Source organism: Uranotaenia lowii, chromosome 3 (assembly GCF_029784155.1).
Source record: "Uranotaenia lowii strain MFRU-FL chromosome 3, ASM2978415v1, whole genome shotgun sequence".
NCBI lineage: Eukaryota > Metazoa > Arthropoda > Insecta > Diptera > Culicidae > Uranotaenia > Uranotaenia lowii.
This window is the reverse complement of record NC_073693.1, coordinates 202,700,546-202,772,634: the sequence shown is the minus strand read 5'-3', so window position 1 is coordinate 202,772,634 and position 72,089 is coordinate 202,700,546. Positions and strand designations below refer to the sequence as shown.

The 72,089-nt window shown below is 34.9% G+C and overlaps 1 protein-coding gene across 1 annotated transcript; it reads right to left on the bottom strand.

Annotated features, from left to right (window-relative positions):
* Positions 1–52,275: 52,275 nt before the first annotated feature.
* LOC129753010 (protein FAM200C-like) lies at positions 52,276–55,093 on the bottom strand. The gene is made up of 2 exons (XM_055748804.1): positions 54,040–55,093; positions 52,276–52,286 (listed from the first exon to the last, which is right to left on the bottom strand). Exons 1-2 carry the CDS (start codon positions 55,091–55,093, stop codon positions 52,276–52,278), a joined length of 1,065 nt encoding a protein of 354 aa, XP_055604779.1.
* Positions 55,094–72,089: the final 16,996 nt, after the last annotated feature.

Genomic DNA, 72,089 nt, shown 5'->3' with positions numbered 1-72,089 from the left:
CAAAAATGACAAAAATGACAAAAATGTCAAAAATGTCAAAAATGACAAAAATGACAAAAATGACAAAAATGACAAAAATGACAAAAATGACAAAAATGACAAAAATGACAAAAATGACAAAAATGACAAAAATGACAAAAATGACAAAAATGACAAATATTACAAAAATGACAAAAATGACAAAAATGACAAAAATGACAAAAATGACAAAAATGACAAAAATGACAAAAATGACAAAAATGACAAAAATGACAAAAATGACAAAAATGACAAAAATGACAAAAATGACAAAAATGACAAAAATGACAAAAATGACAAAAATGACAAAAATGACAAAAATGACAAAAATGACAAAAATGACAAAAATGACAAAAATGACAAAAATGACAAAAATGACAAAAATGACAAAAATGACAAAAATGACAAAAATGACAAAAATGACAAAAATGACAAAAATGACAAAAATGACAAAAATGACAAAAATGACAAAAATGACAAAAATGACAAAAATGACAAAAATGACAAAAATGACAAAAATGACAAAAATGACAAAAATGACAAAAATGACAAAAATGACAAAAATGACAAAAATGACAAAATTGACAAAAATGACTAAAATGACAAAATTGACAAAATTGATAAAATTGACAAAATTGACAAAAATGACAAAAATGACAAAAATGACAAAAATGACAAAAATGACAAAAATGACAAAAATGACAAAAATGACAAAAATGACAAAAATGACAAAAATGACAAAAATGACAAAAATGACAAAAATGACAAAAATGACAAAAATGACAAAAATGACAAAAATGACAAAAATGACAAAAATGACAAAAATGACAAAAATGACAAAAATGACAAAAATGACAAAAATGACAAAAATGACAAAAATGACAAAAATGACAAAAATGACAAAAATGACAAAAATGACAAAAATGACAAAAATGACAAAAATGACAAAAATGACAAAAATGACAAAAATGACAAAAATGACAAAAATGACAAAAATGACAAAAATGACAAAAATGACAAAAATGACAAAAATGACAAAAATGACAAAAATGACAAAAATGACAAAAATGACAAAAATGACAAAAATGACAAAAATGACAAAAATGACAAAAATGACAAAAATGACAAAAATGACAAAAATGACAAAAATGACAAAAATGACAAAAATGACAAAAATGACAAAAATGACAAAAATGACAAAAATGACAAAAATGACAAAAATGACAAAAATGACAAAAATGACAAAAATGACAAAAATGACAAAAATGACAAAAATGACAAAAATGACAAAAATGACAAAAATGACAAAAATGACAAAAATGACAAAAATGACAAAAATGACAAAAATGACAAAAATGACAAAAATGACAAAAATGACAAAAATGACAAAAATGACAAAAATGACAAAAATGACAAAAATGACAAAAATGACAAAAATGACAAAAATGACAAAAATGACAAAAATGACAAAAATGACAAAAATGACAAAAATGACAAAAATGACAAAAATGACAAAAATGACAAAAATGACAAAAATGACAAAAATGACAAAAATGACAAAAATGACAAAAATGACAAAAATGACAAAAATGACAAAAATGACAAAAATGACAAAAATGACAAAAATGACAAAAATGACAAAAATGACAAAAATGACAAAAATGACAAAAATGACAAAAATGACAAAAATGACAAAAATGACAAAAATGACAAAAATGACAAAAATGACAAAAATGACAAAAATGACAAAAATGACAAAAATGACAAAAATGACAAAAATGACAAAAATGACAAAAATGACAAAAATGACAAAAATGACAAAAATGACAAAAATGACAAAAATGACAAAAATGACAAAAATGACAAAAATGACAAAAATGACAAAAATGACAAAAATAACAAAAATGACAAAAATGACAAAAATGACAAAAATGACAAAAATGACAAAAATGACAAAAATGACAAAAATGACAAAAATGACAAAAATGACAAAAATGACAAAAATGACAAAAATGACAAAAATGACAAAAATGACAAAAATGACAAAAATGACAAAAATGACAAAAATGACAAAAATGACAAAAATGACAAAAATGACAAAAATGACAAAAATGACATAAATGACAAAAATGACAAAAATGACAAAAATAACAAAAATGACAAAAATGACAAAAATGACAAAAATGACAAAAATGACAAAAATGACAAAAATGACAAAAATGACAAAAATGACAAAAATGACAAAAATGACAAAAATGACAAAAATGACAAAAATGACAAAAATGACAAAAATGACAAAAATGACAAAAATGACAAAAATGACAATAATGACAAAAATGACAAAAATGACAAAAATGACAAAAATGACAAAAATGACAAAAATGACAAAAATGACAAAAATGACAAAAATGACAAAAATGACAAAAATGACAAAAATGACAAAAATGACAAAAATGACAAAAATGACAAAAATGACAAAAATGACAAAAATTACAAAAATTACAAAAATGACAAAAATGACAAAAAATGACAAAAATGACAAAAATGACAAAAATGACAAAAATGACAAAAATGACAAAAATGACAAAAATGACAAAAATGACAAAAATGACAAAAATGACAAAAATGACAAAAATGACAAAAATGACAAAAATGACAAAAATGACAAAAATGACAAAAATGACAAAAATGACAAAAATGACAAAAATGACAAAAATGAAAAAAAATGAAAAAAATGACAAAAATGACATAAATAATAAAAATATCAAAAATGACAAAAATTACAAAAAATAAAAATGGAACAAAAATTACAAAATATCACAAAATTACAAAATGACAAAAATTATGAAAATTACAAAAATTACAAAAATGACAAAAATGACAAAAATGAGACAAATGACAGAAATCACAAAAATGACAAAAATTTCAAAAATTAGAAAAATAACGAAATTTACAAAAACTACATAAATGACAAAAATTCCAAAAATTAAAAAATTACCAAAATTGCAAAATTACAAAAATGACAAATATTATAAAAATGACAAAAATGACAAAAATACAAAAATTGCAAAAATTACGAAAATTATAAATATAACAAAAATTACAAAAGTTATAAAAGTTACAAAAATTACAAAATTTACAAAAATTACAAAAATTACAAAAATTACAAAAATTACAAAAATTACAAAAATTACAACAATTACAATAATTACAAAAATTACAAAAATTACAAAAATTACAAAAATTACAAAAATTACAAAAATTACAAAAATTACAAAAATTACAAAAATTACAAAAATTACAAAAATTACAAAAATTACAAAAATTACAAAAATTACAAAAATTACAAAAATTAATAAAATTACAAAAATTACAAAAATTACAAAAATTACAAAAATTACCAAAATTACAAAAATTACAAAAATTACAAAAATTACAAAAATTACAAAAATTACAAAAATTACAAAAATTACAAAAATTACAAAAATTACAAAAATTACAAAAATTACAAAAATTACAAAAATTACCAAAATTATAAAATTTACTAAAGTTACAAAAATAACAAAAACGCTAAAAATGAAATTGCTACAATATTCACTTTAGTCATATATGTCAATTATGTTGATTTTGCCAGTTTTAATAATGGCATCATTTTGTCAATTTTGTTAATTTTGTTGGTTTTGTCAATTAAGAACATTTAATCGATTTAACCAGTTTTGTCAGATTTGTTATTTTTATAATTTTTCTATAGTTTTGTCAATTTTGTCAATTAGGTGATTTAAATCATTTTCTTGCATTTTGTCGATTTTTTTCTTTTGTCTATTTTTGTCTTTGTTGTTTATTTTATCAATTTTTTTTTCAGTTTTTTTCATTGTAGAAATGCAATTTTAATTATTTTCTCGTTTTTGGATTGATTTTTTTCGGTGATTCAATGAATTAACTGCCGTGTAGTTTACGTTTCGGTTTACTTTTTTATTTCAACCATCTTCAGAACTAATTTTATAAAAAATAAACGGAAAAATTATATAAGTTCTGAAGATGGTTGAAATAAAATAAGTAAACCGAACGTAAACTACACGGCAGTCAATTCATTGAATCACCGAAAAAAAATCAATCCAAAAACGAGAAGATAACAACAACGGTGACTTAAACATTTAAAGAATTTTAATTATCTTCTTTGTCAATTTTTTAAATTTCTCGAACTTTTATCAGTTTTGTTAAATTTGTCAATTTTTGTTGTTTTGATTAAAATTTTCTCACATCTTTCAATTATCACAAAAAACATGCATTTTACAGAAGTGATAAAAATTAATTAAACATATAAAATTGACAAAATTGTCAATTATAACTAAATTGGCAAAAGTTATAAAATTGAAAACCTAACTATATCGGCACAAATACCATAAAGACGAAATTTTAATTTTTAACTTTATTTTCAAAATTGTCATTATTATCAAAATTTAAAAAAAAAATCAATTGTTCAGTCGACCGATTATGAAACCCTTCTTTACCGCATTGTATTTTACTACAGCAATTTTATCCAATTATGTTTTCATAGTTGCGCACCTATTTTTAAATTTTATTCTTAATTTTTATTTTCAAGTTACCTTTTGCTGTAACTCCAAAGAATGTTCATTGTGTTTATTCATATTATATAAACATTTTATAGATACGGGATTGTTAACGCATTTACTTAGCCACCTCGATAATCCCCAAAAGTTGTACAACATAAAAATAGCAAAGTAATATTCTCTGGGAACAAGTTTAATGTTACACTAAGAAAAATACTATTATGTATACCATAACATTCTCCTATGAAGTGGCGCCATAAGAAAAATTATTGAATCTCATAAGATTGTCCAATGAAGCGAATAAATTCCACTTGTACGTCTCGGTGGTCGAGTGGTTAGCGTGGTAAGACGGTAGTCGCTGGTCCACTGATGGCATGGGTTCGATTCCCATCTTGGTACTGGGTGTTAAATGTTAATCTTAAGTTGTCCACGTCATTAATTCAGTCTGTAAAGCCTAAATCGGCTAAGACGGTGTATGTCTTTTTTTAAATTTTTCAGATGAACACCTGCTTCAATGAGAGGTTGTTGCTTTTTATAAGAGGATCTTATGGAAACAGAAAATTTCACGTTTATTGAGAAAATATCAAGTTTAATGATGTTTAAAACGTTAATTTTATTTTCTGGGTATAAAATTACTTCATGATCACCCTGAGCAGCACATCATCGACTGATTCAAACAAAGTCATTCTACAGCACCCGGTCCATTGAAATTATCCTTCTCGCCGGTCAACATGCTAAAAAGTAAACAAAAAAAGTATTTATGTAAACAAATAATTTGGACGTTCACAAAAAATGAACTTACCATTTGGAATAACAAAATCAATTTTTACTTTAAGAAAGACAAATGTCTCCACAACTGGTTAACGCTTAGTATGACGAAGAAAAAATGACTGATGAAATGAAAGTGTTCATTATTATTTCACAATACCGCTTTTTTATTTTTCATAAAAACTTCGTATGAAAATCGACTGTAAACTTCAAGTGCTTAAATATGACCATTCATTTAAAGCTTTAGATAACATATTAGATTGGATTTTGTTCAAATTACGCACTTCAAATTCCATGATCGTTGGCGTGGCTAAGCAGAACATGTTCTACCTCGCCAATGGTAGCTACTCCGTGATTGATCGAGGCCATCAGTTTTGTGCAAGGGCCAAAAGAATGGTGCTTGGGACTTGCAGTTCATTCACAATGCACAAAACTCATGCTCTCCCTTTGAAAATGATCAATAACGGCGCCGGCCACGTCCTAGTAGTCAATGAGGAATGAAGGAGGGATTGTTAGTAGGATACTTCATAGGATCAATTAACAAACTTTTGTCCCTTTATATTCCAAAGATGAATTTTGAATAATTCAGAAAAAAGGTAAGTCAATATTACCAACTATAGAAACCGTCTATACGTCTGCGAATCTATACTAAAATATTCAAGGAAAGGGTTGTGTTAGTAGGGAAAGATTCTAGATCAAGAACCATTTTGGTCAATGGTGCGATCGAGTTTTCCTACACTTCCTATGCTCCTAGATTTTTCTTAAGAAAACTCCTATTTATTCCTAAAAATAAATTTTTACAAGATTTTAATTCGATTGTAATGTTTTCTTTAACAAATATACAAAACAAATTTGATACTCAGCTGCATGAAAAATGTTCCTGAGTTGTTCATGCGCGTTCGATCAAATGTTATGATTTCCATGATTCAATGTTAAAAATTTGAGAAAAATTTCATAAAATGCAAAAACTACCTTGAAACACTAATAATCATAGTCAGTTTTACTTTCTCAATGTTAAATGTTTAATGAAGGAATGGGCTTTTTAGTTATGATCTTGTATTATTCATATGAATATTGAGCTCACTACCTTCTGCGGTGGGAAAACGCCTAAAAGTATGCTTAAAAACTTCTATTCAAAAAAGACTCAGAGGCTTTTTTGCACATTAACTTGAATGCAACCCTTTTTTGTGTGCAATATTTTAAAAAGTAGAAATATTTCATAAGTTGCGATAAAAGTTTTGAGCTCCACACCAAATTTTTAGAAATTTAAACATTTGCTGTATATTCTTCTGTTGAAAGAATAAAGAGTTTAAAAAAACATGTTACTAATCCTGAACTTAAGCTGGACATCTCCTCTCCAATGCTCTCCAATGTAGAGCAAGTTGAAACGAAAAATCCTGTGTTGGTCCGGAGGGCGTAGTGGTCTCTAGCAATTCTGTCACTTGGAATAATTTTAAGCTTTCTGTATTCAAACACTCAATTTCACTTTACACTAGACTTCCACGAATTTATATCCTAACAAGAATATCCGTTCATTAATATTTTTAAATACATTAGAAACAAAATAGTAAATTTTGGAAAATTTTATGGAGCTTGAAAAAAATGCATCAGTTGTAGGCGTCGATTACTTTGATCCTCTGTGGCAACTCTATGTGATATATTGAACAAAATGGTTTTTGAAAATCACAAACATAGCGGTCCTTCTATTTAATCCGATTTAAGTCAGCTTTGAACACCTGTTTTTGCGATAGTTTAGTTATTAAGTTGAAATTGCTATTCACAGTACTGTTGTTAACGATTTTAGATATCAAATCTTCATATGTTTTCTGGGATATTAATCTATATATTAATTTCAATTTTTCTATGTAATATTTTCTAACATTAATCCTGCAACAATAAAACAAAAACAAACTTAAACTGCGGATTATTCTATCGATCGCCCGGTGCTGTAAGGTTGTAGGAAATATTTCCCATGTCCTTTGCATTGTGCCTTCCTAACCTCTTTATGACAGTGTGAGAGAGATAGAAACAGGAGACGAGAATCCCAAACAATAGCCCATCCGAAATACAAAGCATATCCTTTCTGTTGTCATTTTGATATTTCCGTGAGACGACCAGCAGCCTGGCCAAGAGTGCTTTTCTACTCCACTGCTCGTTGTTTTGCTCGATGAACATCCTCTGTTATGGGACTATGTATCTACGTATGAATGTTTAAGACCAAGCAATAAGAATTGAAAAGGGCGTGTTAAATGTTGTGGCACTAAGGTGATCAAGGAAATCTCTATATCAACGGATAAAATATCTTTGAATGATTGATTTGATTTTTTAAATCTTTTGCATACCTTGATGTGGTTTCGTCCCAATACTCGGGAACTTATTTTTTGCTTTCGGCAACAGAGATGGTCTTCAGCTTGGACAATAAAACATGCAGCGCTATCGTACACATACATAAATCAAAATATTTCGAAGAGTTAGCTGCCGGTTCCTATACCTCTATATATTGCTTATCTATGCGATGTTTATGGGAAACGACGATAGAAGCAAATATGGATAAATGCTTTTGACTAAGGGTCATCAGAAGCGCGCGACATATTTAGGAAAAGGTTTTGCCCTTTCTTCTCTGACCGAATAAAAGGGTCCCATCCATCTGCAGTGTCTTTCAAGCCGATGATTGTATGATTGTCACCAATTTATGTCAATCATCATAAAAGACACCTCTTTCTGTTTTGTTGTTGTGTCTCATCAAGCTGTTTTTTAAATGTTGGTTGCTGTTGTGTTTTGTTGAACATGACTCGGCCATGCATCGTTCGGATATTGCCGTCGTCTCTCAAGATATCGAAGATAAAGGGTTCGTTATTTTCTGGACAGCACACGCGAAAACGAGGAATGTTGCAAGAGACCCTTTTCCTGCCGGCTATTTGGAGTTCATTTGCATAACACACTTCTGCTAATGAACTGAATGGGCGCACGGAGTTGGATCCCCGAAAAGAAAAAAACAACTCTTCCGATTTCACACATTTGCTCCAACAAACATCCGCAAAGGTCAAGCAATTTCTCCGGAAAAAAGTCTCACACATTCAGTTTTGATTGATCATGTTTTCGGTTAAAGTTTACTTTCATTCAGATTCGAGGAGATCGTCAAAGATAATCGACAAAGGCTAAACAAGCTCACCTGCAGAAGCAATCAATTTATTTAATCGCAATTCTCATCCCCTCGCATTAGGCGACTCTCAAGGTTTCTCAGAAAATGTGATTTCTAAGCTTTGGAAAGCAAAAAGTTCCCAACGCTCACCTGCTGTGTTCGCCCAGCACGATACCCTGAACTGGTTGCGAATGGCGAATGAAGTGCCCTGGTCTGGCCAGTCGTCAGGTCAGGTGCTTCAATGTAGGTAGGAATGTCTTGAAAATCGCAGCATGTGATCCACGCCTAAACTAGCGAGCACCGCTACAAAGCGCTGATCAAACTAGTCGCGTCACGGCTCAAACCCAAGGAGGTCGAACTGCAAAACAACAAACGCAACAAAACTTGGCAGGAATTGCAAAATTAAAACTGCCCAGAGAACTACAACACGAGGCATCGATTTTTTGCAACCCACACTACTGGTGGCAGCCGGGTCACCAAGGTAATGGACACGAAATCTGGGATGGATCAGATGTTTCAAAAACTTTTAAAAATAAAATGCTGCAGACAATCTTATCCAATATAGTTAACTTTTAAAGAAAAATTTCAAGTTTTATGGCTGGTTTCAGACATAGTTTTTGTATCATAAGATACTTAAAAGATCCTAACACTACACCCAAGTAAAAATTTTAGCTTTATTATGATCAGCAATATTTCGTTAGGACTATAGCATTAATCTTAAATAAAAAACTATTCTATAGCATCACTTGAACTATTATTAAGTTAAAATCTGGCGATTTCGCCCTATCCTAGAAACGTCATAATGACCATTTTTTTAAACCTCAATAAAATCATAATGCTTTAAAATTTTGGTCACCATAGCTTTTTTATAGCTAATATTAAACATGTTAGCAATTTTTGTTGTTTTCGATTCTGAGAGTTCTCGGAGTTTTTTTTTCAGCAACCATGATGGTTGATGAGTGATAATTGCATTATTGAGATATGATACGGTAAAATTATTATAAAAAACATCAATGTTTGAACCATATTATGAGCCAAGGCCGTGCAAACGGGAGGGGGGAGATTTTTTCCAATTACAGTTTTTGAAAAAGTAAAGAGAAATTACTTGATTTTAAAAGGTGTTGAATAACGTTAACAATAAAGTAAGAAATTTTTCTCGCCTCCGAAATTAGTCTTAAATCATCTTAGGACATTTTATTTTATGACATTTCAAATACATATATGCCGTTCACGAATGGAAAATAGTTGTTAATTGTAAACTTCAAATAGCAATTCAATCAACCATTAGTATTTAAACTCTACACTTGACATACAAAGACGCTACCTCGTCTTTAGAATGGGGTGCATTATTTTGACAAAACTTTAAATCATAAACACAAGATCTAAAAATAAAGGTTTAAATAAATTTTCAACCTTCCTCAAGACTTCAAGTAATTTTAAATTCTGCGAAAAAGTTAAAGAGGTTTTCAATTTGTGTACTTGCCTCTATTTTGAATGAAGTTTTTAACCAAATTGAATTTTTAAATATTTTTAAAACAAAAATATAATTGTTTTGGACAATTGAACAAATTTTGTTTAATGTGTTGAATTTTTTCAAACTTTTTTCAGTACTATCAGAAATACCTGTACTGAATCTTTCCAAATTTTTAGAAACTGTAGAATTCAACTTTTTAGATCATGCATCTTTGGAATATTATTCCTTAGGGGCCGTTCAGAAACCACGTGGACAGAAAAATGATATTTTTGACCCCCTCCTCCCCCTCCGTGGACAAACGTGGACATTTGGCGAACCCCTACCCCCCTCCCTGGATGTCCACGTGGACAGATTTGAAATAGTTTTTTTTTAATACCTATGTTTTGACAGTTAGAAAATACCACTTTAAGCCTTTTTGTTATTGAAATGGCTGATTTTGAAAAACCAAAGAAGAATTTCCTGACATAAAATAATTTTAAAAATTTTAAATTTCTTAATTATCACTTGATTTCAAGTAGCTACTAATTGTTTAAACTAAAACTTGAAATTTTTTGGAATTTTAAGATTTTGATTTAAACATCTTAATATTTATTCACCTTTGGAAAATATTTTGAAAGTAAGTATGTCCACGTGGACATGGCCCAAACCCCTACCCCCCTCTACGTGGACAAGCGTGGACATTTCTATACCCTCCTCCCCCCCCCCCTAAGTTGTCCATGTGGTATGTGAACGGCCCCTTAATTGAGTTGAATAGGCATAATAAACAAATTCAGAATAAGTTAATTTTTTTCTGTAACCATTGATTTGTTGTTTCATCAAGGTGATACACAAAACTTGACAATTAATCAATCATATCTCTGCATCAAAATGCAGTTTCATTAAATCATCAATTAAATTTCTTTTTAAATGTTTTTTAAATGATTGTACGAGTTTAATGAAAAAAAAATTTCTAAAATTTTTAAAACTAATATTGTTGAGGCCATGAAAAGCCATAGGTGGACTCACTCCCCCTGCGGGAGCGAGCCTCTTCTAGACAACCCCTGGTGGCTGTCTCACAGGTGGAGGCAAGTCCTCGGACTGTATCTGGAGGCCAAGGCCGCGTCGATGTGAGCCCTCGAGAAAACAACCACTGATGGTCCGCTACCCTATTGGGATTGGACCTTAAGAGACAACCACGCATGTATGTCCCATCAGTGGAGGCAGGTCCTCTTGACACTGTCTGGCGGCCAAGGCTCGGGGGAAATTTGATCGCCCGATTGACCGAGATTCAAACTTTTTCAAATGGAGGGGCTCTGAAAAGAGCCGATTGTAGCAGCTGGATCCGGGAGCAAGGCGTTGGAGCGAAGCAGCGAAGAAGAAGGCACTTATTAGGCTTACATACTATTTTATTTATCTTCGAATACTTATTTCTACTATTTAGGGGAGAGGCGAGCTATATGCGCATATTAAGGAAAGCACTCATTTCCTCCCATATTCCAATAGAGAGGAGTCTGAAAACTATATACATATGAGCGGACATCTGTTTTATATACGTTAGAGCAATTTTTCTGTTAAAATCTCTTACAGTTTTTGTGAAAATAATTTTATAATAAAAGAAGTCAAAATAGCCGTTTCCGAAACTGGCGGGCTAAATGCGCATATTTATGTTTTTAGCTATATTTCATTAACACTCGCAATATTTTGATATTATTCAATTTAAAATGGTAGAATCGGATGTTAGGCATACGTCAAGGCTGAAATTTTGGTGAAATATTTTACATCACTAGTTTTTTTGCATGAAACATAGTTAGGTATGCCATATGGCCATATTTCATGGTAATATTTTGTTCATATCGTATTTTTATCGGATCAGTATGAAGTTCTTCTTTTTTCGCTGAAAGATCGTGATTTGAGTATAGATTTAATGTTTAAATGATAAAAATTAAAAAAATTATAAGACTAATCTATTTTTCTTGATATAGGCATTTAACCTGCCTTGATATAGGCATTCAGAACCTGTCTCTTATTCCAATATCTTATCATTTACAACTTTGCCAAAAGCTTCAATTTGTAGAATTTCCGATTTCCAGATGAATAAGAAAGAAAACCCATTAAAATTTTCGTTCCCAAAATCTGTACGCACAATAATTAAAGTTCAATATATTATATCAAAACTGACAAAAATCTTATTGGAATTTTTAAATTTTTTTGGCTTTATATAACCATCAAATTTCTTCATGCCATGTTTCAATAGCGTATTACCCTCAAACTGCACTGATAAGATACATTGAATCTCTAGCCATATCGTCAATCGGCTGTATGCGCATATTACCCAACATGCGCATTTAGGAACACTTCCCCCTACACTATTTACACTACCATCCCATCTTGACGGTCGGGCGTTTTGATATCGACTCATAGGCGCATAAAGAATACCTACCTACCTACCTAAGGGTCCAGCGCCGATTGACCGGCGCATAGGGCTGAGATAAAAGATCTCCACTGCTGGCGATCCGGAGCCAGCGTCTTCACTTGCTGCCAGCCAAGGTTCTCGTCAACTGTACGGATTTCAGCGGCTAGACTTCGCCGCCACGAGCTTTTGGGCCTGCCTCTTCTTCGATGCCCATCTGGATTCCAGTCAAGCGCCTCTCTGCAAATCTCGTTTTCATCTCTTCGCAGCGTGTGCCCAATCCATCTCCACTTACGTTCCCGAATCTCGATTTCTAGCGCCTTTTGATGACACCGGCGATGAAGTTCAACGTTTGAGATCCAGTTGCCAGGCCACCAAGCGCGGATGATGTTCCGCAGGCAGCGATTCACAAAAACTTGCAGTTTTCGCGTCGTCACCGCATATGTGCACCAAGTTTCACACCCGTACAGCAAAACGGATTTGACGTTTGAATTGAAGATTCGGATTTTCGTTCGTAGAGAGATCTGGCGTGACCGCCAGATGTTTCGGAGACTCGCAAACGCAAATCGGGCTTTTCTGATCCGGGTTTCGATGTCCTTCTTGGTACCACCATCAGGCGTAATCTGGCTACCAAGATACTGGAAGCACTCCACTGTCTCAACCTGTTGTCCAGCTACCACGAAATTGGAACGATTTCCTGTATTGATTTCCATCGACTTGGTCTTTCCGACATTGATTTTGAGACCTGCTGCCTTGGAACTTTCGGTGAGGTCATCGAGTTTGCTCTGCATGTCTTGTTGTGTTTGGGCGAGCAAAACAATATCGTCTGCCAGGTCAAGGTCGTTCAGTTGCTCCATGGTTGAAGGATTCCACGGCAATCCTCGGTTTGGTCTACAGTCAATCGATCCAGTCAAGATCTCATCCATTACGATGAGAAAAAGTAGCGGTGATAAAATACATCCCTGTCTCACTCCAGCAGTTACCGGGATTGGTTCGGACAAGACACCGTCGTGCAAGACCTTGCACAAAAATGCCTCGTACTGTGCTTCGATGAGATGGACCAGTTTCTCTGGGACCCCTCTTCGTCTAAGAGCAGCCCAGATGTTTTCGTGGTTCAGTCGGTCAAATGCTTTTTCGAAATCAACGAACACCAGCAGAAGAGAGTCCTGGAATTCGTTGATTTGTTCCAGTATTATTCGTAGCGTTGTGATGTGGTCCACACATGATCGTCCGGATCGGAATCCAGCTTGTTGCCGTCGGAGTGTAGCGTCGATTTTCTCCTGGATCCTGTTCAGGATCACTTTGCAGAGTACTTTGAGGGTTGTACAGATCAAAGTTATGCCACGCCAGTTACCACACTCTGTTAGGTCTCCTTTCTTTGGGACCTTTACGAGGATACCCTGCATCCAGTCGGCCGGGAATGTTGCAGTATCCCAGATGTCAGCGAAAAGACGGTGCAACATTTGTGCTGACAAGGCAGGGTCGGCTTTGAGCATTTCAGCAGGAATGCAATCGATTCCAGGCGCTTTGTTGGGTTTCATGTCCTTGATTGCCGCTTCTATTTCAGCCAGCGAGGGCGCTTCCGAGTTGACGCCATTAATGCGACTTACTGTGGGCGCCTCGAGCTGCGGGTTCTGTTGGCCATAGCTATTTGTAACTCGGAAAAGTTGATCAAAATGCTCAGTCCAACGCTTGAGCTGATCTGTTCGGTCTGTCAGCAGCTGACCTGCTCGGTTTTTCAGCGGCATTCTTGCATTAGTCCTTGCACCACTAAGGCGGCGAGAAATATCATATAATAATCGGATATCTCCAATGGCGGCGGCTCTTTCTCCCTCTTCGGCTAGGGAGTTTGTCCAGGCTCTCTTGTCTCGTCTACAAGCTCGTTTAACTGCCTTTTCCAGCTCCGCATATCGTAAGCGGGCGGCTGCTTTGGCTGACCCGGTACATGCCTGCTCAATTCCGACTTTCGCCTTTCTCCAATCATCGATCATCCTCCAGGTTTCATCCGACATCCATTCACTTCGTCTTCCACAAACTTTACCGAGAGTACCATGGCTCGTCGTGAAAAAGGCATTCTTGATTCCACACCACTGTTCTTCGACTGTTCCGTCTGTCGGCAGCTCCGAGGCTCGGGATTCTAGCTGTTCAACGTATGCCCTTTTCACCTCTGGATTCTCCAACCGGCGGACGTCGTATCGACACCCGACTTTCTCCTCGCGCCGTTGGACACGCGCAACTCTCAGTCGTATTTCGCCAAGGACGAGGTGATGGTCAGATGCAATGTCTGCGCTTCGTTTGTTGCGGACATCAAGAAGGCTCCTTCTCCATTTTCGACTGATGCAGATGTGGTCAATTTGATTTTCTGTTCGGCCATCTCGGGATACCCAAGTGACCTTATGTGCTGGTCGATGGGGGAAGAGCGATCCACCGATCACCATGTTGTTGTTACCACAAAATTCTACAAACAGCTCTCCGTTTTCGCTCATCTGTCCTAGGCCATGGCGCCCCATGATGCGCTCAAGGTCCTGATTATCGGAGCCAATCTTTGCGTTGAAGTCGCCTAAGTGGATTTGAATGTCACCCTTCGGAATTCTCTCAACCACGCTGTTCAATTGACTGTAAAACTGCTCTTTCTCCTGCAAATCGGCAACGTCAGTTGGCGCATAACACTGGACCATCGTAAGGTTTCTAACCCGTGTTCTGAATCTGGCTACGATTATTCTTTCGTTTATCGGTTCCCATCTTATGAGGGCCGCATGGGCCTGCGGGCTTAACAGGAAACCAACTCCTCGTTCCCGAGTAGCATGTTCTCCTCGTATGCCAGAGTAAAGCAGTACTTGCCCGGACTGTGTCTTGTGTTCTCCAGTGTTAGGCCAACGGACTTCGCTCAGTCCCAATATCTCTAGCTTGAGGCGGCTAGCTTCTCTAGCAAGTTGAGCCAGCTTTCCTGGCTGGGCAAGGGTCAAAACATTCCAAGTTCCAATTCTAGTCCGTGTTTTCATGCTAAAAGTCGTTGCCAAAGTTCCAATTCGGTTATTTCTTCTCTCAGTTTCTGTAACAATACAAGATATCAGGAGCAGTAGGTTGTTAGCCTAAAGTCCCTATCCCGCGATGGGGCTGCCATCTTGGACTTAGCTGGCGGGAGCCGCATTTCATAAATTCAGCCGCTTGCTGCAAGACAGACGCTGTTTGAGCCGCCCCTGACCTGGAGAACAGACGCTCGGTTGTTGTTGCACGCCGCCCCTGACCTGGGGAACAGACGCGTGCGGCCACCTTCTCAGTCTGCATGCGACCAAAGCATCCACCGGGGTTGGGTACCCGATCTCCGCTTAGGTTACTCGCATCCCAGCCGGCACCACGGGGAGGTAGAGATAGGAGTTGTGAATAAGAGGTGATATGACCACTATGGGGTCTCGTTTTGCACATTATCCACCGTTTACCAGCCAAAAAGCCATAAAGAATGCGCCCTTAAATAGGCTGACGAGTAAGCACACAATCACGTGCACTTCTTCATATTTTGTTTTGATTTAAAAAAAAATTGCTGAATTTTAAAGTTTAACTATTAAAATTTTACTAAATATCGTTCTAAAGTTTGTCTTCGTTTTTCAAATCTTAATTTTTATGTTCTGAAGACATTACCTTCTGTGCTTCTGCCTTCAGAAACTAAAATTTTAATAAGAAAAACAAAGTTCCCACCTTCTGTCCTTTTCAGGGTCCAATATTCTAATTGATAGCGGCAATACATTCAGATCTTGAAATTTTAAACCTTCGATTGAAAATTTATTAAAGTTTCTCTAATTTTCATTATATTCAATAATGGTTTTTAATCGATAATGATTTTTAATTTATCTTATCTATTCAATTATTGATTCGAAGTAGCAACTTTAAATTCAAATTTTAAAGCCCACTTTCAACTAAATTTGTATTATCTTTGTGCTTTGTGTATTTACAACAAAACTGGGAATTCATTATTTTTATTTTATCAGTTTCTAATTGATTATTTACCTATCTGTAATTTGTCGTTATAACTGAACATGTTGTATTATAAATATATCTATAAAGTTACTATTTTGAACTTCAGAACTTTTTTGCCTTTTATATTAATAACTAGACGAATTTTGATAAAGAAAAGAATTTTATCTTTGATTTTGATCACTGGCAGTTTTGAAAAAAAAATTAAATAGCTTCTTCTTTCTATCAAATAAAATTCAGTAATCAACTATTGAAGTTCGAAACGTTTTTTTCCTAATCGAGAATTCGCATTTCTTATCGTGATAATTTTTTTTCCAAATTCAAGATACTATTAAGGGTGCTTAATCGGCATAGCGCACGGCACCCTTCCAAATAAACGAATTTCAAATCAAATCAAGATACTACAGTGGATTTTTAAATCAATCTTTCCATTGAAAATGAAGAAAATAAATTGAAAATAAAATTAATTATAAAAAACAATCTTAATAATTTTTCTAATAATTTTTTATCATGGTTAACTTTTTACGTGATCTGACATTTATATGAAAATTCAGATTTTTTGAAAAATCTAGTGTACTATTTTATGTATTCCATATCTGTGCAATAATTCTTATGGCCAAAGCTTTATTCTAAATCTTGATTTGCATTATTTTTCTGGTGTTTCAGAAATATTGATTTCAAATATGGTATCTGGACTACTTAAAATTTATATTCAAACAAATTTCTAGTTCAGAATAAGGAACATCGTTTTGAATGATTTATCAATGACTTACCGGAAATAGCATTGGTTTGGAACATTCATTTGGATTTGTTTTGAAAATGTTGATTAATTTTATTAGTTAATTTTGTTATTTTTGTGTGTGATAGGGTAAATGTACCCGACCTTGGCACCTAAGGCATGGTTTACCCTTTTTTTCAACATTCCAACCCTCCTGTTGAGTGCACCATAGAACATCCTTTGAAGAATTTACTTGCTAACTTGCTTAGAGTTCAACAAAATTATGTTTTCTCAATGGAACTTTCATTAATGTGAGTAAAATGCATGCAAAGTACTCACTGCGGTGCTCCAATCACTTGGCCGCTGTACCAATTGTTTGCCGTTTCGATGATCCGATTCTTGGCTACCAGCAATGTGCAATAGATCTTTACCAACAATGCTCAATTGACAGTTAACAGAATCGTTGGCTATTCTGAATATAAGGCCACTGACAGAATGACGTCAGCTGAGCGTAAAGTTCTATGCGACGATGGAACACCGGGCTTCACTCATACAACAAAAAGGCTTTTGAAAACATTTATGAAATTTGGTTGGAAGGGAAGCACAAAATAAGCTTTCATTTCAAAAAGTCGGAAGTCCAGAATTTTCGCAAATATATTTTTTTATTTTTTTTTTAAACTTTAAACCTTTTACTCATTTAAACAAAGTGATGATTATAAACACCTCAGGTTGTTTCAGAATATTTGTGTATGAACAAGAATCATTGGTTTATGAATGACAATCAAACCTTTATCAGGGGGGCCGATTCAAAAACGAATTATGTCCGCGAGTGGTTTGAACTTTCTCTTTTTTATGAACATTAAATCCCTTTGATGAAATCTAAACTTACATATTTTGTTAGCAAACTTTTTAAACTGAACACTTCAAAAAATTTCTCCAATATGTATACAGTTAGTTACTTATGAAGGACTGATAAAATCTGAATAAAGCCAATCAATCTAGGAAAAGTATTTCAGATGGCATGGGCTTATCAAGACTAGCCCAGATTTTCAACGAAGAGTTTAAAAAAAAATTGGTGTGGTCCAGCTGCCAGAATATTGAGGTAAAATATCCGTATCTGGCCCGATTGATTCACATTCCTCGAAATTTTTTTAAAAGATTTCACAGTTCATCATTTTTGCGAACTTTTTTGAGACAATTTCATCAAAATAAAAATCAAATACGACTTGAACGGGAATAATACTGAAAGGTTTGAGCCGTGTCAAATAAACGAATAATTTCAAAAAACGACTTGAACGTGGTCGTTGTGAAAGTGATATTGTAAAGTTGGATTGAAATATCTTATTTTGAACTTTTCTCATCGATTAGATTTTTCCAAATATTGGAAAAATAGCTTAGATTTTCCCAGTTTTTTTGGAGAAATTTCTTACTTGAATGCTAACTGGACAAATTCTGGAATGCTAAGCCTAACGACAGACATCATGATGTTTTTTCATTTATAAATCATTGTTTAAATTATTCCTTTTGAGTTTTTATAGACCATAAGTTGATAGTAAAATACTCTAGGAGACTTGCGATTGCGACACATAGGGTTATTTTCACTACCAAACAACTATCTTCATATTGTGGAGTTTGGCTTCATAAAGTAAGAAATTGAAAAATTCTTTGAATGGTATTTTGAAATTTTGCCCTTTTGAATTTGTTAGCTGAGATTATGAGCTTCTAGCCAGAGCCATCTCGAATGCCCGGGGCGTTGCGCAGTGGTTTGACACGCAAAATAGGTGTTAGATTGTAAACCTTGCTAAAACATTTTTTAATTCGACTCACATCTAATATTTTAAGGAATAATTGGAAAGAAAGCGATATTTTCCTGAACTTCCAACTTTTGTTTCCATGAAAAAATTAGAACAAAAATCCAAAAAATTAAATCTGATTAAATGGTTCCCTTGAGTGTTGTCTTCATACCTTGAGCGGAGTGGTCGTCTTTTTTGCTGCTACTTTGCATTTGCCCTTGAGTATCCAAGCTACTGTGAAATTTTGCTATTGTCTAACACAAAAGCACATATCTAGTCGGAGATTTCTGTGATTTTGGGATCCAAAATGGAGGAAGCGAGATCCAATTCGCTTAGAATTTATTTTGGACCAGGGAAAGCTGAGCCATCGGTGTACGAAATTTTTCAGTTTTTGAAACTAAAAATGAATATTGTCGGTGAAAATCTCTTAGCTATGTATAAAGAGGCCAAAGAACATAGTGTTTGCTTGAAATTCAAGAGCAAAGAACTGCTGAAAAGTACATTGTTGCGGTTACCATCTTCGATGAATTTTGACTATAACGAGTTCGACTGTAGTGACGTTCTCGGAAGCATCAAGCGTGTTTAAATACGTGCGAATTTTTAGATTACCTCCGGAGATAGATGATAAGGAGATTTCGGATGTGTTTATGAAATTTGGAGTTATTCAACGAATGGTAAGAGAAAAGTATGTCAGCGAAACGGGATTTACAATCTGGACGGGAGTGCGTGGAATACACATGGAAATTAAGAGTGAGATTCCGGCGACAGTGCACGTGCGAAATTTCCAAGCCCGCGTATTTAATGAGGGTCTTGTAAACAAATGTTTTGTGTGTGGAAGCAAAGAACACATAAAGGCAAATTGTCCTAAGCGTATCACAGTCCAGAAAAGGTTGACTCAAAAATTTCCGCAATATAGTGATATTGTTGCTGGTACTAGTATCTTATTATCGACGGCTACTGACGGAGAGAATGTTGAAGTGAGCACACAGAACCAGACAATTGAAATCGAATCACGAAGTAGTTCGTGCAATCGGAATAACGACGAGGTATTCAAGGCGGCAGGAAACGAGCTAAGCAGTGAAGGGAAAAATATTGATAAACGGCCTGAAGAAACGGAAACACAAGTTAATCCAGAGTGTGAGAGCAGAGACGCGGGGACTGAAGAGATGGATTCTGCATCTTCAAGAAAAAACTGGGAGCGAACAAAACGTGTTCGAAAGGAAATTAAAACTAATAGGGTAAATGATCTTGAGCGGAACTAGTCAAAATCTGATCTTGAGCGGAACCATTTACTTTTTCTAAGTTCTAGGCAATGATTGTTTATGAATCTTACCAAACTGTTGAAAAAATACTTTTTCAAGATGTTTTCATATAAGCATTGACATTTTTGCTAAAAGTTATTAACTCAAATAATGTTATTAGAAGATTTAAAAACATACGCATTTCTGCTGCAATTTTCATCAATCTACGCTGACTTTGAACGTCAATTTATGTCACCCTTGACCGTTGTTAACTAATTCTCAATGATTAAAATGGTAGAAAAACTCATAAAAAAGCATTATTCGGGTTTTTGTAGCAAGTTTTCCATCAGAATATCAATTAATAGCGTAATTTTTAAAAGTAAAATATGATCTTGAGTGGAACCATCTTCGATCTTGAGCGGAACTACTAGCTTCCGAAATAAACCGCTAGGTGCGCTGCCTTATGCCTAATGTCTCACCCGCAGTTTATACCCCTGAATATATGCAGCACATTTGTATATTTCTTATTCTATCAAAATGTAAAATTAAGTTCGAATAGAACAAAAACTAATTCATTGGCGTCACAGCGTACAAAACTAGGCACACAAAAAGTTTAATTTTTTGGGGTTCAAGAAATGTGTTTTTGATTTTGAATCTTTCTTTCAGAGGGACGACGAGAAGGAGGAGGAAGGCTTTCATACATATTTTTTGGCATAATTCGAGAACTAATGAAGCCAATAAAGTTAAATCATTATTTCAGAATAAGAATCAATCTTCATTGCCATTATTATTCGTATTTTATGAAGTAACTTTCTTTTAAAGAGATTGTTTTAGATGTTCATATTCCAATTGAAAACGATATTTTGAAATATTTACAGATTTTACATAACTTTTTAATTGCGAATGGATTTCCATAATTATAATTGAACACGATATTTTGAAATATTTACAGATTTTACATAATTTTTTAATTGCGAATGGATTTCCATAATTATAATTTTTTTTGGTAAATATAAAATTAAGGTTTCTTACTTTGAATTAGAAAAGAATGAAAAGATTTTCAACGTAAACTGATTTTTCCCAACTAAAATATAAAAACGACACAAATTATCATGAATTTCCAATAAAGTTAAAGGAATTAAGGGAATAAGGATAAAAAAAAATAAGAGTTTTTCCTCAAAAACATTGATTTAGAGCAATGTACCGTTTTTTTTTTTTGCCAAATCTGTAATTGAAAGTATCTTCTTTTTTATTACTAACTTTGTCGTTACCTTCAAAAGTTGTTCGGGGCAGTATGATCCTAAACACGCACATTCAAAAAATCAATCAAATATACTAACGAATTTAATTTTTGTGATTAAAAAAACTAAAATTTGAGTTTAGAGAATCGATTCTTTCAAAATAGGATACAGTGCATCAAAGGGAAAATTGGACTTTTTTTAAGCAAGAAATAAATTTGAACGGATATTTTGAGAACAACTTTGGAACGCTAAGTTTCTTTTTTTCACTTAAAAAGATTAATTTTTGAACTTTAAAATCTTCAAAGATGAAATTTAATTGAAGTTTTCACAGTTACACAAGTATTAGGAATAACAGCTAGGGTGAATGTACCCAATCTTGGCCCCTAAGGCATGGTTGACTAGATTTCCCATGATTGCAGTCTACCTGTAATGTGTACCTTCAAAAGTCCTTCGACAAATATGATTGCTTACTAGCCTGAAATGCAGTAAAAATATGTCCTTGCTTGAAAATGGTTGATAATTTAAGATAAACCTGATCAAACTTTCGATCAAAATGCTCCTTATTGTAGCCCCCGCGCCGAATTTTGGCCCTTTATGAGTTCCTTAAATTGGCCGTCTCTAGGAAAAACTTGCCTCACTAATACAACAACAGCCCCCACGAATTCATTGAGCATATCCCGGAAGGAAGCACATCAATGTTCTGTATTGTTTTCAAAAAGTCGGAAGTACGAAATGTCAATCAATTTTTATAATTGATATTTGCATGTAAAATTATAATCTTACGTCAAAAAGCATAACTAGTTTATTTAAGTTTTTGTGTATTCATAATTTCTATTATAAGTTCCAAACTATGGCATAAACATAACATAAATATGTTCATTAATCAAGCAAACAAATCGTTTGCTAAATCTGTAACATGCAATCATGATAGATATGTTTCCAGTGAAGTTAACAGGGTAACATAAGATAGTAAATGTTCATATTTTTTTTATTCCACTCCCATAAAAGGAGGACCGACATTTTAAAAACTATTATGATCGAGACAAGAAGCAAGCAAAGCTAAAACTTAAGTCATCGAAAGATTCTTTTAATCATACATATTCAAAATGTCGCCCTTAGGAATTTTCTAGCAATCGTTTGCGTACACCGGGAAAGCAAAACAAGACAAACTTTCGCTCACTCCAGCCAGTCTGATAGAAATAGATTGCATCTCACTCATTCGTTTGGAAACTATAGGCAATGGAAGCGAACAGAAAATTCAAAAGCTGGCTGAAATTCGTGCTGCATCCCACTCGCACTCATACAAAATCATCACCCAAACTCGGCAGCGCTTCTTTCGCATATTCCTTTCCAACAGAGACCAAACATCATCACCTCCTGCTGATGCACAGTGATCAATAATTAAAAACAAACTTGGTCAAAATATTATTTTTGATTTCACATGAAACTGCAAACAATAAAAATTCAAGTTCGTTATAACATAGTATTCCAACATTGCAGTGCAATATTTTTTTTTAAATAAACATAATATTTAGAGTGTCATAATTTAAGCTTTATAACAATTTCTTTCAAAGCGACACATATGCAGCAAATGAAATTAAATCAAAATACGTTAAACCTCAAATCCAAATGTGGAATTTTTTGGGTATGGATAAAGTAACTTTAACATTGAGATCCAAGATATCAATTCGGATTCGGATCCGGTAAATAATTTATTGAGAGGTAAATTTTATTGAGAAGAAAAGTTCTCGAAATTTACCATAAAAGAGCAGCTCAAATTGTAGCACTATAATTCCAACTAAGATGCCAAATAAGCTTGAGTTGACTTGAGAGATAAATGAAATAATTTTAGTCCAAAATACATGCATGATATTTTAAATTTATTTCAATCATTCATTTTACTTTTGACCGGCTTTTCAATTTCCAGACCACTGTGCACCGTCGGCCGACGAACGGCCGCCGGCTGTCGACTGCCTGCTGATGTCGTTTTCACACATACATACATACTTCTATTTGTGGAATTGCATGCCAAGATTAGGCAAAAAAAATGTTTATATTTTCTTAAATTCTAGATAAAAATGTACGTAGTTTGGAGTAAATAATAATTTTATATTTTTTGCCATGTTTCGCTGTAACCAACGGTGATTTTTAGTGATTTTTCCGTGAAGAGGTGTGTTTTTAAAATCAATCCGAAGTTGGCAGATGCACTAGCAAGGTAGGTTCATTTAAGATTTTTTCCGAAGATCATAATTTTATTTGCACTTTGTCATGTGAAAAAAATTTATTTCGTAATCATTTGAATTCAATTGTGAACAAATGCTATGCAGAATGTTGCAATATGCGATTTTCTGTTATGTTTGATTTTTTTTTCATTTTTTGGCGTATGTTTGACATCAAAAACACCAAAATGCATTTTGGCAGGCCAAGATAAGGAGCATGCCAAATTAAGGCTCACTTACCCTATTAAAGATGTTGACAGAAGAAAATGGTTCCGCTCAAGATCATATATTGGTTCCGCTCAAGATCAGCGTGGTTCCGCTCAAGATCAGAATTCTTACTTCAGTAAAACAGCTCTAGAGTTATTAGGATTTACTCTAAAATATTCTAAAAATCATCATTAGAAAGCAAAAACCAAGATCTATCCGCTGAACTGAAAAAATATTTGTTGGGATGTAACCCAAAGCCATACCGCTTGATCAACTGTTCCGAGTTGCGTCGAATTGAGCCAATTGGTTCCGCTCAAGATCATTTACCCTAACAGGAATGAATTCGAAACATCTACGGAATCAGATTCGGGATTGATAGTTATTCCTCCATCTCCTAGCTTCTTAGAAGCACAGAGTGCTCTAACTCGCTCTAGATCAAAATCGAAACAGCAGAGGCAACACTGATAATCTTTCTTTCTTAGCTCATTTGTTTTGAGCTTTGCTAAGAAAATGTTTTGTTTCACCTTTGGAGAATTAGTTTTGAAACATATCATTAAATGATCCAAAAGAAATAGATTTTTTGAAAAATAAATTAAAATAAATGTATACTGTTAAAAAAACAACGATTGAATTAGGAGATTACAGAAAATTGTTTCTTGTCACATGCAATAAATTAGTTTCAAATAATGTTAAAGGATAATGAACACAACTGTAGATGTAAGATCTTGTTAAATAAATAAAAAAAAAAGCTATAGAAAACGATTCCAAAACGCTTTTATGTATTTTATGTTCTAAAGTCATAAATTGAATTCGATCAAACAGTTTATAGATAAGAGAAACATCTTAAGTCTTGTGAGTTGCTTGACTTCACTTAGTTTTTTTTTATTTCGAACCACTGTGTTCTGTAGGAGACCACGTGGCATTTGCTCGGCATACTTCAATGCAAATGCTGTTCGCACGCATACTAATGTACCTTCGATTCATGGTTCCCAAATAGCGATTTTTGCATTTTCAATGCTTTAATATGACTGTTAGTTACTCGAATCACTTATGTTCTCTAACTTATTTCGAAGCTTAAGTTAATAGAATTGGTCAACCCAATTAATATGAAAACGTTTGTGCGTAGTTTTAAATGAACTTTTAGGGAAAACATCAGCCCAAAAATACCTCTTTAATGAACATGTATTTTTTCTAGCTTTCAACACTGGTGGTGAATTTCGATTGAAGTTGCCATGAAAAGGAACAAAATTAGTTTTAAATTTTTATTCAATGCCTAAATAAATAATCATTCTTTTGTCTTTCTAGTATTTTTTGATTTTTTTGCCGAGTTTAACTGTAGGCATGAGTATTTATTGCAAATTTTTTAAACGATATCCTCGTTTGAAATCATATGTGAATTTAATGGTTGCACTAGAAAGGTGAGTGTAGTGTCCGTAGTTTATTTCCCAACATTTTCATCCGCTTGATCACTAAATGCCAATATGGCGGCTTCCCAAAATTTGAACCGGCTAACTTTACGCGTCATGTTCCGTAAACGTCACTCTATAAACTGCTTGGAAAGGGAAAGGGCAACGCTGAACCTCAACGAGCTTCGTCGTTCGTCAAGTACATCGTGTTCTCTCTCAAATTCGAAACTCATCGCATTTTGGCATCTGCTGATTTGAAACCGAAGAGAAGTTTATCCCTCTCCAAACAAACGAAATTCACCAGAACAAATATTCGTTTATTTTGTTCTAGAAAACTTATTCATTTATTTGTTTCCCGTTCTGATTATTTATTTAATTATTATTATAACTTTCATATCATACTCTACAGTGAGTTCATCTGATTTTCATACGATGATTTCCAACATTATTGCCTCGGATGCAGATCGAAAAAAAATTAACTACTTTAATAAAGTACTAACAATCAAAAAATTCGGTATGCACAGATTTGAAACAAATCAAGATAAGTAAAGGTTAAAAATTATAAAAAACCTCTAGTCAATCCAAAATGGCGGCTTCCATTGCGTATTTTTAAATAAAGTTTTTTACTTATTATTTTTTATGCCTTTCAATGTTACATTAAATCTAGTGTTATCTATCTTAATTTTGTTTTGTGGGTTTCTATGTTTTAAGTTTTTTTCTTTTTGGATGTTTTTTTTTATGTCATGTCTTGTTTCAGCAATATTCAATTCCAGCCTTATTTTACCTTTTTTCATGTTTTGTCTTATTTTTATTCTGCTTAGTAATATTCCAAAATGTTCAATATTGGATGATTTTGTTTTGTCTTGTTTATATTGTTTTTTGTTTCTTAAAGCATGTTTCATTTTGTTTAATGCGGTTTTATAATGTTAACAATTTTTCTCGTTTGCTTTTGTTCTGTCAAGTTTTATTTCAAATTTTCGAGTTTTGTCATGTTTTATCTTGTTTAAGTTAGTTTTATATTGCAGATGCTTCATCTTGATCTTTATTAAGTTTTTATCTTGCTGTATCTATTATCAACTTGTTATGTCAAGCTGTACCTAATTTTTATGATATCTTTTTTTCATTTTGTTGCGTTAAGTATTATTTATTTTAGCTAGCTATTAGGAGTCGTTGGTCCCTTTGTGTTGCTAAAATCAAATGTTGCCTAAAATGAACGTCTGTATTGTGCTTGTTCAATGCGATATTCAGTCATTTAGTGCTAAGCGAAAACCAAGATGGCGTCTGATAGAAAAATTCGATTTCTACTCATTTAGTCCTGTCATCCAATACCCATATTTTGAGGGTTTCATGCGATTTTCAGTCATTTACAGCATTTTAAAGTTCTTGAATTTCAAAATGGCGTCAGATAACGAATATCATTTTTCTATCTTATCCTTTTTAAACTAATACCATTATTTTGAAGGTTTCATGCGATATTCAATTATTAAAGTTAATTGAAAGCCACCATCTTAGATTTCAAGATGGCGTCAGATAGCGAAATAAGACTTCTACTCGTTAAACCCTTTCCCTACTACCAATATTGTGGATGTTTCATAAGATTTTCAGTAATTTAAAGCTTTGAAAATAAATGCGGAAGCCACCATCTTGGATCAATGATAGTGTCAAGCTACAATTTTTTTCCTACTTATTGGGCCTTTCACTCAATATTCATATTGTAGAAATATTAACACCACTTCCGGTGATTTGAATTTTTCAAAAATTTTAATAAACCTTTTAATTTTAACTCAAAACCAACACACATAACTTATCAAAAATGTGTTAAAATGAGAATTTCAATTCAAATATGTGCAATCTAACCTGAGCGTGTCCTGTTTTGACATCTTGATCAAGAACTGTAGTTTTAACTTTCAAAACAACACAAACAGTATGTTTAGTAAAAGCTTTATTAGCGTTTTGAAAACTATCTGAAAACAAATGATCGAAACAAAAATATAAGCATTTTTCATGACTTTAATGAAACTGTCTTAAAACGAGCCGCGCCAAAAAATGCCATAATAAAACCATAATAAAACTTTCAAATGCTAGTTGGATTAATCTGTGTTACATGAGCTCTTCATGCCCCTACACTGACTGATTTTTACCTTTTGGTTAAAAAATTTAAAATGCATTTTTAAACACGTTTATCTACTTTTCAAAGTTTCAACCAGTTGAGAAGTACACTTTTGTAGTGTCTGAACACGAATCAATGAAGTAACTGAAATTTTATAGCTGTTTTCTAAGGTTAAATAAGCTTCCGTCTTAAGGTAGCCATTAATCCCTTACATTTGATTGATGACAATAAAAATACATAAATATAGTGTTTATTTCGTCGATTAGTTTTGACTGAGACATCAGAAAGTTAAAAAATGTGCTTCTATTTAGTCTTGCTTCTCAAATGCATTATGAGCTTGCTCTTGAATCGACGCACATAAAACAAGTGTTCAATGCATGGTCGTTTTTGGGTGAGATTGCGAGTATAACCAAATATCAATGACTATGACGGTAAAAATGCGCAATGCATATTACGTTACGAATAATATTAAATTTTCTTTTTTTGGCAATTCCCAACGTAAAAACATAATGATGGTTTAATGTAGCGATTTATTAAATTTATTTTCAAAATTGTACATTGACTGAAAAACCAATTCAAACATTTTATTTAGGTTTAAAAACACTAACATGTTTCTTAAAGGTCCTCAAGGCATCTCAAATCAATAACTATCCATCTGGCACTTTCCGTCGAGTCCGTCTGTGACCCGAGGAGCCAGAGTGGCACCTTTGGCTGACATTCATTCGGGTGACTGAATGAATGAATGGCAACAACAGCGCAGCCCCGAATCAAGTGAGTAGTTAACTCTCGAGGGACGAACCAAAAAGCTATTGACGCAGTAATAAAGTGGACAGTTTACGGCTTGAAAATATGTGGCTAGCAAATGTGTGCTGTAGTATGAAGTAGGTAGGTAACTCTCCGCCAAACCGACTGGGGGCATTCCGAAAAAAGCGTGCTTTGACAGCACACGCGCGATTTTATTACAAGTGGCCACAACGTTTGACCAAGCAACGACGACGATATTTGGCCGCTACAAAACTTAACTTCAAAACCCAACTGGAACGACGGGTTTTATTTTTCCTTTCAGTTTGAAGAGTCCATCCCCATCGACTGGTCTGGTCGCATGCCACTCTTAGTTGAGTTGGTTCGTTATATGACTTATTTCATTATAGTTGCACGTTGCAGTCATCAATGAGATCGTCCAAAACATCGACCGGTCCACCAGGTTTGGCAGTAATGAGACCACTGGGTACGGCATGTATCGACATCAACCCTCGAAAGGCTTCTGTACATACTTAAACTCTTAGTCGGGGGAGATCTGTTTGAAAGTCAACACTTTAACGACTGCTCAAAATGCGGGTCACGCTCGGCCGTAATATGAGGGTATTAAAATTAGAATGACTTTATTGGTGAATGAATAATTTACAGGTGGATAAGCTTCGTGGGAGGTTCAATTTCCGTTACAAGAGGGAAGCAGTTTATGTGTACCCTTTTTTTTTGCTTGTCGAAAAAATAACACGATTTGAAATTGGTTTACAAAAATATTAGAAAAAGATTTTTGGAATATTTTTAAAAAAATCAAATGGAAAAAAAATCATTTACAGTAGAACCCCGCTCATCCGACTTAGTCGGGGGAAGCATCATTTCAGATATGTGAAATCTCGGATTTCACGATAATGCATTAAAAACTGCATTCTTTTGCGATATTTTTGCATATCATCTATGCGCAGTGCGCAGTGAGTACATGGATTTTATATTGCTTGTTTGCGACGTTTTTTAACGAGTTTAGACTTTATACATAAATCTTGCCGAAAAACGTTGATAAGACAACAAATTAATACATGGCAACGATAAAATACACTACTATACATGGATTATACATGGAAATATGATTGTTGCTGCACTTGAGGAAATTGGAACAATATGCAAAAGAAGTTCATTGAATGTGTAAGTAAGTGATCCCTTACTCTCTGTCGTTCTGCTCATTCACGAACTGTTGTACGGTGATTAAGCAGCGTCTTCGCTCTTTATACCCGTTCTTGTTTCTGCTTCACCGGAAGGTCTTGAACCGTTTGGATCTTGGGGTTTGATCTGAAGTTTATCTTTCAGGATCCGACGGGGACTTCGATCCGATATGTTGAGATCCTTTGGAGATTTGGCTAGCGAACGGTAGACAATGTGCAACTCGAGACCCCATACACCCAACCTTCGGGTAGTGGTCATATCACCTCTTGTCTGCAACTCCGATTCTCTACCTCCCCGTGGTGCTAGCTGGGGTGCGAGCAACCTTAGCAGAAATCGGGTACCCAACCCCGGTGGATGCTTTGGTCGCATGCAGACTGAGTCAGGGGGCTTCGTACGCGTCTGTTCTCCATGTCAGGGGCGGCGTGCGGAGTGCAACAACGTCCTGGTGGTGTTCGGGATCCAAAACAGCAACATCACGACGGTCCTCCTGCGAGATAGTGGGGTTAGCTGCGGGCCTTGCGAGCCCGTGACTACAAAAAACATAAGCAACGAACAACAAATTTCGGATGGAAATCGGCAAAGACCCACGTGACGAAAAGGGACTAGCGATTGGAAACTTGGAACATGGAACTGCCGATCTCTAAATTTTGTGGGCAGTACCCACGTGCTCTCCAACGAATTGAAGTGCCGCAAATTTGACATCGTAGCGCTGCAGGAGGTATGCTGGAAGGGCTCCACGGTACGAACGTATCCAGATGGTCGTGCCATCTACCAGAGCTGCGGCAATACACACGAGCTTGGAACAGCTTTTATAGTGATGGGAAAGATACAAAAGCGCGTGATCGGGTGGTGGCCGATCAACTCACGAATGTGCCGGTTGAGAATCAAGGGCCGGTTCTTCAACATCAGCATAATCAACGTGCACAGCCCTCACCTTGGAAGTACCGGTGACGACAAAGACGAATTTTACGCGCGGCTGGAGCGTGAATACTACCGTTGCCCAAAACATGATATCAAGATCAGGTCGGCCAGGAGGAGGAATTTAAACCGACAATTGGAAGGTTCAGTGCGCACCAGCTGACCAACGAAAACGGCCTCAGACTGATAGATTTCGCCGCCTCCAAACGAATGGCCGTACGTAGTAGTACCTTTTTCCAGCACCGCCTCCCACACAAGTACACCTGGAGATCACCGTACCAAACGCAATCACAGATCGACCACGTTTTGATTGACAGCCGGCACTTCTCGGACATCATCGACGTCAGATCCTGTCGAGGCGCCAACATCGAGTCAGACCACTATCTGGTGATGGTGAAGATGCGCCCAAAACTCTCCGTAGTGAACAACACACGCAACCGGCGCCCGCCTCGGTTAAATATCGCGCGACTGAAGCATCCTGAGGTCGCGGCAGACTACGCGCAATCGGTCGAAGTAGCGCTGCCGGCAGAGGGCGAGCTTGATGAAGCCCCTCTCGAGGACTATTGGGATACCATCAAGACAGCCATCAACAGTGCTGCGGAGAACATCATCGGTTATGTAGAGCGAACTCGAAGGAACGACTGGTTCGACGAGGAGTGTAAGAGGGTGATGGACGAAGAGAATGCCGCGCGGGCGGCAGTAGTGCAAAGAGGCACCCGTCGAAATGTGAAAAATCACCGACAGCGGAAGAGGCAGCGAGTCCGAATTTTCCAGGAGAAAAAGCGCCGCCTGAAGGAGGAGGAGCTCGAGGAGCTGGAGCAGCTGCATCGTTCCCAAGAAACACGAAAGTTCTATCAGAAGCTCAACGCATCCCGCAAAGGCTTCGTGCCGCAAGCCGAAATGTGCCGGGATAAGGACGGAGGCATCCTGACGGACAATCGTGAGGTGATCAAAAGGTGGAAGCAGCACTTCGATGAACACCTGAACGGCGCACATGCAGGAGATCAACACGGTGGGGGAAGGTACATCGCCGGCGTAGCCAACGACGTAGAGGAGCCACTCCTAACAATGAGTGAAGTTAAGGAAGCCATTCGCCAGCTGAATAGAAACAAGTCGGCAGGATGGCATCGCAGCTGAACTCATAAAAATGGGCCCGGACAAATTGGCCGATTGCCTACACCGATTGATAGTCCGGATCTGGGACATAGAACAGCTACCGGAAGAGTGGAAGGAGGGGGTAATATGCTCCATCTACAAGAAGGGCGACAAATTGGACTGTGAGAACTACCGAGCGATCACTGTCCTCAATGCCGCCTACAAAGTGTTGTCCCGAATCCTACTCCGCCGCTCTATTCATCGACTTCGATACGACACGATCGACCGTAACGAGCTATGGAATATCATGGACGAGAACGGCTTTTCCGGGAAGTTGACCAGTCTGGTTAATGAAACGAAGGATGAAACGCAGTGCTGTGTAAAGATTTCGGGTGCATTGTTGAGTTCATTCGAATCACGCAAGGGTCTTCGACAACACGATGGTCTATCCTGCATGATGTTCAACGTGGCACTAGATGGTGTTATTCGACGAGCGGTTGGCGAAATGCGGGGCACGATTTTCAACAGATCCAGTCAACTTTTCTGCTTTGTCGACGACGTTGACAAAGTGTGCAGGTCATCTGTGGCGGTGGAAAAGATTTACCGAAAACTAAAACGCGAAGCGTTGGGTTGATGGTTAGTACGTCCAAGAAGAAGTACATACTAGCCTGCTGATCCGAATTCGACCGAACCCGCGTGTCCAGTAATAACAAGGTCACGATCGACGGCGAAGAGCTGAAGATAGTCGAAAACATTGTCTATCTCGGCTCTTTGGTGACCATTGTCTAATGACACCAGTCGTGAGTGCCGGCGGCAAATGATCAGAGGAAGCCTTGCCTACTATGGACTCCACAAAAACTGCAGACGAGAAGACTCTACGAGCACGAGACGTGGATATTGCTCGAGGAGGACCTGCGCACACTCGGAGTGTTCGTGCGACGAGTGTTTAGAACCATCATTGGCGCGTGCCGAAGAACGGAGTGTGGAGGTGGAGGATGAACCACGAGCTCGCGCGGCTCTACGGCGATCTCAGTATCCAGAAGGTTGTTGCGAGAACACAGGATGACTTTCCTTCAAAACAGATGTTCGCTACGAGTCCGTAAGGAACGAAACGAGCAGATGCGCAACGAGCAGGTGGATAGACCAAGTGGAGCATGATCTGGGAGAAATGTGATATGCCCGAGATGATTGTTACGATTAACACCCTGTCGAAAAGATAAAATGTCAGCTGATTGTCACGAATATCATGATAGAGGAAAAGCAGTAAATAAATCGGAAGAAAAAGAGAGAGTGGAAAATTAAAGTTATACTAGAATCAGTTTGTAAAAGAAGTAGAGGAGAGTTAAACAGAGAAAAATTCAAGAAGAGGAAAAGTTAAATTTAAAATTATAGTTCAAAATACTACAGAAGAAAGTCAAGTGTTTGGTCGTAGACGAAGTAAAGCCATCTCATTTGATCAGGTTAAACCTTTTACATTGCCAAAAATACGTGGAACGTACAATATTGTTTAATTTACAGGCAAACCTCTATTGAATCTCGCGAACAACATTTATCGTTTGCCACGGCCACGTGTGAACAAAAATTAGTTTTCGGATAGTTGGAAATATTAAAATGTAAGTACTCGAATTCCCTCTATGATTGTTTGCACGTAATTTATTTGCAATTATTGTTTGAAAGTATCAGAAACTACCTTCTTACTTAGCAAACATAATGCTTATTTGAAGCAAATTACTGAACTCGTTCCCAGTTCCTTTATATCTTTAAAATAATATATTTCAGGGGAAGGCATGTGAAAAATCAGCCATAGGACCTCCGAAAAAAAAATCGATCAAAAAAGGTCTCTATTTCGTTTTCAAGCACCCTGCGCGTGATAAATTCTTCTCGACCCTCATTTCTTATGTAAAAAAACGCGAGGAATAGAATGCATTAAACCATTTTTAGGTCATTTTACTCTGAAAGCCTCATTTTCATACGATTTTTCTTACGTTTTTCATGAATACAGGATACAGGATACTGGATACAGGAGTATGGGAAATTCGGTTTTTGGATGTACACTACGGATGAGCAAGATACGGTTTGATAGATCTTGACTAGAAAAGAAAAGGCTACTATGGGGTCAAAAAAATCATCCGTGGGAGAAAAAAGTTATGGATTGAAAAAGTTGTATTATGCATGCAGAAAAAATCCAAAATATGAGCGCTAATAATCATAGCAGCTTTGCCTACTAGCGACACGTCGCATACGTCGCGACGTTGAGAATCATAACGACGCATAGCGAGTTTCCTAGGAGAATTGAAGCATGCGATTGATGGCCTTAGGAAAATCAACAGAAAATAACGTAAACAATGTTTGTGTGCTATATGAAAATCGCCTACTGGACTGCGAAAAGAATAACAAACCTTCGAATGACAGAAATTTCACTAGTAAAAAGCGTCGCTAGTAAAACTGTCGCTATTCGGTTTGGTGCAATATTATTTAAAAAAAAAAAAGAGTGGTAAAAATGTTCAGCTACTCCCTTAGAGCAAGTTCACTGGTGTTGGGAAATAGTGGTAGAAATTTTGACATTTTGAAAATTTTACCATGCACCCAAAAAAATTTTCACTTAAAAAATAAGTGACATCTGTAGTAAATTCTCGCCATACGTAATTTCATTTGAATTTTAAGTGATGGGTCAAGTGAATTCACTTAAGTGACTGGTCAAGTGAATTACATACACTAGGACGTTCGAGTGAAATTTATCTGAGTTTCTAAGTAAGTTTCTAGTTAATTATCTCTCGCGTTTTAAAAAATAAAAGAACATTTATAGAATAGCACTACAATTTCAAATACTTACATTACGCTTTCGCCATAAATTTATGGCGAAAGGAAAATTCCATCGTAATCCCAAGGCAGATCGGTTACTGCGGATAGTGCGACTTCTAAATCTTCCCTGCTGCAAACCAGAAAATCTGTCCCGTTCAACCCACAAGCTGAAACATGATAACACCTTTAAATAACTTTTTCTTACATCACGTTTAACACAAACTACTGCCAAAATCGCCTATTAAAGAATTGGGAAAATCCAAATCCAGCATAAGCTTTAAACGCTGCTCTTTAGAATTTGCCATTTTGAACTCTGAAAATAAACACAATTACAACTTGACATTCACTTGAAATTCAAGTGATGGGGAAGTGAATATTTTTTCTCACTTCAAATTCAAGTGACGACTGAAGGGAATGTGGATGAATTCACTTGAAATTTAAGTGACTGCCAAGTGAAATGTATATGTCGCACTTGAATGGAAGAAAATCACAGGATCCTTGTTTTTAAGTGAAAAATCATGTGCATTTTAAGAGTGAATTTGGGTTCAGTGTGCAAAAATCCTTTCAAGATCTTTGGGCGTTGTAGTTTTTACTGCACTGTTTCTATTTCACCCGTATGTAAATTACAACACGTGTTGATAAAAAACTTGAAGGCCACAGATCTTGAAAATGTTTTTGCATGGAAAAATTTTCGAAATGTGCAAAAAGTGACAAAATTTCTACCACTTTTTACCAACACTCTAACACTTTCAAAAATCGATTTTTTTATTTATTTTATTTTTTTTATTTTCTTATTGTAAAACATTTCAAGAATGTTGTGTCAAATTTTCAAGTCAATTGAAGAAAAACTGAAGAAATTATAGGCCTTTATCTCCTCCTATCTAATACTGCAAGAAAGCAAGAGCAGAAACTTCAAACACGTTTTTCTACTTATCCGATTCTTTTCAAATTTGGAACATATTTTCTACATATAAAATACCAGTTTTTCTTTTTTTTTACTTTGGAGAGATTTTACAGAGAAAAAATGGCGGATTTTTTCGTGAAAAATCGTAGTTTTTACTTCAAACAGCCACAAAAATTTCATAAAAAAATTTTTAAGTCAAATAAAAACGTTGGGGTCCAGAAAAACATCTATTAAAAATATTTTGCTCTGATTTTTTGACTTCAGATGATTCTGTGCTGAGATACAGTGTCCACCGCAAATCCTGTTTTCTAAAAAGCATCCTCGAAAGTGCTCCGTCACCGGCTCATTTTTCAATATTTTTCTACGAAGAAATTACTAAATGTGCTTTTAACAATGCTTTGTATAATGCAAAAAATTTGAATACATTTGTATGAACGATAGCTCTAGAAAAAAAAATCGTGAAAATGGTGTTTCTTTACCCGTTAGACCCTACCCCCCCCCCCCCCCCCTTAATGGTAAGTTTGAATTGAAGTTTATTTTTTGTAATCGTTAAACATATTTGTAAACTCTAATTTGTTTTTTGTTTACTTTTCAGCACGTTGACCGGGAAAACCCAAACTGAAGAGACCATATGCGGCCGAACATATTCTTTAGAACCGGGTATGGATGATGGTGACCATAATGTATGTGATCCCATGTGACCCCCCCCCCCTCCCCCCAATGACTTTTCTATCATCTTATACATATATATGAATTCCTTTCAAAATTACGATCTAATTGGTACGCCATCAACTTAAAAAAAACCGATTTTTTTAAACGAACGAAAATTTCATTGATACAGTAAAAGAAGCAGAGGTATAAAAAAAATTCTTACACAAAAGATCAATCAATTGGGATCAACAAAGAGTAAAAACCACCAGCAGCATCAGCCATCAACATCTACGTAAAAGGTATAGCAGCAAAATCCACGCATAATTCCACTTTCCGGCCAAATGGCTCGCGAGTGTGATATGGAGTGTGAAAAATGTTCACTGATTCAAAAAGTGACATAAGTGACATGTGCCGTGCCCTGGCATGTGTGTGGGGGAGCCCACATGAATGGATGGATCCGAGACGTCCGTCGTCGTTTTGTTATCCATTAGGCTTAGAAGGGACCGGTGACTCTCGGTTTTGGTGCGGATTTGCACGGGACCGGAACCGGCATCATTGACTTTTTTTTTATTTCTGGTTGCTTGCGGATTGATCGATGGCCACCACACCGGAGTTTTTTTTATTCGAAAGGTTCAAACTTGAAACGCGAGGCCGCCCAAGAAAGCTGACCGGCTTTCAAATTGAGAGATAATTAGATAACATTGGTTCTCTGTCGAAACGGCGACACGTTTTGCCAAATTGATTGACTTTTTTTTTCATTCGGCGTCCATTGATTCCATTTACATGTCTATTAACACTCGCAGCCGGTTGCTCATGGTGGCGGCAGTCGAACTGGTTGTTTGCTCTTTTTTTTCGGACCAACAGCATAGTGACAGACAAGTCAAACATTCAATGGGCAGGGAAATTGAATGTTTTCACTCAATCAATCGAGTATCAATTCATTTGTGGGATAATCTTCTTGAAGCTCAGGAATGACAGCTGATCATCAAGAGTTTATTATCTGATGACTCATCGATAAAACATTCCGACAGAGCTGGTTGTTTTTATACCTTAAAAAGCTCACCATACGTAATCATATTTCATAAGCAGGAACAAAGTTATGAGCCCTTCCTTTTGAATTAAAATTATGATTCTGAAAATAAAACTGATAAAAAAACTGGAAAAATAAAATCAACAAAGAACAACCTGTGCCACACCCTCTTTCGTGGTACAATTGACCACTTTTCGAAGAAAAAGGATCAAATTGTCCATAATCACCTGCAGCGCAACGGCAACGCCTAAGAAGCGCCTGTTGGGCTCTTGCTGCGAGTCTCATATCTCATTTACAGATCTCAACGACCATCAACATGGCCAACAATGAAAAAAAACCCGAACAAAAAATAAGCCCATCGAAAATTCCTTAATGGTGAACATGCTCGGTAAATGTTCGATTTGTTGCTTTGGATTGTTTCCGAAGGCAGTGAAGCAAAAATAGGAAAAACACGCAGAGGACACAGGGGATTGCTTTAGTCCTTTTTTACGACGGGAGTTTCTCCGGATGAGGTCCTAACATTTTCGATTGTGCTTTTTCTTGCGCCAGAAGCATTTTGTTTTTGTTATTTTTAAACGGTTTGCCAAGAGGGTTCATTGAGGCTTTAAAGGATCTGTTACGCATGATAGACAAGATGTTGTGTAGCTAAAAAATGCAAAAAATATCATATTTTTAAGAGAAAGCGCATGTCACAATGTAGGGAACACATTATTCGTTAACAAAAGGAAACATAAATTGAACAAAAATTTGTTAACAAAGAAATAAATAAAAACTTGTCATTGATCATAACTTTTAGATAAAGGATCTGCGTCCATATTAAAATATTTGTAAATACCATTACTGGTCAAAATACATCAAACCCCGTCCACCACCACAATAAATCATTGAATTATATCAAAATACGTTTGTGTGAGACATTTTAAGAAAATCTATGTACATAAAAATGAATTTCTGTCTGTCTGTCTGTCTGTCTGTCTGTCTTTCTGTCTGTTCCATATTGACTGAGAAACTACTGAACCGATTTACGTGAAACTTAGCAAGTGTGGGTCAATGATCCGGAAATCAATCAAAATAAACTTTCAGGATGCGATTCTTGTAGGAAAAAATCTTATTTAACACTGCAGTATTACCAATCATGACAGCGTCGGCAGATTGTCATGCAAACGCTTCGGCAACTAGATTTATACTTCAAACTAAAGTTAAATGATATGGTTACAAGACGACGCAAGGCGACGTCTATCAGAGGTGATTGAGATGCCTGCTGACAGATTCTGAACGTCGATCACTCAGTTAACATTGGTTACTTGACTACAGACTTTTGTTGATTTTTGTATCGGTGAAGCTTTCAATCAGTTTGTTATCAGACGTCCAGAAGAGAAGATGAATGTATGTAATGTAATGAGCTGATAGAAACGTTACCAGTGATACCCCCTAGAACCGGAGTGCCCGGGGCAATTGCCCCCATTCCCCCCCCTCCTTCCCCTCCCTTAATCCTGCCTTGCACATTTATCTGGGATTACATTTGCCTTTAACATTTTGAACCTACAAAATCAAAATCTTTTATATCTCGTATCTGGCAGTTGGCACACGGATTGGAAGGTTATGAAAGTTACCGAAAAAACACCGTCAATCAGTTATCTTCCCCTTTCCACCTAGTAGGGCCTCGGTGCATTTGAACCGCAGTAATTCTAAAAGTAATTTCAGTACCTATAAGGTCGTTATAACGATGCATAACAATTTACAGGTTAAAAACTGACATAGTAACTTGGGGGAAGAATAAAGAAATGACGGATGATAGCTTTCAAGAGCCGATCAGTAATCATACCTATCAATGCTGAGTGTGGAAGGCTATGGACGTTGGAGGCGCCTCTCATTGCTGTGAGATACTCGAATGCTACTGGTATAAATTTGTTTTCACCTCGAAGCAACGGCGCTGTGTATTGGATATCAACACGATGCTAACTTAGTGACGAACGTTTCAATCGCACTAGCAACGAACGAAACAACATGACTGCTTTGCTTTAATCATCGATTTCTATTTGTCAGCTATCATTGAAAATGAGCGATTTCCAAAACACTGGTGTGGGTATTGGAGGCCGGGGAAGGATCCTATTATAGTATGAGACCCCTCCCCCCTAAAAATTTCATACAATTTTTATTGAATAACTCAAGAACTACAACAGCAAATGGAACCAAATTTGGCATGGAAAGATATTTGGGTACGAGAAATGCTTGAATGAATATTTGGTATCCCTCACTCCTTCAAAAAGGTGGATAAAAAGGGGGAGAAGAGGTCTCCCTTAAAATTTTCAGTATAACTGGAGAGCTGATCGAGCAAATTGAACCAAATTTAGCATGTGAGGGTATTTGGATACGAGAAATGTTTATATTATAAATTAATGCCCCACTTTTTTTCAGCGGAAAGATATAAAGGGGGAAAGGGGGGCTTAAATACATTTTTTTTGCATAACTCGAGAAATAATTGAGCAAATGAAATAAACTTTGGTATCAAAAAGTATTTGAGTACAAAAAATACTTTTGTGAAAATTAAATTCTCACCCCTCCATTCAATGGGGAGAACGGCAGAGGGATGGTACTTCCTTTCAAGTTTATGCATAACTCAAGAATTTACAAATTAAATAAAACCAAATTTGGCATGGGATTGTAGTTCAATACGAGTATTTTTTTATGTCAAACAATTCCTTTCTTGCAGTGGGATGATAGAATTGTAAATATGTAAAGGAAGGGAAGAGGAAAGCTTACATTTAATTCTTTTTTACAAAATCCGAGAAATGGACAAAACTTAACATGGAAAATCATTTTTGTATGATTCTATGATAGTCTGACATACCATCCTCCTTTCAGTGAGTAGGTAGGTAGGTAGAATTTTGTTAGCATAAGTTTTCAATTTATGCTAACGAAGCCAACAAATGGAAACAAATATGTCATGGAAAGGTTTTTGTTACGAGATATTTTTCTACGATTGTTATAGACCCTTACGCTTTACAATATAGAGAGGAGAAGAAATTTTGTTGTAAAGCTTAAAAATTCATCAACCAATGGAACTACATTTGATGTGAGAGGATTTTAGGGCTCGAAAAAATTGTGTATGATTCACGACCAAGACCTCCATTCAGCAGGAGGTGAAGGGAAGGACAGGGGGCTCTCTTATCAGTTTTTTAGCATAAATCCAGATTATATCAAGCAAAAATAACCTTATTTTAAAGCTTAGTTCTTTTAGAAATGGGACACTTTCATTTGCTTATAGCTCGTTAACTAGTTATTGGATATTAAAAATTTTGACAGCATTTTGTTGCCTGTAAAAAATACTATTCGACCTATTTTTTTTCAAAATTTTAAATTTACGCGTTTTTGAGATATGTACGATGCAAGAGAAAAAGAAAAAAAATATTTTGCACAGTTTCCTTTAAAAAACGTCATTATCAAATTGATAGCTGAAAAAACCGTTGATTATTCAAAGAATTACTGAGTTTTTGTGGTGGATAAGTATGCAAACACTGTAAAAAATGTCCACAAAGTTCAAATCAAGCATTGGAGTTAAGCATATGATCGGCAACAACGGTTAAGGATCATCAAGGAAGTCAAGTCTCATACCAGCATTTTTAATTTTCAATAAACGAAAAACTAAGGGTAGATCGCTGGTAGATGTCCAAAACAATTTTCTCCGATAAGCTGATAGTGTTGCCATAGTGATGACTCATTGAAATCCAATCTCAAACATCCATTTTTTGATAGTTCCAAAGCTCTTTAGCTGTAAAACCGGTACCGAAAAAAAACGTTCAAAAAATGTGGTCAAAAATAATCAAATTTGTTCATTTCGGAACAACTGTATCCACTAAAATGCTTCCAGTTTCCAGTTTCCAGAGAAGTATTGGACCAAAAAGTATCAGAAATTGAAGAAGGAGTGTGAAGCCACCTAAAATATAGATTTTACGAAGTATAAGTTGGAGAAACTGATCAAAACCATGACTGATAGAAGTGTGCGCCGGCCAATGGGAGATACCAAGAATAAAGTAGAAATTTCTTTAACCAAAAACGGTAAATATTTTTTTTCAAATTTTTTCATAAAAGATCATAACATTACCTTGTTTTTTTCAAAGAAAGTATTTCGTTTAAACGAATGGTTTTTTAGATACAGGCATCCGTAACTGTCCCATTTCTAAAAGAACTAAGCTTTATAAATTTGTTTGCGTACGATTAATTTGAGTCCCTCCTTTTTCAGGGCGAGTCTTGAAGAAACAGAATAAAATTATCAGATCTTCAACATAAACTTATAGATCAAGATTCAGAAAGAAGTTTAAGACATCTTTGTGTTACAATTCGAAACTCCAGCTGCAGCTCTCATTTTATAGCGGTTGCTTATGAATTATATTATAATTTGATTTAATACAATGCCAACAAAACAATGAAAATTTGAATAATTTCTCCAAACATCATTTGTTTTTGAAAGGTGTAGCAAAGAACACCGGGTCAGCTAGTTACTCATAAAACGTATGAATTGTGTCATATTTTATGTAAATTAGCATGGGAACCCCCTTCTTTAAGTCGGTGTTGGTTGTAACTTTTATAGAAAACCATCTCCGGCCAACTTTGACGATCATCCCTCAGATGCCAACTTTGGCGATGATCGGTTCAATAGTTTCCGAATCTATAGGGATCAGATAGACAAACATTTTTATCTATACCTATACTAGCTGACCCGGTGTGCTTTGCTACACCTTCTAATCAATGAAATTTGTAAACTTAATTCCATTAAAATAAAATTTTCGATATCTTTACAATGACTGCTTTCACATTGATTTAATTTTTATTGGAATACCAAGAAGATTAAATCCTCTGATATTTTTGATACTTGATTTATTAATTAAAAATTATTTCTCTTTAAGGGGAGGGGGGAGGGGGGTAGGGTCTAACACTTTCAAAAAATCGATTTTTTTTTATTGTAAAACATTTCAAGAATTAGTCTTTCAGTCGTCGTACAGTACAGACGTATTTTCGCGCACCGCCGTCAATTCAAATTAATTAGTGTTCCCTAAAGCCGCCGCGTATATCAAAGTGCCAACGTTTGTTTTATTACCTTTTTTGTGCCGTGTTAACTGTACGAGGAAAAAAAATGCCAAAGTGTCAAATTCCAACCTGCGATGTTATCGATGGCGTCCACCTTTGGACGTGTACGGGTCCCTGTCATCGAAGATTCCACGCCGCCTGTATCGGAGTGCAGCGGAATTGCGAGGAGTCTATAAGGCGATTTATGCTGCCAGTCTGCTATGACTGTCAGCATTCAATTAAGGACCAGATAGATCTGTCGAGATTAATGTCTCGACAGAATGAAATAATGGAGCAACTGAAACTCCAAAACAGCTCCCAGGAGAGAATTAGTTCACAATTAGTGAAATTTTCATGCCTGGAGACCTTGATTGAGGGTATAGATACGCTCTCAAATCAAATAAACGGTCTGAAAAAAGAGCTGTCATCGCTTAAAAAATTGGAACTGTCAAACACGGCGACAATAAATGAAATTGTCCAGTCCTGCAACGAGGATAGTCGTTCGTTGAAAGCTGACTTCAGCCAGGCAGTATCAACAATATTAGCAGCTAGTCAATCACCAATAGACATTCAAGCGGATCTTGATAGTCTAAGACTGGAAATCGGGGAACAACACCGTAGCTGCTATATAAATTTTGAACAGGAGCTCACTCCTACGCTCCAGTCAATCGCGGTGGAACTGAACGCGTTAAGAGCTACAGTGAGGAATCCTGGCGTAAACGAGGACCTTATTGATGAATTACGGTCCATTCACGACGCTGTGAAAGCCAAACCGGCCGATCATCAACACGACTCAGGACCAACTCTAGCCGAGGAAATTGCTTCGTCGTCAAGGGTAAATCCATCTACTTCGTCTAGCGGCTGGAGACGAATCGGAAACAAAATGCTTTGGAAACCTCAACAGTACTGGGAAGAATACGACGAGAGGAAACGGAAGCGTGCGGCTCAAGTCAAGGCCGCGGAAAAAGCCAGGCGAAAACAGCATAAAAAACAGCAGCATCAACAAAGACAAAAAGAAATGTTCCTATCAAGAAAACAACAGAAGCAGTCACGAAAACAATCCCCCGTAAAATATTCATCAAAAGCAAGAGCCACTACTGATAAAGAGCTACTGGCTGCCGCAAAAGTCGCGTTTAATAGAAAATCAACTCCGAAAGCGAAGATCCCGACCTTCATCAACTTCCAACGGGGAGAAACATTGAACCCCGGTCCTAGTTCTGCTTCACCAAATGTGCTAAGGCATCGAAAAAGGCCTTCAAATATTCCTGCGCCACCCCCGGTCTCTCCACACCTTCCGAACTCATCAACATACCAGAACAGTAACACGATGACGACAGTGCCACCTGCTCATCCATACGCTACCTTCAATCAGCCATTCACCGCACCTCTAGTTGCACCGTGCTGTCACCACGACCCATCGGCATTATATTTCAACCCGGTAATGTATAACAACCCATATTTTCTGCCGAACCGACGCGTGCCTATGTAAGCACTAGCTCCTCTGTATTTATGAACCAAGCGGATCATGTTACCATTCGTTCGTGCGATCACCCAGTTATCAATAATAAAGAAATTGTGGCATATTGCCAAAACTTTAACAGAATGCGAAGCGCATCTAAACTAAACACAATTCATAAAAATTTAGTAGCAAGTAATTATACTATCATTTTAGGAACCGAAACAAGCTGGGATGATAGTATAAAAAGCGAGGAAATTTTTGGATCGCGTTACAATGTCTACAGAGATGACCGAAATTTCAATTTGTCCGACAAGAAATCAGGCGGAGGCGTTGTAGTAGCAATAAGCTCTGCTTTCGATTCTGAGCTCATTGAAATAACTAAGCACAAAGAATTTGAGCAGGTGTGGGCAAAAGCTCAAATCTTCAAGGAAACTCATATTTTTGGATCGATCTACTTTCCTCCAGAATATGCCAGTAAAGATTATTTCCAAAAGTTTCTACTGAGCATAACAGAACTATTCAAAAGCTTCCAACCCGAATTCAAAATTCACCTGTATGGCGATTTTAATCAATCGAATCTACAATTTTTACCCGATGAAGATAATGAAGCAATCCTTTTACCGATTTTTGGAGATAATGAAACATTACAATTCCTTTTCGACAATCTTGCTACCTTATGTCTTAATCAAATAAATCATGTGAAAAATGCCTGCAATCGCTATCTCGATTTACTGTTTTCAAACTTGACTGATGACTTTTGTATTTTGGAAGCTACTAATCCAATTTGGAAAAATGAGATATTTCATACAGCTATCGAATTTTCAATTATATGTTCTGACAACAAAGGAATACCAGAATACGAATATGAGGAGACCCTTGACTTTTTCCATGCAAATTACACAATGATTAAAACTAAATTACAATCAGTTAATTGGCAATCATCATTTCAAAGCGAAAACCAAACTGTCAATCAGGTAGCTATTTTTTATAACATTCTTGGTAATATCTTGAGTAAATATGTCCCAATAAAAATAAAGCGACGAACGAATAATAACAGAAATCCGCCATGGTTTTCAAAAGAGCTAAAGCATCTTAGAAATAAAAAGCAGAAAGCGCATAAAAACTGGAAAAAGACACCATCGCTAGCTAATAGTTTAGAATATCAAGAAGCATGCAACAAACTAGCCATATGCCTTAATACCTCCTTCGAAGAATATAATAGGAAAACAGAGGAAAACATTAAATCTAACCCAAGAAGCTTCTTCAAGTATGTAAGTTCCAAATTGAAAAGTAATAATTTTCCATCTCGTATGCACTTGGACAGCGCTAACGGTAATAATTCCCATGAAATATGTAATTTGTTTGCCAATTTCTTCCAAAGCGTTTACACCAGTTTTTCGGAAGCCGATCGCGACACTGCGTTTTTCGATTATTTTTCCGACTCAGCATCATTGACTGTGGTAGATTCAATCACCCTTGAGGAAATACACAAATCAATTTGCTCCCTGGATAGCTCCAAAGGGCCCGGGCCTGATGGAATTCCTCCATTACTTTTAAAAAATCTTGTAAATGAACTAAGTGTGCCCTTGTTTCTATTGTTCAACTCATCGTTGAAATCCGGTGTTTTTCCTCAAGTATGGAAAGAATCTTTTCTTGTACCTATTTTCAAGTCGGGGAAAAAGTCCGACATTAAAAATTACCGGGGTATAGCAATCTTATCGTGCATACCGAAACTTTTTGAAGCAATAGTGAATCAAAAAATATATAATCAAATAAAAACACTCATAACTGAAAAGCAACATGGATTTGTTAAAGGACGATCTACAGCGACTAATTTACTTGAATTCGTTTCTTATAATATCCACTCTATGGATCAAGGAAATTCCGTTCAGGCTCTATACACGGACTTCAGTAAAGCTTTTGATAGAATCGACATCCCTTTGTTAATTTTTAAACTACATAAAAACGGATTCAGTACACAACTGCTGAAATGGATTGAGTCGTATTTGACAAACCGTACACAAATTGTTAGATTCAATGGTTCACTTTCGAAAAGCATCTCCGTTACATCTGGTGTGCCTCAAGGCTCCCATCTCGGTCCCTTATTATTTATCTTATACGTCAATGACATTACTTATTTACTGAACCAGCTAAACGTGCTTATATACGCAGACGATATGAAGCTTTATATGATAGTCAACAACGAAGAAGATTTCAGGGTGTTTCAAAATGAAATAAATATTTTTTACAAATGGTGCAGTAAAAGTCTTCTTGAACTAAACGTGAAAAAATGTTCACATATTGTATTTACAAGGAAAAAATATCCGTCATATGAAATTGTCACATTAGGAAATGAGCCTGTGGAGAGAATCAATAAGATAAGAGATCTAGGTATTATATTGGACTCAAAACTTACTTTTGTAGATCACTATAACTCAGTAATTCAAAAATCAAATAGTATGCTTGGCTTTATAAAACGTTTTAGTTATAATTTTCAAGACCCATATACATTAAAAACATTGTACACAGCTTATGTCCGATCCATACTTGAATACTGCAGCGTTGTGTGGTCCCCCTTTCAAATTTCTCATAAAAACCGTTTAGAATCCATTCAGAAACAATTTGTTCTATTTGCTTTACGAAATCTAGGATGGTCACAGAGCCAATTACCAAGCTACGAATCACGCTGTTTACTAATAAATATTGAACCATTAAGTGTTAGAAGAGAATTTGCTGCAATCTCCTTTGTAAACGACATAATTAATCAGCGTGTTCAATCTACTTATCTACTAAATAAGTTAAACTTTTATTGTCCGAGTCGCCAGTTGAGAACCAGAAATCTGTTTATTTTAACCTAAGCTTGCCAGATTGCCCGGTTTTATCCGGGTTTGCCCGGATATTTGATGCAAAATTTCGAGAAAGTCCGGCCCGGCCCGGTTGCCCGGATATCGTGAAAAAAGTCCGGATATTGCCCGGATTTTTTCACAATTTTCACAAAGAAACCAAAAAAAAAAATCAAAGATTTTGAGTAAGTTTTAGCAAAATCGATTAACAGTATGGAAATTTTCAACGGTTGTTTCAAATTATTTCGCTGATTTACTTTTATAAACCTTTAAATATTTAAGTGCTCCAAAAAGTTTTTGGAAGTCTGCAATTACATCAATAAAATATTAATTTCATTTTTTTGCATTTTTTCTTTGCTTTTATATATAATAACACCTAAATTTTGCCCGGTTTTTGCCCGGTTTTTTGGATTTGAAAAATAGAAATCCATGCCCGGATTTTGCCAGGTTTTTTTGAAAAAATGCCCGGAATTGCTAGGCCCGGATGGGAGTGGAAAAAATTCTGGCAACCTTATTTTAACCTCTGCTCGAACTGATTATGGTAAAAATAGTCCAATCAATTGTCTTATGCAGAATTATAATAAAAACTACCAGAACATAGATTTTACTATGTCTAAACAGCAGCTAAAAAGTGCTTTTTACGGCGACAGGCACTTAAGAACCTAATATTGTAGTATTTGAAGTAATATTAAGATTGTACTTCTAGTTTTAAGAATATATATGTAGCCTACGATGTTTGGTGAAATAAATAAATAAATAAATGAATGTTGTGTCAAATTTTCAAGTCAATTGAAGCAAAACTGTAGAAGTTATAGGCCTTTATCTCCTCCTATCTAATACTGCAAGAAAGCAAGGGCAGAAACTTCAAACGCGTTTTTCTCGAAAGCACATTTTCAAAGTCCGTGGGCATCGTCATTTGAAAACTACTTATCCGATTCTTTTCAAATTTGGAACATATTTTCTTCATATAAAAAACCAGACCCCAACGTTTTTCTTTTTCGTTTTTTTTTTTACTTTGGGAAGATTTTACAGGTGAAAAATGGCGGATTTTTTCGTGAAAAATCGTAGTTTTTACTTCAAACAGCCATAAAAATTTCATAAAAATTTTTTTAAGTTAAATAAAAACGTTGGGGTCCAGAAAAACATCTAATAAAAATATTTTGCTCTGATTTTTTGACTTCAGATGATTTTGTGCTGAGATACAGTGTCCACCGCAAATCCTGTTTTCTAAAAGGCATCCTCGAAAGTGCTCCGTCACCGGCTCATTTTTCAATATTTTTCTACGAAAAAATTACTAAATGTTCTTTTAACAATGCTTTGTATAATGCAAAACATTTGAATACATTTGTTTGAACGATAGCTCTAGAAAAAAATCGTGAAAATGGTGTTTTTTTATACCCGTTAGACCCTACCCCCCCCCCCCCCCCCCTCCCTTAAATGTTTTTAATCTGATATTAAGAACTCTTTTTTATTGGCCTTTTTTTTCCTCAAAATGGGGAGGATCCACGAACTTCCATATATGTATATTAACATTTTTCGTAACCTTATAATATCACATTTCACAAATGACTCAATTTTCTTGATGAGTTTCCGAACTGCACATTAGACCGCTGCAAGCTTTGTATGGAAATTTCAAATTCTTAAATTTTTACACCTCCCATAACTTTTTTTGGTTGTTTTTGCTGCTAGAAATAGCAATAAAAATTTTGGAAGCGATCCATCCAGTCTTGAATTAGCGCAACGTGTTTTAATTTTGTATGGAAATTTGTATGGGAAAACAAAATTTTCCATTCAAAAATCGCCAGATATGTGCTGAAAGTTCCAAAAAATATAACTTTGGATAAAAAATGTTCCTTGATTCTTGCAGTACATTTCATGTGAACAAAGCAAAAAAATAAATTGTACCCTGTCGTGTCTTATCGTTGATGATTTTGCATTAACTTTGACTACTCCAAAGAAATCCTAGTTGATTTTTCGGACAGCACTTTTGAATTACGTCTGTCTTCAGTAACAGTCGCGAATAGAAGGACGAACGGTTTTTCATCGTTCGGTTACCACGCTTATCGAGGTATTGCTCTCCCTTTTACTCATCTACATTTCCTATATCATCCTATATCATCGAGTGTTGTATCTCACAGGCACTCACGAGTCGAGATGTCAACAACTTTCTCATGAAACACTGAAGTAAATTACTTGATATTTCTTATATTTAAAATCAGTTTATTTGCACTCAAATAAACTTGATTCTTATTCTTTACCTTATTCTCCACATACCCCAGGAAAGATATTCAATGTTTAAAAAAAAAATTTCAAAATTCATTTTTTTAATTATATCGTTTTTGATTGCTTGTCTGAAAGCTGTGTAATAGTAGGATGGAAATAAAAAATCTCAAAAAACTGCTTTGCATTGCCAGAGAATTTATTGTCTTATAAAGCCTTTGCAAAAACATTTCATGCAATTATTAACAGCTCTAGCAAGCAAAGTCTGCCATTTTTGAATACTTTTCAATGGATTCAGAATTTTTATTTTGAAATGGTTATAACTTTTTTCATGAAATTCTTCGCTGCTTGTCATGCAAGCAAAAAATGAAGCTTAAGAATAGTCAAAACCACAAATTAAAGACTGACTTGATTTCAAGCTTATTTGAAATTTCTGGATGATTTTATGTGCAAAAATTTCTTCTTCCATACAAATTTCCATACAAAAATTAAACGCGTTGCGCTAACTCAGGAATCAACCAAATCATCTCAAATTTTACACTGATCTTTGGTGACCCAAAAGGCATCGAAAAAACATATGGGAGCAAAAAGTCATTTTTTGCAGCGGTCTACTGCACATACATTCCTTCTTCCCGTTTCTCCTCTGAAAGAAGGAGAAGTCTTGATTCTTAAATAAACCTCTCATGTTAAATATCGTTTGTATTCCTTGAAAAGTTTTGAAAACTATGCGATTAAACCTCCCCCATCCCCAGTTATGTACTATATGGTATCTCTTCTTTAAAAAGTATAGAAACATTTTTCTTACTCGTATACTTATTCTTTTAAATTTGGTACCATTGGTTGGATAAGTTCTCAAGTTTTACAAAAAAAAATGTGCGGAACTCCCTTTTCCCTCTCTTATCCCCAACTGGTAGGTGGGAAGTGTTTTTACAATAACCGTAGAATCATTTCTCGTACCCTTATGCTCTACCAAGGAAAATTTGGTTAAATTTATTTGACTAGCTCTTTTTTTTCGATAAAAGTCATTTCACAATCTTTATGGTTATTGCGACTTTATAAACGTTGCAGTTGGCGGATCGTTATTGAAAAACTTATCCAGTACAACTGTGTTCGATGTTTATTCTTGGGCTCGAACTCGCGGACATCGACTCAGGAGACAACAGACTTGCTAAGTTCTTGAATTTATCAAAACAAACATATGGCACCTCTTTTCACTTTCCTATACCTTGAGGGGAACCAAATCATCTTAGAAATTTTTCATATATTTAAATACTCCTCCAAATTTGTTACCATCTGCTAGATTGGCACTCGAGTTAATAAAAAAATGTATGGGAGCTCCCCTTCCCCCTTCCAATTGAATCAGTGTAAGGAGGACGAAGCCTTAAAAAATCCCAGAAAAAAAACAAAATCTTCCCAAATAAACTCTGCTGTTAAATTTGAATAATAAGTTCTTGAGTGATCCAAAAATAATGTATAAAAACCTCCCTACTCCTTCTTCTCTAACCGTTGGAGAGAAGGAGGGGTCTCGAAACATGAAAAAAAAAAACATTTCCCGTACTCGAATATTCTTCCATGATAAACTTGGTTTATTTTATCGATTAGGTAGTTCTCTAGTAAAGCATCAAACTGTATGAGAGATCCCCCTCTTCTTATCTCTCTAGTGGAAGGACAGATGGGCCTCAAAAATCATAGAAACTTGACCTGTGGCCTATGTGAATGGAATTATTTTTTTAGTTGTTCAGCGGAAAATTTCCTTTAGGAATTTTATAAATTGGCACAAAAACCATCAACTGACTCGGTTCCACAGAAGAAACAAAAATGATGTGGATTTTTCAGTACAAAATATTCAATTATCCCATACAAACCAAAAAGTTCAAATTTACTCATGTAAACGTAGCTTAAAAATTCTACAAAAATCAAGGATGAGTTTTGGACCCATACGAAGCTTTTTAGACCCCAGTGTTTGAGAAATTCAAAAATGACCCCAAATCGACTCAGTCTAGTGTAGCATAGCACACTGGGTCAGCTAGTAAGTATATTATGAAATTAAATCAAAGTATAGAAATTTAAAATAAAAAATATCTTGTTGAGAAAAAATACCTTAGGCTTGGTCCAGATAGTGAGTCAAAAAAAAGTTAGGTGTACAATCAATAATTTTAAAAAGGCATTCGAAACCGTTAATAATCGTCATCATAAAAAATATCAGATCATGTCTCAATAACTTTCAATTTAATTTTATTTGATGGTTTGAATATTGATTTTCAAATCAAGGGTTGTTTGTAAAACTTTTAAATAGTGATGTATTGAATCTAGAAAAAAAATAATCACGATTTCAAACGTAAATTAATTTTAAGATAGTAATTTCAACTGTTTTTCAGCTTAAAAAATAAAACTGTTCAATTTTTCTATAAAGTTTTGTTAGAATTCCCGTATTTTGTAGATTTGGTAGAACATGAAAAAAAGAAAATTTCTACAACTTTATATATATATATATATATATATATATATATATATATATATATATATATATATATATATATATATATATATATATATATATATATATATATATATATATATATATATATATATATATATATATATATATATATATATATATATATATATATACATATATATATATATATATATATATATATATATATATATATATATATATATATATATATATATATATATATATATGAAATAATAAATTAAGATTAAACCAGCACTACAGAATTGAAATAAAAGATTCATGAATAAGGGCTCTAAAATTTGGTTCATACAATTCAGATCTGGAATTAAGATTCAGAAAACGTATTCTTGTAAATTTCCGAAATCGTATAGAAATTCGGAAACAGATTCAAAGTTCAATTTTTGAAATTAGGCTCAGAATTCAGTTTAAAAATTCAGAAAAAAATTAAGCTTGTGAGTTTTTTAATCATCATAAAGTCATAAATATAACGTTTTTGTTTTATTTCGATCATCACAGTTACTGATAATCCATTTCCTTTCTTTTTTTACTAATGATCACCGAGAAAAATCAATCGAAAAAGATTATAAATATAAAGTAGAATTTAAGTCATTTTCTAAATTTTGTTTCATGAAAAATATCCCAAATTATATTTTAAAAAATTAGCCACACGATTTTTATCATAAAATTGATTCTGTATGAAAAATATTTGCTGTTCATGAAATATGTACCTGATCTTCACCTAAAATATCTACACAAACGCCTATATTTTCTTGGTGTTTTTTTTTTAAATTTTATTAATGACCTTTTAAACGCTGAGTGTTCATTCGGGTCTAAATCTTCTTAAAAACTATTTTTATAACTATTTACATACTATAAATTTTTACAATTATTTTCATTTCATTCTTGGTGTATTGTTTAACATTATTAATATTGCAGTTGAAAATAAAATCATAATTTCAGTTTAAGTTTACATCAAGCAAATTTGGTACGATATTTTTTATCTCTTACTGTCTCTTGGGAAAATTTTATTTATTTTCATCAAAGGTTAGAAACTTGGAACTTTCAAAAGAGTTTGAAATTGGGCTTGTTTGATTTGAGTATAGAATAAGTTTTTTTTTCGAAGAAATCGAAAGCTTCGCTAAAAAGAACTTATTTTATGCTCATATCAAATAACTTAAATTTACCGGACTCTTAAACAAATTCAACAAGCTTCAACAAAGCTTACCTTTTAGGCTAATGTCCACTTTTATCAAGCTACGATTTAAAGTGAAAACCTTTAATGAGTACTTAAAAAATAACAAATATATAGATACAAACTTAATTTGTTTCAAATATTTTTTGCATTCGTGAATTATTAGGAAAAAATCATAGGTAAAAATCAGTCACCAAAATCCCACTCCCATGATTCGGTTCTTCCTACAGCCCTGTCTCTAGTTGATATTATGTCAAAACCTTTTGAAATGTAGAACTGAGCATTTGGAAGAACAGAAAACATGATTAACATGAATTTTGAAAAACGTTTTTAATCTACATAAAATGTTTCATGACATACATTAATTATTTTAGACTTTTTTCAATTAATAAAAGGGATTGTTCAGCACAGGGCTATAATCAAATGAAAATGTTTGAAAATTTATTGTTTTTTTTTAAATTTGTATTGTTACAACGAAGAAAGCTCTAATTGCAATAATTTTTTGGGTTTGTTCGAGTAAAATTTTGCTTTTTTTTCTGTTAAAACTGTTTTTAAAGAAAAAGCATAAGGGTGCTGCATACATTTCATATGCATACAAATAACAAAACTCGATTTTTTCATGGATGAAATTTTGATAATAACAAACGCGTGATGCAAGAGAACTATTTTCCAGCATATGGAAACATGATTTAAAAAGTGAATTGTTGATTTGCATTTTGATACATTTTTGACCAGACTAGTACTTGATTTACAAAAATAATTATTTGAAGAAAATTGTTAATAATCCGAAACATATATTTACATCAACAGTGTTGATGTCACTGAACTGACTTTCGATACCGAAAGTGCCATTGAACGCACTCGCGCAATGACAGCAGGAGAATTCGAAGATGCGTTCGAATGTGTAGGAGAGAAGTGAGTTCAGGAGTATAGGCGGGAAAAATAAAGCGAGATAGATTAGTAAACAAAACAAAGATTGTTGAATTCAAGTATTGTAGTTTGGTGATCCGAAGCTAATTAGTGCACAGCAAGGTTGCCGAAAAAAAATCTGTGTTTTTGGCAAAAAAAATTCTCGAATTCTGTGATTTTTGTTCAAAATTCTGTGACGAAATTCTGTGATTTTGAGTAACATATCATGAGCAAAATCTGTAACACGAACAACTCAAAATGTATATAAAAGCTGAAAATATTACGAAAGTCTTATATATTAAATAGTTACTTTAATTTTAATTTTAGAGTAAGCAATAACTGACATGTTTTTCAGAATTTAGATAATTTGAAAATCATTATCAACAATAGAAAATTATTCCTTATTGTTAAAATTAATTTTTTTTTATTTTCGGCTGATACTTTTCATGTTTCAGGAGTGTATATTATAATTAAATGTTTTTACAATGAAAATAAAAGGGTTTAGTTTTTTTTTTATTTTATTTTGTGAAACGGATTGATATTAATAACATTATTAAACTTTATTGGGACGAACGTACCAACCAGATGTTCTGATTCTTCCATGAAGTTTGTTGGTCAATTTCAATGAAACGCACCCTCCATTCATTGACACGAAATGCTTTGCCTTAATAATCGCTTCCATTGATTCATTATTCAAACGATTCCTTGACTTGACCTTATTTGCGTTCCATAGTGAAAAAACTCGTTCAACTGCTGCTGACGAATGTGGGATTATTTCAAAGTTAATAATAAATTTCCGAAGACATGGAAAAGCGTAGTTTCCGTCCCTACGCTTCATCTTCAAAATAGGTAACCAGCTGTCCATTTTATCTGAAGTAATTATAATATCTCCACAGTTTATTTTCGTTGACAATTCTCTCACTTCATTATGAAGGTCCTGTTCGTCACCATCATTTAAAAAATACGGAAATTGTTTAGTAACTTTTGAGGCATTCGATGCTATTTGCATTTTCGTAGGAGTCACTAAGGCAGCATTTTCCAAAATCGGGTCCTTAAAATTAAATCTGTTACGGATCTGATGAATTAGCTCAACATAATAACTGCGGCAAATTTTCCGGAACTTCGTTTTATTCTGCGTATCTAATCCATCCATTGCTTCATCAGCTTTTAAACCAATATATATCTCATTAAGTGGCTTAAAATGTTTCTCGAAATTTTCATCGACGAGGCCAGAATCTTGAACGAATTCATCCTTACAAATGTTATCAAGCAACAGCAAATAGAAGGTTTTCATTTCAGTAAACATGTCTATAAACTTTGGTTGTTCAGCTTGGAACATTCTGTTGAGCTTGTTAATAAGAGGCAATATATAAGCAAGAAATTGCAATATCGGTTTTGTTAATGGTGATTTTAAACCCTCCAAAATACGTTGGGCTGTTTGGTTTTTATTTCCTTTGGATTGCTCTTCGAAAAACTGATTTAATTCTTCAAAAAGTTCAAGGTTTCTATTTACCACAGCCTCTAATGAAAGCCATCTTGTCGCTGACGGGTGGAGAATTTTTAACGGTTTTACCTCCAAAATATTTTGAACATTTTTGAATTCTTGCATTCTTTTTGGACTGTGCGCTAAATAACTGTAAATGTCTCTCATCAGTTGTTCGATATCATCTGGCAATTTATTGCACGCGTAGCTTGCACACAATGCCAACGAATGGCACGTGCACTTAATTATGATCAAATTAGGACAATCTTTTTTTAAGAGACACATAACAGAATTTTTGGTTCCCATCATTACGGATGCCCCATCAGAAGCAAATCCTACAAGCCTTTTTTTGTAATCTATATTATCTTTTTTAAATTGTGCAATCATTGAGTCAAAAATTGTTCGGTGGTCGAATGATTTTAATTCAATGGCTTTATAGAAGATGTCCTTAGTTTCATGTTTTTCGTTGTCGAACAAACGAATTACCATTGCCAATGTTTTGGTGGTCGTCAAATCCGTTGATTCGTCTATGATCAAGGAAAAACTTTCATTTTGCATTCTATGAACGATTTCATCATGTTGTGTGGCTGCAAATATTCCGTTCATGATCGATGTTGATTTAGTCCGACCTAATTTTAATCCCGATAAGACAACAGAATCAGTGTCAGCTGTATTCAATACACTTGCTAATTTGTCGATTGCCGAATATGCAATGTTATGCTCTGCAGCCCAAGCGCAGAGCTTCAATTCTAGTTGAAGTATTTTATCGTTGACAGTGAAGCTGTCGATCGTTGAATCCTGATTAAGTTCTGAAATTTGGCTAGCCATTTCTCGATGTCGTCTGGTTTTCAAGTGTTTAAACAAATTTCCTTTGCCTCCACGAGAAACATTAAGCTTATCGAGACAAATTGTGCAAAATGCAGAAAAAACGTCACTTTTGTAAGCCTCAAAACAGTTCAATTCTGGAGCATTGGTCCATTCTATCTTAAATTTTTGGACAAATGGTTGCTTAGTTTCTTTTTCAGTCTTAAGTTTTTTTGTATTGTTGTTTTCATGTTCTTCAATCGAATCTGTTGAATAGTTGGCTGGCCGGTAAAAAACATCAACAGTTCTAGAAGAGCCTGCAAAATAAATTTCTTTACCAATATTTCAAATTTCTTAAATCGAGCTATCATTTTTTCCCAGCATAGTTGCTAGATTCTCTAAAAAATCAAACAATTATTTTGAACATGTTTAAAAGCATACAATGTTTGACGTCGAATGATATTAATGAAAATATGAAAAAGTGTGATATTCGACTTTGTTGACAAAATAAGGGTAGTTTATTTAAGAGCATAAGTTCAATTCACATTTATTGCTTTTATCTTAAAAACTTTTACTTACCAGGAACAAGATCAACATTTGCATCAGATGATCTTTCAACATTTCCGGTGTTGGAGTCGTTCACTGGTTGACTCGGCGAAGTTGTTGCTAGTAGAAATAACAGTTTTCAATTATAGATAAAAAAAATCGGTGTTCAATATCAAACTCACCTTTGGAGAAATATGAGGCAATTGTTTTTCGAGACATTCCGGCACACAAACTATTAGGACTATCAAATTCTGTTAATCACGCTAACACGGTCACGCAACTTTACCAAATGATTCGAATCCAATTTGAATTTGCAAATGTCATCTGAAACGTAAACATCGACGTAAAAGTGTGCAAAAGGTATGCTCTACTCGCTAAACTTGGTTTGCTTAAACCACTACACTCAAACGTGAAACTACTTTACCTCGCTGTTGCTGTTGCAACTTCAAATTCCGATGCTGGTTCATTTTGTTTTCCGAACAACTCAAATTGACTCATTTGCAGGGTTGCCAACATATATTTTCAAAAATCAGGGAACTGGTGTAATAAAAATCAGGCAAAATCAGGCTACATAAGTAACGGAAATTCCTCTAAAAGTGATGACCTTTTTTTTTTTTGGTCATCACTCTACATTTTTACTGTGTTGTGGGCCTACTTGGTTGCATAATTCTACTGAATCAAATCCTTTTCATTCCCTTTTGAAGATATGAACTAATGGGAATCTTTCGATTGGTTTCATTCAGCAACATTTTCGCTTTTTAACTTCAGTAATGGTACCTAATTTAGTTCCTTACTACCCATTTTTCATCACATTCGCAAAAATCAGGCATTTTTTGAAAAATCAGGGAAATTCAATGGCTTTTCAGGTTGTCAGGCAGAGCCTCGAAAAATCAGGCAATCCCTGAAAAATCAGGCATATTGGCATCTCTGCGCAGGAGTGCGTCGATTGAGAGAGAGCAAATAAAACGCAGCTCTTTCGTTCTCGGTTCACGGGCTTGATTGCTCGAAATTCTCTCGAGAAATTTGCGACCAAAACGCAGATTTTTAGCTGAGCGAATTCGCGCGCGCCTATTCGAGAGCGCGAGCGGTCCGGAAACAGCGTTTGAGTTTTTCTAGCCGCGTGCGCAGGGTTGTCAACATTGTTTTTCAAAAATCAGGGAGCTGGTGAAATAAAAATCAGGCAAAATCAGGCTACGATAAAGTAACGAAAATTTCGCTAAAAGTGTTGACCTTTTTTTTTTTGCTCACCGCTTCTCATTTTCTTTCTAATATGTGTGGTGAACCTACTTGGTTGAATAATCTGAATCAAATCAAAGCAATCGAAAGATTCCCTTTAATTGCCTTTTTTAAATAAGAATTCAATTCGATTGCATTGATGCAGTCACATTTCCACTTTTTCACTTCAGCAATGGTACTTAATCCTGTTCCTTACTACCCATTTTTCATCACATTCGCAAAAATCAGGCAAAATCAGGCATATTTTCAAAAATCAGGCAAATTCAATAGCTTATCAGGTTGTCAGGCAGAGCCTCGAAAAATCAGGCAATACCTGAAAAATCAGGCACATTGGCATCTCTGCTCATTTGTGGTAAGCATAAGCTCGATTTTCATTTGGTGGAGAGCGTAGTAAGGTTTATGAAAAAATTCTGTGAAATCTGTGATTTTTCCCAAAATTCTGTGTTCTGTGACACAGATTCTGTGATGAAATTTTGCCCAAAATTCTGTGAAATTACAGATTTTTCTGTGATTTCGGCAACCTTGGTGCACAGTGGTTATTGTGAAATTCAAATACTTACCCTAAATTAACGTGCCTGGAATTAGATTGTGCAACATAAGTTCTAACATAAAATCTATCTCTGTCTAGGCAATTGCAAGTACTTATTAGTACGGAAGGGTGCGAAGTGAAACTGCGCAGGAAAGTTGAACCCAGGTAGGCTTTGCTTAGATATGAAAATAAGTGATTATCCCTAATGTGCGACCGTTTAATTTAGGTTACAATACCACGCAGCAAGCGTTTTAATTCGGAATCGCCAGATTCAACCAAACTCGAACAAAGGTGAGAAATTCTTAGAGAAAGTTTAGTAATATCTCTAACCTAGATCTGTTTAAGGTGTAGGGACTAGCGGAAGCGAAAAGCTGGAATCGAGGCAGAAGAATACGGTAGAAAGTTCACTAAACATAAGCTAACAGATTACAATTTAGAATTTATCTATTATAATTGTTATTGATATCGTAGGAATTTAAAACGTGTCCCGGTAGAGCTTCGAACGGACAAATAAAAGGGAACGTTACGAATCCGAAAACGAACTTTCATTGTTACAGCGATCCGGAAGTAACAATTTACAGTTGGTATAGGATAAAAAAAGCAATAAAAAGTTTATAGGTGATACCATTATGCCAATCCGTCATACTGGGTAAAGTTTTTTACGGCATCAAAAAATAAAAAAATGGGTGCATATATTGCTCGATTTTCTAATTGTCTATGAGTATCAAAAACATTGAAAAACTATCTCAGGATGTGAGAAACTTTGAACGTCATCATTATTGATAACTACAGTTGCGTTCAAAAAAGAATGAAATCGCGTGAAGCTGCGCACCCACTTCCAACTTTGACAAGCTGCCATTTCTCTTTTGGTATATATTTTTTCATGAAAATTTCACACAATCTAGTTCAACTATCCAACCAACACTCTACAAAATTTGAAGTCTTTACAATGACGGGAAACAAAGATACAGCTATTCCCGTAAAAAAGGGAAATTTAGAACTGCTTCACTAAATTTGCTGTATCTTTGACAATTTTCATCGAAAAATCTTGAAATTTTGTTCCAAAGATGTAAAAATGTTTGATCTCATACCAGGCCAAGTTTCGTCAAAATCGATGAACGTGACCAAAAATGGTGCCGGATTGAAAATGAGGTTCATTATCGCCCAGCAGACGATTTCATTCTTTTTTGGACGGATCTTTGTATGGAAAACATCGGAATCTGTGTATTATTGGTTTTTCTTTCACAAAACCAACATTTATTACAAAGAATGTTGTTAATTGATAGGAACTTCATTTTTGCTTGGTTTATAAATAGAAATTATTCCAACAGAGCTGGTATTGAAACAAAAGAGCGAATAGAATATTCGCTTTAATAGTGGATCAAATTTGTTTATCGGTGTAATTAGCAGGTCATTACTGAGATTCTGTTCTTTTTATTTTGAACCCTGTTGGATCATTTTCTCTTTCGAAACAAAGTACGAATGATGTTTTTAGCTATTTACAACATTCTTTGTGATAAATTTTTGTTTTGTGAAAGAAAAACCAAGAATACATGGATTACGATGTTTTCAATACAAACATCCGTCCAAAAAAGAATGAAATCGTATGCTGGGCGATAATGAACCTCATTTTCAATCCGGCACCATTTTTGATCACGTTCATCGATTTTGACGAAACTTGGCCTGGTATGAGATCAAACATTTTTACATCTTTGGAACAAAATTTCAAGATTTTTCGAAGAAAATTGTCAAAGATACAGCAAATTTAGTGAAGCAGTTCTAAATTTCCTTTTTTTACGGGAATAGCTGTATCTTTGTTTTCCGTCATTGTAAAGACTTCAAATTTTGTGGAGTGTTAGTTGGGTAGTTTAACTAGATTGTGTGAAATTTTCATGAAAAAATATAAACCAAAAGAGAAATGGCAGCTTGTCAAAGTTGGAAGTGGGTGCGCAGCTTCACCCGATTTCATTCTTTTTTGAACGCAACTGTATATTACATTATTTTAAAATAAAAATTTAATATATGTTGTGGTAAACAAATGTTGCATCTAACCCTGCTGTTGCATGATACCCCTTTTGACGGTAATGTATCTTTGATACAAAAGCTTCGAGGCACAATCTGGTAAAAAATGTGAGTAACTGTAGATTTAATTTATCGGTCTAGCGGTGAAAAGTGATGTCCTTTTTAGTAGGGACATCTAAAGATTATGATTTTTTTTAAAAATATATATGGGTGGATAGAAGGTTAGATGAAATGAAAGATGTTGAAAATGAGCGGGTAGAATTTATTTAGAAGCATATCATGATATGTGATGATATACTTCTAAAAAAATTCTTACCGCTCATTTTCAACGTCTTTCACTTCATCTAACCTTCTATCTACCTATATAATAAAATTCATAATCTTTAGATGTCCCTATTAAAAAGGATATCACTTTTCACCGCTAGGGCGATAAATTTAATCAACAAATATAAATTGCGGTGATTAATCCTGCATAAAATGTGAGTAACTTTATTTAAAAAAAAACATTGTTTTTCCGAAGTTTTTTGTCGAGTCCGGAGGATTCATTTCTGATCTCGCGTTCGGAAATGCTTTTCTCAGTCGCTTACGTTCGAACTTTTCGCCAACGCAATACTCTATCAACTGACTTCTATCAACGATTTGGTTCGGGAAGCGAGAATATTTTTCCGCTTCGATTACACACACACAGTCACACGTTCGTTTCGTTAAGTTCCATTTCTTCGATCTCAATTATAGAAACGCTCTCGTATCTCTCACGTCGCATGTTAGCGATTTCGTTTACCGAGATAGTGTTAGTGAGGATACTGGTTCAATATTAGAAAGCTCTATACTGATCTGGATTTGCTCATGATTTCACAGACAACATACGTCTTCACTGTGAATCACATATGACATATAAGTTTATAAGTTATTCAAACTCATATTTTTCAATACTTTCATTAAACCTTGTTCCTATATTCTCTACATCCCCCTTCTTGCCTACTCTTATTTTTCATTTTTAAAGCTTTTTTTTTAATTTTTTAATATTTCAAACATTTGAGACACAGACTTCATTTTTATGATTCAGACTAACATATATATCTGTTTAACGTTCAAAATTAAAACGTTTTGTCTGTCTTATTTCGGTTCTCATTTTTTTCTTCTTATCTTCTCAATAATTTTTTTATGCGTCCCACCTTTCATCTTCTTATTATTGAACTTATGCTTATTTCCTCCTGTTCTCATTTTTACTCATTATGCCATTGAATATTCTAATATCATCATTTAAGCGTCTCGTCACCCAACTTATTATTTTATAGCTGACTGATCTCTTTTCATCGGTTTGAATTTATTGTTCAGTAGCTCATTGATTTAACTATCATTTTCTTTATATTTGAAAATATACTTTTTCTAAACTAATTTTTTTGTAGCATCATTAACTCAAAATATTTACGTCCTAGACCGCATTTGCTTATAATTTTTCTTTAACTGAGTCAACTTTAAGTGCTTACCCATGTAATCATTTCAATTTTTTTCTCCTTATTTTTTATATTTTTCATTACTTCTTTTTTATGATTATTTTCTCATTTCTCATCTTTCAAGCGTTACTTATCTTCTGTTCCCTTCTTCTCATTTATTTAAAAACATTATATTTGATCAAAACATTAACAAAGTCATCGAATACAATTCATACTATCTTAATTTCTTATCCTGTTATTTCCTTTTTTTATATTTTTCAATTTTCTTTGGTTTTGTTTATCTTCCGCATCTAATTTCTCATCTTCTATTTTTCTTATTTTCTCATCTTATCATCATTTCTTCCTTTTTTTGCCTCGAGTCTCTCATCTTCTTATTTGAATCCTTCTAATTTTCAAATCCTGTCATCTTTTCGTCGTTTCCTTACTAGTCCAGCTTCTTACTAGGGGAAAGTCGAAGGATACTTCTTCGGAGTTGTCCTGATTTCATTTTCCAGCAGCTATTGATTCCCTCAATATATTTTTGTTTGCACTAGTATACACAATTTTTTTTTATTACTCGTTCATACCCCTGAACTGATTTTTTTTGTAACACATTTCCGTCGTTTATCTTTCGTAATTATCAACTTTTTATAATTTTTTTGTTTCTCAACACTATTTTCTTCTTCTCATCTCTTTTTTCTATAATCATTTTATTTGTTTATTTTTTTTATCAATTTTTTCGGTTCAAGCTCTTTTTTTTCTCACCATTCAAAACACAAATATTTCACATTCTAAAGTTTCATATATCCTATCTCATGTTTCATTTTATTTTCTTTTTATCTTTTCATCTTACCCTACAATCCTTTGTTTCTTTTGTCTCCAAAACCTTAATGTTCCAAAATTTTTAAAAGAACTCATAATTTTCTTTTTTTTTTTTTGATCCTTTGACTAGCTCAAATTACTTTTGATTATAAACTGCACTTCTTCTTATCATTTTTAACCATAGCCAGCGAACAACGCAGCATTTGCTCTTTGATCATCCCTTTGGAAATATTTAATTTTTTTTTATCCTATCTTTTAATATTTTAAAATTCTTTTCCTTTTTTTTTGTTTATTTTTTTGTCCTCTTTCATTCCCTCTTCTTCTCATCTTTTTGTATCATTTTATTTGATCATAACCTTAACAGGGTCAACGAATAAAACAATTTAGAAAATCTCAATTTCTCATCTTATTATCTTTTTCTTGACTTATCTCTCCAGCTTCTTAACCTTGAATCTTGCTTTGTTTTTAATTTAAAGTCATCATTTGGATCAAGAAGTGATCCGTTGATCAGAAATAAATATCAAAAAACGACTCATGTTTTAGGATAGCATCTAATATCTTGTCACCTTTTTATATCGTCTACCTTTCTGGTTTTTTTCTCATCTGATTTTCGTCACAATTTTAAATAATTTAATTTACTGATCTTTCCATCTACTTATTTCTACACAACCTCTATACTTATTTTTTTCTCTCATTGTTTCATCTTATCTCATCTTCTATCTTTCTCTCTTCACATCTCGTCATCATTTCTTCCATTTTTCTCTCCAGCCTTTCATCTTCTTATTTGAGTCGTTCCATTTTCTAATTTTCGAATCCTGTCATCTTTTCCTCGTTTCATCATCAAGCTTTTAATTATCGTGGCCGAAAGAACTTTATTCAGAATTTCATCAATGGACTCGTTTCTCATTTTCTTTTCTTCTTATTTTATCATCTTACTTTCCCTTATTTGTCTTATCTCCAAAATCATCTCATGTTAGGGGATTTCATCTATCATCTCTACATTTTTTTTTATCTTGCTTCTTCTCATCTGATAATGTTTCTTGTCATTCTTTTTGCACATTTTTTACCCAATTATTTTTTTGCTTTTTTTAACCCCTCTATTATATTTTATCATTTTTTTTAATTTTTATCGTTAAATTGTTCGCATCTCATTTCTCATCTTCATCACTTCTTTCCTTCTCATCTTTTTTATACATTCTTCTATGTTTTTCTCCAGTCTCTCATCTTCTAACTTCCAAACATTTCATTTATTAAATTTATCATTTTTTTTTTTTTCATTTTCTCATTTCAAAATTATATCATATTCGAAAATATTCAAATTGAGACCACCAAGAATCGCTCAAGATTCTCTTGTACTTTTAAAACCAGTAACAATGATTTCTTAACTAAGTCTAAAGTTTCATCTAAGTTCGATCATCTAAACTAATCAAAATCCAAACCTAAATTTGTTCTTGCCTGTCGAAGCAAGTACTCGGCCGCTCAAAGCCAAAAATAAGCCGCTCGAGGCCCCTAAGAATCGTTCAAGATTTTACTGTACTTACCGCTCGAAGCAAGTACTCGGCCGCTCAAAGCCGAAATTAAGCCACTCGAGGCTTCTAAGAATTGCTCGAAATTCTTCTGCACTTGCCGCTCGGAGCAAGTATTCGACCGCTCAGAGCCGAAATAAAGCCACTCGAGGCTTTTAAGAATCGCTCAAGATTCTTCTGTACTTGCCGCTCGAAGCAAGTACTCGGCCGCTCGGAGCCGAAAATAAGCCGCTCGAGGCTTTTAAGAACCGCTCAAGGTTCTTCTGTACTTGCCGCTCAGAGCAAGTACTCGGCCGCTCGAAGCCGAAAATAAGCCGCTCGAGGCTTTTAAGAATCGCTCAAGATTCTTCTGTACATGCCGCTCGGAGCAAGTACTCGGCCGCTCAGAGCCGAAAATAAGCCATTCTAGGCCAGAATCACTTAAGATTCTTTGTGACTTTGCCACTCAGAACAAAATCATCCAGAACCACTCAAAGTTCTGAATTTACATCGCCACTCAAAGCAAATATAACTATCAGCCCGCCATATAATCACTTTCACATCAATGCATTGTCAAGCCATTCCAATTCTGGCAATAGTTTTCGGAATTCCTGGCCATCTTTTTTTTTATCACAACACTTACCAAAATGGCCTCCAAATGCACTTCAAACACCGATTAAAGGATTCTGAACAACCGATCGCGATAGCACTTCTCATCTAACCGACATTAACAAATCAACACCTGTCTTCACGAAATCAAACTGTCTTACATTTCTTTCCCGGGGAGCGTTAACCACGCCATTGTCGAGTCCGGAGGATTCATTTCTGATCTCGCGTTCGGAAATGCTTTTCTCAGTCGCTTACGTTCGAACTTTTCGCCAACGCAATACTCTATCAACTGACTTCTATCAACGATTTGGTTCGGGAAGCGAGAATATTTTTCCGCTTCGATTACACACACACAGTCAAACAGGTCTTTCGACCAGCGATAATGTATGCAGTTCCGATTTGGTCTAGCTGCTGCACGACGAGGAAGAAGGCCATCCAGAGGATTCAGAACAAGGTTCTGAAAATGATTTTGCGGCTTCCACCTTGGCACAGCACCGAAGATCTTCATCGGATTGCGGGCATTGAATCGATCGAAGAGATGGCCAACAAAATCATCTCCAACTTCAGAGGCAAATCGATGCAGTCTTCCATCGCAGAGATTCGTTCTCTCTATAATTAGTTTTAATTTAGGATAGTCTTAGTTTTTAGTAGTAAGTTTAAAATATTTTTTGACATTACAGGATGTTCTCCTACATAAAAATACTTGATTGCACTCAGCAAAATTAATGCAAATAAATAAATTATAGTGATTAATAAACTATAGGGCTCTGGACAGTTCATCATTGAACTGAACACCTAATTTAATGTAATAATGTAATATAAATGTAATGATGAATTGGTACAAATAAAGACATATTTAAAAAAAAAAAACCCTAAAATTTCATTTGTTATTGGACAATCAAGTCCAATCGTCTTGCAGTCTTCAAGGTAAAATATTTGTTCCAATTAAGGCTTTAAAACAATATTCATAAAACGCAAACAGTCAATGACGAAAAAGGTAATTAATGAAAAAACCACAATTATTAGCTACTCTCGTGCAAAATACTTTGAAATCCCATTCATGCTTGAGACTCGAGTAACCCCTCTCTCTTGTCAGACGTACTGCAATTTGGCATTTGATCTTCCGGTAAATTAATTATCAATTTGAGCTTGAAGCAAGTGAGATTTATTTTGTTTAATTCTGCCTTTACCAGTGGTCGGCAGCCTTTTGGATCGGAAGAGCCACAAACTACATATTTTCAAAATTTCAGAGTTTGAAAGAGCCACATTGATGACTTATAGTTTTTGTTTGGAATAAAAAAAAAACAAAATATATGAATGATGAATTAACATTACTTTTACGAAAATAACATTAAAATCATAAGAGTTTTGTTCTATTACTCTTGGATATTACTTATAAATCTGATTCTGATTGGCATTGCTCAAGACCAAGACACGCACCGCCATTCTACGTTTGCTTGCTACTTACATCAATTACATTGAAAGCTGATCAAATAGAGTAGTTGATGTGAATCAATGACAATTTAACTTAAGAATTGAAATTTGTTCGCTGTTACATAATATAATAGACACTTATAAACAAATTGACTTCAACTGAAAAAAAATCATGAATTCATGGATTCTCTTCTGGATTGTCAGTTCTTATAACAGGGTTCGAATTCATATCAATTTTAATGCGTTGGCTAATATCGAGTCTTGAAAATTTAAGATCCATAACTAGCTTAAAGACATACCTTGTATGTTGTCGAAGTGAAAGATTTTATATGTTAATATATAAGCAGAATATTTAGAATTTCTTCGGCAAAGCAAAGCTTTAAAAAAAAAAAAAAACAAATTGAAGGAAAATATATTTTCTTAAAATTACCAAGCTTATTGACATTTCCCTGATTTAGCTTATCCATTCCCCAATTTAACTGATATATATGTAGAAAAAATTTTAATCTTAAAAATTGTGCTCCTGACAACTGATAGATTTTCAATATTAATGACATGAAACGAACGTGTCTTCAGAATTTAGTGCATCTGAAAAAGTCGAAAATCTCATTTTATGTCACATGTGATTCTTTAGTATTGTGCATTCAATTGAATGAAGAATGAAATTCAGTTTATTGCATATTATTCATCAATGCTTGCTAAAGCTTAGATTTCTGGAAAAAAAATCTGTGGTTTGACCAGCATAAATCTATAATGATGTGATTTAAACTGGCAAAATCAGTTGATGGATACTTTTAAGGTTTCAAAACGAAAATAAATAAAAATAAATCAACGGCGATTAATTCGTTCGAAAATTGTGTCATTTGTGCAAATATTGGCTGCAGGTATCACACTTGAAATTTTAGATATGTCCAAAGACTTAAAGGTTTTCTAACTGTCAAACTATAATTTCTAATCCTCAATTCTTAGATTTGGAAATTTGTATCATAATTCCATGAATCCATCCATTTTTCAACCCGTTATTTATTGAGTAGGCATTCCAAATTTTTCCTATACCGGGAAATCCGCGCATTATGTTCCAAAATTTTAGGCATTAAACCAGGTAATATCCGGACAAACTCAGCCAAAATCAAAGTTTTTTCCATAACAAGGCAAGAGAAAAACTAAAAGAAGATTGAGTAGGCGTCGGTTGAAACTGTCAGACGCGTTTTTTCAGAGCTGAAAATTTTCTATTTGGAAATTTAAATAAATTTATAGTTTTTACTCAAGAAACAAGTGCAAGAAAGTTCTTTAAGTGGACAACCGGAAGTGTATGTGTGTGAGTTTGAAGGAGGTCCATAGTTTTCGGCTTTGTTTGGCCTTTTCCCTGGTCAACTGGACAATTTCGAGAAATTTTGAAAGGCTTTCAACAACGATTTTATTCCTGGAATATGTACACGGGAAAAAATAATTGTATGCAGAAAACCGAAGCTAAGTATTTTTAATTTATAGCTCATTTTTCATAATATGGAAAAAGATATTTTGCGATGGATTGCAATGCAAACTGAGTGCGTTAATTCGATTATAACTTTGAGATCTTAAATCATTCAATCATCAGGTACTTTAACGTGATTAAAGCTCAAAACTATGTTTAGATTTAAAAAAAATAAGAATACTGATGTCAAAAGAAGGTACATATTTATTTCATTACATTGAACTTTAATGTGAAAGTCGATGATGTATCTAGATCCAAATTGATATTTCCATACTTTCCTAATGTTTTTTTCCATTTTTTTTTTCAACGAACAGTGATAACTTGTAAAGTTGGGCCAAATTTTAAAAAATTTGCAGTTCAAACCGTAAGGTATTTCTCCAGAAAGAGTTATTTTTATTTATTGAAGACATTTCCACTTTTCACATATTTTCGAGGGGTGTTTATATTTCTGTAAATCAGCTTTCTAGGACGAAGGCCTATGTAATCAGAGCATCAAGCGTCTGCACATAACGACCGTAGAATGTGAAAGCAGATCGTGGCCTAGAGGATAGCATACTTGTCTTCTAAGCCAACGTTCATGAGATCGAATCCCGGTCGTTACATAACCTGGCACACATAGTATGATGAAGGTTGGCGGTTTTAGCATAAGTAAAATGCTAGCCGGGTATACCTTGGAATTGTACGCCTCAATGATGCAGTACATGCATGTGGATGGTGTCGAGTCCGGAGGATTCATTTCTGATCTCGCGTTCGGAAATGCTTTTCTCAGTCGCTTACGTTCGAACTTTTCGCCAACGCAATACTCTATCAACTGACTTCTATCAACGATTTGGTTCGGGAAGCGAGAATATTTTTCCGCTTCGATTACACACACACAGTCACACGTTCGTTTCGTTAAGTTCCATTTCTTCGATCTCAATTATAGAAACGCTCTCGTATCTCTCACGTCGCATGTTAGCGATTTCGTTTACCGAGATAGTGTTAGTGAGGATACTGGTTCAATATTAGAAAGCTCTATACTGATCTGGATTTGCTCATGATTTCACAGACAACATACGTCTTCACTGTGAATCACATATGACATATAAGTTTATAAGTTATTCAAACTCATATTTTTCAATACTTTCATTAAACCTTGTTCCTATATTCTCTACATTTTTGACAAATGATGAACAAAAACTACTTACATATTTGAATTCAAGACAAGAATTGAATTAAGGTTTGAACATCTGCAAAACTTGTGTTGCCCTGCCAGCATTATTTAAGCGGAACGTTAATGAAAAAGCACTGAATCCTGAATCCTCAAAAATTATATTTAATTGATATGAATAAGACTGTTCTGCCGTTGGAAGCATAATTGTCACATGTTACAAAAAGGCAAACCGAGAAAAACGCAATTAAAGTTACACTAAAACATTTTGCTGTTATCGCACAGTTTCGCAACTTTTGTTGACTTCAATGCCGTAGATCTCTAAAGTATACTCCCATCATATTAGCCTCGATCAAATTTTTTTGAAAATGAACAGTTTTTTCAATGAAAACCCTTGTGTGACATTTATGCCGCGAATTTCTATGAATAGTCGAAAAATGGACGCATATTTGTCACACCATGGACATTTTCTGTTTTTGTTTGGTTTGGAATTTCGTGCGTGGCTCTTGTGTTTTATTCGTAAATGGAAGCTTAAATTGAAAAAATCAGATCTGAATCGGATTATTCGAAAGCGTACATTAATTGGTGACAAACATGAAGTGTTTAACGGGTTCGATCAATAAAACGGCACGGGGAGCCATTTACGGCAGCTCACTCACTGTACAGGAAGCAACATTTCTTCAACAAACTGTCAGCTGCCGTGCTGAAAATGTCGCAACCGAGAGAGTAGCGATACCAGAAGAGGACAATCAATCCGTTTGAAGGGAATACGGTCCTGGAACAAGTTCCGGATGAAGTAACTCTGGCGGCATACTTCGTAAACATTAAAAAACATACATCTCCGGTATTTTGCGAGGTGCGTCAAAATAAAATCTCAAAGCAAAACCAAAGAAGAAATGGTCTGCTAAAACCACCGACAATCACTTATGGCCATCATGGAAATTTTGGATTACAGTTCCACGGCGCCGGAAGAGTAATATTTGACTAATGTTGTGAAGTGGGTTTCGTTTGCATGCACTCTTCCAAGCGCCAGCAACGAACCCGACGCAGTTTGCAGAGTTTTTCTTGCACATACTGGGATGTCGCGAAAACAGTGACCTTTCCCCCTCTTTATATTTACATGATCCCCTCGCGACTATCAAGGACACGTATGCCAAGTTTGTTGAAAATCTATTTAGACGTTCCAAAGTTATAATACATTCATTTATGGAGTGTGACAATTATGCGTCCAATCGTCTCAGAGCACCTGTATCCGTGGTCTAAACAGCCGGTTTAGACCCAAATTCCGACCCGAGCAACCGCATTGGTGATCCATAATACCAGTTTCAACTCAACTTTTTTTAGAGCTGTTATAAGGATTGATCCAAAACTGATGAGATTTGGATCCAATTTGATGCAGTTCTAAACCGTTTGACAGTTAATGGAACACGAGTGCAGTTGCCAGTTTTTTCATTGGATCGGATCTAATTTCTTTGGTTCAATTCTTGTATAAATTAGACCCAAGAATAGACCACGAATACAGATGCCCTCAGTGTGACAAATTGACTTTGAATTTTTCTCGAAATTTCTAGAATAAACTTTATGTTTCGATAAGAATTTCAATAATACGTATCAAACTATCATGATTGGCATCAAAAAGTCAAAAACGTCGAAATGTCACATGTGACAATTATGCGTCCAACGGCAGTGTTATCTTCATAATTACTAACAAGTAATGAGATTTCTACATGATATAGATATTCAATTCGATTAGTTCTCCCGGAATGCTCTCGATAAATGTTCGACATTCGGTTACCTACACGATTCTCTAACAAAACGATTCAATTGGTTCCGGTTGAGCGCAGAATTCCGAGTAGAGGTTTGCTTGACGTCACTAGATTTAGCGAAACTTGGAAACGTGAATCTCTATAGGACTGTCAAATGTGGGCGCAAGCCTGGCTGAAAACCGTAAGAAAGCGATGGATGTTTTATTTCGGCAGAATTTGATTTTACTTGTGGAACGTGATCATAAATTTATTATCGGGAGTCTGGCAGAATGCTTGCTTCCAGGTTTAGATGTTGAAGCTCAAATGGCGAGGCCAACCACCTTCCATCCGATGTTTCTCGATGCAAGCAGCCAGTAGGTATATGTAATTCAGTTGTATGAACTTGGGACTCAGTTCAGATGTGAACTTTAAGAATATGAGTTTGTTAATGTGGGTCAAATGTTATAAATAATTTCATAATGCACAATACTGGATCTGATAACCTACAATAAAAAAATCTATATTCAAAGTTTGTTATTTTTTTTCCTAAAGTTCAAAACAAACAACTTGAACCACCCTCAAATAAAATTCCCCATAACTGCAACTCTTTGCTGGGGAGAAGATTCTTTCTCCGTTTTCGAAACATGACTTTTCAAAAGTGCCAAGGGATAACAGTTTCCGATCTGCAACAAGAGCCTGGTGGCACGTTTTACGGGTTTAAACTCGGGGCTTCCGGTCGTGTGAATGGAGCAAGAACCAGCAGCATATGGGCGATACTTGGTACACACAATTTCGCTGCGATTGCTTACTTACTTACCTACTCGTTCGCTCGCTTGTGCTTACTTAGCCAGTCGTAGTTTGCTTGGTAAGTCGGAAGTTGGATGTTGCCATGCTGCTGCACTCTGTGAGTAACATAAAGTTGGTGCTGCTGCTGAGTAACGGGAATTTCCATTTCGGAAGCAGCCCAGAACCCATAGAATCCGGGGACCCAAGGCTTCTGAATACTGCATATTGAATGGTTGTTGGTTGTGTAGAATGCATGTTCCGCATGATGGAACTGCAGCGAGCAGAGAATGTTTTCCTTAGCAGCAGCACACCGATGCTCTATGCGAGAAATCACTCATTCATGGACCTTTTCTGGTGCAATTTTGTTGGTTACAATTCGGGTATACACAGCACAGAGGGTGATGAAATTTGCCGTTATGATGCATAAAGCAACGGTTGACATAGTATGTGGTTGTGAATTGTGTCCCGACAATATTCTCAAATCAACGACCTTTCGGATGATTGTTCAACGTGCATAACCACTTATAAAATATTAATGATAATAGGGAATAAAATTACTGGCGGTTTGAACCTTTAAAACGGCGGTCGGGGAACCGGGGTAAATTACCCCAAGTGGGGTAAAAGTGAAATTTTTGAGGGTAACAGAAAAAAAATTGTGAGTGAAAAGTGTATATTTTCATTTTGCAATTTTATGAACTTGTTGGTGCATAATATCAAGATGTTGAAAAAAATTCGATTTGGCTTTTTGCTCTTCGTCATGGGGTAATAATAACTTAAATAAAAATGTTTTGGGGTAATGATTCAAAAAGTTCCCCGACCCCTGCTTTAAAATGACGTATCAATGACATGATTATAATTCCATTTTGATGGTAATCAAAATCAAACAACATTTCTTCTTCATTTCTAACCTATTGGATGCAAGTGATAGTTCGCAGTGATTTCCGAGAAAACATAACTTCATGTGCAATAAAGACTATCAAAGCTTTTAAATGTGGAACAGAAGCTCGACTTAATGTTTTTTTATTAAAATTTGATTGGATTAGGAAAGAATGGAAATCAAATATCATATAAAGTATTTTGTAATAAATTTTTTGTCTCTTCTTGAAATTTTACAAAACTATAGTTTTAATCTGATAAAGAGCACAAAGCATGATAGCATAACGAAAGCATTGGCTTTTTTACATTTTCTTTTATTTTATATCATGTCCCCAGAAAAGATAAGGCTTCTCGATAACTTCCTTTTTTTATGGTTATTCAACTTTTTTTGTGGATTTGCGAAAACCCATATCTGATGACTCAGAAATTTATTTTTTTCCTTCCCGGTTATTTCGAATGTACTAACCATGCAACCTGTATAAATTTCTATAAAGGTGGCGCAGATCCTACGTCACTACTGACCATGTTCAAGTATCCTAGGTACCAGTTGGTGAGTTGTTATTATGAGAAATTTCAACATCAAAACATTACGCGGTTGTGAAAAAACCTAACGGAATCTTTCAAATTAACTACACTTTCCCAAAGGTAAAAATCCAAAGGTAATTTTATTTATCACCGGTGGCAAAATTCATTTAAAGTTTAATATTTTTAGTGAACGTGGCCGAAGGGCAAAGTGGCTGAAGCCTTTGTGTTATATGCCATCCGTTTTTGTTTTTATCCACCAGGACATGAACCAGCTGGAAAATACGATCCTCTTGTAGCATCTTGCAGGCGATTGCTTCAAACTGAT

Bases quoted from the DNA above. Each gene is read 5' to 3' on its own strand.
- LOC129753010 (XM_055748804.1), bottom strand. From the start codon at position 55,093: ATGGCTAGCCAAATTTCAGAACTTAATCAGGATTCAACGATCGACAGC.